Source organism: Panicum hallii, chromosome 4 (genome assembly GCF_002211085.1).
Source record: "Panicum hallii strain FIL2 chromosome 4, PHallii_v3.1, whole genome shotgun sequence".
Taxonomy (NCBI): Eukaryota; Viridiplantae; Streptophyta; class Magnoliopsida; order Poales; family Poaceae; genus Panicum; species Panicum hallii.
The window spans coordinates 43,114,489-43,185,655 of NC_038045.1; the positions used below are offsets into that span (position 1 = coordinate 43,114,489).

The window sequence follows — 71,167 nt, forward strand, 5'->3', positions numbered from 1 at the left end:
ATATTGCAGCCTTTGTATCTAAGGATTGGGTGGGAGTTGTTGAGCTAGGAGTGCTGCTTCTGCAATGGCGCCAATCAGCATACGGTACTCGTGATCTGCGACTGCTGCAAAAGCGTTGTTGAGATCCCTTGGTTCGTGGGCGCGATTTTTCGTGTTGTGCCTGCATTGAGCGTGCTTGGCGTTCTTTACCCGCCGGATCTTTCGGTGCTCCTCATCTTCATCTTGGGGAGCATCAGCTGTGGGATCGTGGGCTGAGATGTCCGCGAGTTGTTCGTTGTTGTACTAGGGGTCCAACTCGTCGTCCTCCGTGTTGCAGAGGGAAGCCATGCAGACTTGATGATCCGGCGAGTGGTTAGCCATAAGGCTGTACTCGAGTAGCTATGCTAATTTCTCCTTCTTCCGCGATGGGAGAGAGAGGTCTACCCTCCTGGAAGGGCAGTTCCTGCGTGAAGGCCACAAGGCGAGAGTCGTAATCGAGTAGTTTGGAGGGCTCAAAGCCCTTCCAGTACACGAAATGGCATTGCGGCATTGACGTTATGGATAAACCCAGATGGCTGCTCGAAAACACTTCGGTGTGGCCATCGGGTCGCGAGTGCTTTTCCAGGGCGGGGGCCGCCCGACGAGCGGTGGCACCCTCATTTCCGAGTCCTTCTCGGGATCGGCTTGAAGGTGTAATATTGCATGGGGAGTACTCTTCGTTGGAGTCCGAGTGGATGTCGAAAATAGGGGGCCCTCGGCAAGCGGTGGCGCCCACATCTTTGATCTTGAGCAGCAGATCCAAATCCTCGTCCAAGTCAGAGAGGGATTTAGATCGTGTGGTCTTTTCAGATCGGTTTGAATCCGACCTGACTAGATCTGGTGCATGACGAGTGGAAGTTGCATTGAAGACGGACATCTTTTCGATCTGCTGGGCCAGATCGGGAAACAACATATCATCAAGGTTGTCGATGAACTTGTCGAGATCGCTACTTGGAGTTGATGAAGAGGCCTCCGGCTCCTTGGAGTTGGCTAGGTGGCTGTTGAAGCCACCCAAACCGTTGGCAACGCAGATCCAGGAGCCGAAGATGAAGGTTGTGCCCTCGTCGAGCACAACACTGGTGAAGTTGAAAGATGCCATCGAATTCTCCGGTGGATGCTCGATGAACACCCCTACCTAGCGTGCCAGCTGTCGGTATTTTACCGCCGCCCACGGAGGGATACCCCCGAGGTGGTGAGTTTGTAGGTAGGGTGTCGCCGAGATCAGGAACTCGAAGGTTGAAAGGAACGTAAGGTTTTAGACAGGTTCGCGCCGCTGAGAGCGTAATACTCTACGTCCTGTGTGGTTTGTATTGCCTTTGATGATGATTGTCCCTGAGGGGTCCCTGTCCGCCCTTATATAGTCTAGGGGGGACAGATTTACATGGAAGTCCTAGTCGGGTACAAGCCTAGGAGTCCTACCCGAGTACTTCTCGGGTAGTTTTCTACCGTGTCCGACTAGTTTCACCAGTGTACGAGTAATCCTACTATATTACGAGTAGTTATAACAGATGTAGGGCGTGTGCCATGTTCCACCCCGTATCCTAGAAAAAGTGTGCCACGTGAACAGTCCCGTGTGCCGGTCTGACAGTCACTAAATTAGAAACATATCGACAATAATTAGAAACTGATGATTGACATAAGGAACACCAACCAGTCAACATAGGCCCTTGCAAGTATTGGAAAAGCATATGAGACATGTAAAGTCAAGTAAATCTCTGTCTCTCTTGGAACATACTCCCTCCATTCATAGATAATAGTCTTATTTGGGATGGTACAATGATCAAGGCAAAAACATTGCTTATCAATCCTATTTATCCCACCATTATTTACCTCATGGAAACAAGACTATCATCGAGGGAGTATAAAGACAAGTGCAATTATAGACCTTACGGAAGTAATTAATCTGTAGGAATTTAAGGTCACACCGAAGACTCGTGTGATTCTTTTAGAATAATGAATATATGATTTGTATTTCCAAAATTTAGAACCTAGAGGATCCTAATTCCTAAGTAAAGAAGCGCAAGTAAACAAGCGCATATGTCTTGATTGCTCCGGGCCAGTGCGGCTTTGGCTGCATGAGGCTATGGTCCACAAGAATACTAGGAAGGAAGGCGTGCTAACGCCGCGCCAGAAGAATAGAGCGTTTAAGATGGTGCGACACTGTACGCATCTAATTTGTTGATATTTTCAGTGGCCAGTTTCTGCTTCATTCTAATCATGCAGTTTGTTAGATGCCACCAGAAATTATGCCTCAACCTTTTTGGTTGTGAGAATAACAATGTAAGGCAAAGGATCCTACATATTTGTTATAATGATGTTGTACTACTGTAGTGTATTAACACATAGGAAAAGATCCAAAATGATGATGTACTGTACTCATTACATACAGAAAAAGAGAAAACAGATCAAAAAGAGAAGAAAAATAACATAAAAAGTTGTGATGATAGCAGTCCCCGACTAAAAATGCTTGGCAGACTTCGAATGGAATTATGGAAGTAATACAGCAAATTTTGATGGACACCTCTGTTTGTATGACCGCTACTTTTAACTGTAAGGAGCACATAAAAAAACTCGTATATCAAATACATCTAGAATGGCTACTATGAGTAGCTGCTAGTCATGTAATACAACACATCAATTGATTTATAAATACATCTGCAAGAGCTCACCTTTTAACTCTGTCCTTACTCAAGTTCGAATCTATCAACAAGGTTCATATCTGCATGCCTAATTGTCCATATCAATCGATCTAAGCCAAATGCCTTGGAACTTGTAAAAGAAATGAGGTAAAAACCTGTCTGCCATATATCATATTCATAATTTTGAAGTCCAGTCCTATCACATATCCATATTTCATTCCTTTACAGCCTATGTGACGCCATATAACCGCAGACCTATGTTATCAGGAAAATTTATGAATGCCATGTCTCCCTATTACTACTACTCTGAGAATATTTTTATTTGGTAGCTTGTGTACCATAACTATCAGGCAAGCATGTAAATGAAAATACAGTTATATGATTATTAGCACATAAAAATGACTGCAGTGGAAACCAATTTAGAACAAACCCATCAATCACATGGTATGACACGGTTGCCAATCTGATCCACTAATCAAAAGTTATGTAACCATGGATATCATAGAACATGGGTCATGTATTTCAAGTGTGGGTAAAAAAATGCACCAACATGTTGCACTTTGCTCTATGAATAAACTGGTAAGCCTAATCATATATATTTTCAATTTGGAAATAAATTTTCTCTGCTAGTTTACTGATATCTTCAGAAATACAGCTGTGCACTTGGTACTTCTATTTGTTATGCAGAAGTATAGGCACGTATTTGTAATGGCAATTAGAGGTAAGGTCAGAAGGGAAATCAAATGTTCAAGTACTCTGCAGTTTGTCGTTGAAATAATTTGTCGTTGAAATAATTTGCAAATAAAAGAAAAAAGGTACCATTAAAATAGGAGCAGAAGCAATGGATAAAATAAGATAGCAACAAAAGTCGCCATTGATAATTACTGTCAGTGAATTTGATAGAATTTGATAAAAGGTGGCTACTGCAACCACACTCCGCCGGCAGCTATGAATATTAACTGCTGATTATAGCAATAATACCATAAGAACAAAGGCTCAAACATTACTTGGCAAAAGAGGTATAATAAGCAAATTATTTCTCACGAAGACACAGTGGAAAACTCAAGCAGTAGCTCAATGCTTTACCACTTAATTGGCAAGCTACAGATTGTAATCATAATAGACACCAATATCAGCATGTTCTCTGATGCATGTACAGAGAGGTTTATTCATGTTCTCAGATTTGTTGAATACAGAGGCTCATGCAGAATGCATATCAGGTATTAATCAGCACAGACCTTATCAGCTCCCTACTTAACTTCTCAGATGCACTGTAGAGCAAAGTTCATAAAAAAATTGATAGTATATTAAATATTAATCAGTAAGGACCTTAAGCAGCTTGTTTGGTATGATTGCTACATCTAAAGGAAAGAACACATCTCAAGAAGTCAAGATAGTAGATGCTTGCAAAAGGGCAAGATCCGTGCCTTTATAGAAAATCTGCCCAAACTAATTTGTATAATAAAAATTGAGAGAGTATGAGAAAGATACGTTTCAGCCTACTGTGGAGAGAGAGAGAGAGAGAGAGAGAGAGAGAGAGATGTGTGTCCGTAGGCTGGCATCCCAACCGTCGTCCAGCTTCCCTTGAATACGCCGACACTGCAGAAAAAAACTGGATTTGATATCGACATATGTGGCAGGGCATAATAGGGGGAGGACGACAGCGTCGGACTTAAGCTCAACGAAGACGACGGCTAGGGGGATGCTTCGTCGGAGTGGAGAGGTGAAAGGCGAGGGGGAGCATGAGTAGGATGGACTGTATCTAGGGATGGGGTGTGCGGCTCAGCGGGGCGGGGGGGGGGGGGGGGTGGGGGGGCGAGCGCGGGCTCGCATCCAAGCGAGCGTGACTCCAATCATGCTCCAGCATCTTTTAACCTCCGCTCGTTCTTGCCATCATGTTCCCCTTGACGACTCGTCGCCCGCTACTATACAACCGCCGGCTCGACGAAGGCCAGCGACAGCATGGAGAGAGTGAGAGACGATGGCGCAGGAGGCAAGGTGAACCAGGCGATGGCGATTTCTTTGACAGGCAACGACTACGCATTGGCCTTCGTCCTGATTCCTGAGTGCATTTTCCTTGGGCAGCACTTAGGACGGACGCAATCTACCCATGGGCGCCAGCACGACGCGAGAGCCATGTGCTCAGCAAGCATGCGCCGAACGCTGGATGGTCACCCTTTCTTCGAGCGATAAGGAACTACATATGCTCCATATATTCCGCCGCCCGCCACCAGCATTGTTGAGAGAGCTCTCTTTCGTCGCCAGTTTGCTACCGCTATTTGCTTTCTGCCTCTCCCTCACTCGACCCGACTCTGTCGAGAGGGTGATCTGCACAAGAGGGTGGTAGGTGGGACGTGGGGGCAACCTGCATGGCCGGAGATGGGACTTGGGAGCTCAAGTTCTGTGGTGGAGCCCCGGCTGGGGCGAGCTGCGGACCAACAAATTTGGCGCTGCGTTGGCTCCGGCTCAGCCGTAGTGCCTTATCCATTGGCGATTTTGAAACTACTGATAAAATATTATAGAAGAAAAACAATTTACTATTATCGGATTTGTACTTCGGCAAGTCCACTGGGATACACTCAGATAGTAGATTTGAGGTGGGAGAGATCGCAGGGACAAGAACTTGATGGTAACACAAAATGTGAGGCTTTTTTACATAGGTTCGGGTGCCAAGAGCGTAACACCCTACATCCTATGTTCTGTAAAGTATTGAATGGTTAGGGCTTCCGGATGAGTAGGCTCATTGCGTAGTGTCATCGAGACTAGTCTCCCTTCTATGGGTACCCCTACCCCTTCTTATATACACCGGAGAATAGGGTTTACATAGCAAGTCCCCTAGTCGGTTACTGTACAAAAGATCTAGTCAGATTACAACTGTATCTAGATAGAATATGCTTTCCTTGTGTTGTCGGTCCGGCCCATCTGGTTGTCAGCTAGGTCCTTTTCGAGGGTACTCGGGTCTACCTCCATCAAGCCCCCGAGCGCCGAGCAGCTGAGTCGATCTTCTGCCTGAGCAGTCAAGAAGCCGATTGGTGCTCATAACGAGAAGAACGCCCTTTCCATCCTTCCTGACCTGTTCAAAGAACCTTGATATGGAGAGCAACGTAAGTCGCACTCCATATGGAGTAACCCTCGAGCCTCGGATTAATTGGAATAATCAATTCGAGGGTCAAAAGTCTTGAGTCTTCAAACATAAATCATCTGGAGCGTAGCGACAACCAAGTACCAAAAGCACTCGGCTGACAATCCTCACGAAGTGTAGCAGTAGTCGGTGGCAAAGTCATTTCTTGTTTCTAGCCCCGGAGCATGGGAGCCAGACGAGTCGCACGAGGTACGCCGAGTTGTTTCCTGCGTCCAGCCCTGTCAGACCTGGGCACACGGGACTGTCCACGTGGCACACTTCTCTTAGGATACAGGATGAGATATGGCCCACATCCTACATCTATTGTAACTACTCGTAATGCAGTAGGATTTCTTGTACAGCAGTGAAACTAGTCGGACATGGTAGGAAACTACCCGAGAAGTACTCGGGTAGGACTTCTGGGCTTGTACCCAACTAGAACTTCTATGTAAACCTGTCCCCCAAGACTATATAAGGGCGGACAAGGACCCCCTCGGGGACAATCATCATCAAAGGCAATACAAACCACACAGGATATAGGGTATTACGCTCTTAGCGGCTCGAACCTATCTAAAACCTTGTGTTCCTTTGGACTTTCGAGTTCCCGATCTCGGCGACACCCTACCTACAAACTCACCACCTCAGGGTTATCCCTCAGTGGGTATGGCGGTAAAACACTAACAGCTGGCGCGCTAGGTAGGGGTGTTCATCGAGCATCCACCGAAGAATTCGATGGCATCCATCAACTTCACCAGCGCTGTGCTCGACGAGGGCACAACCTTCATCTTCGGCTCCTGGATCTGCGTCGCCAATGGTTCGGGTGGCTTCAACAGCCACCTAGCCAACTCCAAGGATGCGGAAGCTTCTTCATCAACTCCAAGCAGCGATCTCGATGAGTTCATCGACAACCTCGACGATATGCTGGTTCCCGATCTGGCCCAGCGGATTGAAAAGATGTCTGTTTTCAACATGACTTCCATTCGTGATGCACCAGATCTATTCAGGTTGGATTCAAACCAATTTGAAAAGACCTCACTTTCTAAATCCCTCTCCGACTTGGAGGAGGATTTGGATCTGCTGCTCAAAATCAAGGACGTGGGCGCCACCGTTTGCGGGGCGGCCCCCATTTTCGACACCCACTCGGACTCCAACGAAGAGTACTCCCCACGCAGTACTACACCTTCAAGCCGTGCCCGAAAAGGACTCGGAGATGAGGGAGTCACCACTTGTCGGGGGGCCCTTGCCCTTGAAAACCACTCGCAACCCGAGGCCACACCGAAACATTTTCAGACAGCCTTCTGGGTTTAACCATCACATCAACGCCGCAAGGATATTTCGTGTACTGGAAGGGCTTTGAGCCCTCCGAACTACTCAATTACAAATCTCGCCTTGTGGCCTTCACGTAGGAACTACCCTTCCAGGAGGGTAGACCCCTCTCTCCCATTACGGAAGAAGGAGAAAGTAGCATAGAGCTACTCGAGTACAGCCTTAGGGCTAACCACTCGCCGGATCAGTTGCGGATCGTGAGTATCGTACGCCGATTGGGGCCATCGCAGAAGCAGCACTCCTAGCTCAATGACTCCCATCCAATCCTCAGATACAAAGGATGCAGTACTTGACCCAGCGCGCGCTCGTGCAACTCAACGGGAAACATCCAGTATCTTCAACTCGGAATCAGCCCTCGAGGTCTGAGCGCCATGGTGATACCATGCTGGTCAGTCATACCCCTGGAGGAGGCCCCGGAAGCCGGAGGAATGACAACCGCCAGCGCAACAAGGGCCACCCGTCCGCGCGTGGCAACAATGAACAAGAAGTACAACAATCAACTCTCAACCAGCGTGGGGCTAGGCATCACGGCCAAGATCCACTCGAGGCAACCTTCACGGCAACCCCACGATCGACCTCAGACGGAAGATCAATGATGGCCGCGACGCGCGGCTTGTCATTGAAGCGAAGAGAAGGGACCGTACTAGCAGGCGCCACGATGACAACGACAAATCCTATCCAAAGGACTTCAAATCAGTTGGAATCCCCAAGTACGATGGTAAGCAGGACCCACGCCAGTGGATTCGATGCTACTCCGTTGCTATTGAAGTTTCAGGGGATCCAACTCTACAAAAGCTCTCTACTTCCCGGTGGCTCTGGAGTCCGCGCCCCTCACGTGGCTTGAAAGCCTCAAGCCAAACTCCATCGACTCGTGGGAGGACCTCAAGCGGGCCTTCATCGACAACTTCCAGGGATCCATGATCAGGGCAGGCACTCGCCACGACCTGTTCCAGGTGAAGCAAGAGATGAACGAGACCCTGAGGTCCTACACACGGTGTTTCTTCGAGACGCATGCCACCATCGCCAACATCACTAATGAGGACGTCATTCATAGCTTCCAAAACGGCCTCTTCTCGAAGAACACGTACCACGACTTCAGGCGCAACCGCCCGACTACTGCCATGGAGCTGCGTGACATGATGGCATGGTGGGCTGACCAGGAGGATGAGGAAAACGATCGCTTCTCCAAGCGCAACCACGACAAGCAAGGCAATAGCAATGACCACTTCAACAAAAGCTAGCGGAACCACTCAGGGAATACCCGAAAGCGCAAGCCAGACCATGAAATCGCGGCTGTCGAGCACAACCCATGTGGCAAGAAGTTGGGGAACAACGACTCAGAAAATTCCCGCTCGTCCTAGAACCTGTCGTGGCGGGCTCACAGCTCACCCAAGTACTCATCAACGGCGGGAGCAGCCTCAACCTGCTTTTCGCGAGTACTCTGAAGAAGATGGGACTGGACTTCTCCAACTTACTCACTCCCAGCAAAGCCCCTTTCTACGGCATCATCTCGGGTAATACGGCTACACCACTCAGGTCAGTGGTCCTGCCAGTCATCTTTGGGATGAAAGACAACTATCGCACCGAGTACATCAAGTTCGAGGTGGCGGATTTTGACTCGTCATATCATGCCATCCTTGGTAGACCGGCACTAGCCAAATTCATGACTGTGCCCCACCATGTCTACCTGCTACTCAAAATGCCAGGCAAGATAGGCGTACTCACACTCCATGGTCTCCTGAAGAAGTCGTACAACTACAATCAGGAGGCGATCGAGTACGCCACGACATCACGCGTGCTAGAGCCATCTGCAGAAGTACTCACTACCGCGCTAAAACTGACCAACACAGAGATGGAGATCTCCAGCCAGCAGCCCAGCCAGTCGAGGGTTAAACCCAACCCAGCAACATCGGCATCAAGACCATCCAGCTGCAAGAAGGCGACCATCCATGACTACTTTGATCGGAGATGGCTTAGGTGACAAAAGGAAGGCGCGCTCGTCAGCTTCCTTAGGGCAACCGTGACATATTCGCGTGGAAACCAGTGGATATGCTCGGGGTGCCCAAGGAGTTGATGGAGCACTGCCTAAAAGTCGACCCTAAAGCCACTCCGAAGAAGCAACGACTATGACGCTTTGCCCCCGACAAGAGGGAGGCTATCAAGAAAGAGCTAGCAAAACTACTCGCGGCTGGTTTTATTAAAGAAGTGTACCACCCCGAGTGGCTAGCTAACCCTGTACTTGTATTGAAAAAGAATAATAACGAATGGAGGATGTGTGTGGATTATACTTATCTCAATAAACACCGCCCGAAGGACCCCTTCGCGCTCCCACGTATCGACCAATTCATCGACTCCATGGCTGGCTGCGTCTTGCTCTCCTTCCTCGACTGCTACTTTGGCTATCATTAGATAGTTCTCAAGGAGGAAGACCAGATCAAAACCATGTTCATCACCCCCTTTGGAGCATACGCTTACACCACAATGTCATTTGGGTTGAAAAACGTAGGAGCCACCTATCAACGGACCATCCAACTGTGTCTTACGGGCCAGCTACACCGCAACATGGAAGCTTACGTGGATGATGTGGTCATCACAACCAGATCCCATGATGAGTTCATCACTGATCTCGAGGAGACCTTCAATAGCTTGAGACGGTTTTGATGGAAGTTTAACCCGACAAAGTGCGTCTTTGGCGTGCCCCAAGGCAAACTACTCGGGTTCATTGTCAGCCACCGCGGGATCAAAGCAAATCCGGAGAAGATCAACACCATCACAGCCATGGATGCTCCAAAGACGATCAAGGATGTCCAGAAGCTCACAGGCTGCATGACAGCTTTGAATCGATTCATCTCCCAACTTGGAGAAAGGGGACTACCCTTCTTCAAATTGCTCAAGCTCCACGATAAGTTCAAGTGGACCAAGGAGGCAAACCAGGCACTACAAGATCTCAAGCACCATTTACAGTCGCCACCCATCCTAACTGCTACTCTACATCGCCGCAACTACTCACGTTGTCAGTACGGCAATCGTGGTGGAACGACAGGAAGAAGGCCACGCCTTCATGGTGCAATGTCCAGTTTACTTCATCGGTGAAGTCCTTTCTGAATCTAAGGTTCGCTACCCAACGATTTAGAAAATACTTTACAGTATACTCATCACTTCCAGGAAGCTTCGCCACTACTTCGACGCATATAATATCCTGATGGTCTCCGACTTCCCATTCGCGGATATCCTCCACAATCGGGACACTACCGGGTGCATCTTCAAGTGGGCAGTAGAGCTGGGAGCCCTTACACTCGACTTCAAGCCCCGGACAGCCATCAAGTCGTAGGCACTAGTTGATTTCATGGCGGAGTGGCGAGAAAACCAAGTGGAAGCCCCAACTAACCAGCTAGAGCATTGGGTAATGTACTTTGACAGCTCACTCAAGCTCGGTGGCAGTGGTGCGGGAGTACTTTTCATCAGCCCGAGAGGAGAACAGCTCAAGTACGTGTTTCAAATACTATTTGAGGTTTCTAACAACGAAGCCTAGTACGAGGCATTATTGCACGGGCTACGCCTGGCAGTCTCCCTGGGCATCAAGCGACTACTCATCCATGGTGATTTCTTATTGGTGGTTCAACAAGTCAATAAGGAGTGGAACATCAACAAGGATACCATGGACGCCTACGTTACGGAAATATGAAAGCTCGAGAAAAAGTTCTCGGGGCTGAAAATTCTCCATGTGATTCGCGACAACAATGTGGGCGCGGATGTGCTCTCCAAACTGGCTCGTAGAGCGCCCTCGTAGACTCGTTTGAGAAGTAGCTGTCGGCAGCTTGAAGGTCTAATGCTGGAGCTGTTCTCCATTGGGGGGGGGGAGAGGGTGGAATTTCAGAAATAGAGTGGCGTTCTAGGAGTTGCATGTCATGTTTTCTGAACTCGTTTTCAGCTTTGTTCTGTGGTTCAGTGTAGCGTTGGCTAAGCAGCCTGCGTGCTGCATTTCTTGTTTTGGCTATGGACTCTCGCTTGTGAGACGTCGAGGCCGGACTTTCCTTAATCTAAAAAATCATCGAATACCATCCTGCATCTCTCATTCCAAATATTCCAAGCAGTATAGATGATAACTTGCATACTACGTTTGTGGCTGGCCGCCATTTGTTGTTGTCAAGGATGTTTGTCCACCACTCTTTGATGTTGTTCATATTGGTAGGGGAGGTAAGATGCTGTAGTTGTGACTAGGCCTCAACTCTCTCCCAAATATCTTTAGTATAAGAGCAGTTTGAGATTAGATGGGTGTGTGATTCCCGGCGGCATCCACACAGCTGAAAAATAGGATTGGCTTTGACCACCACGCTTAATGATGCGATCAGCCGTGGGGAGCTTCTATTGTCGCAATAGCCATATGAAAAAGCTGCATTTTGGTTCCACCTTGGCCTTCCAAACATGGTTCCATTTCTGGTTCGGATATGAACCTCTGTGTTGGACTTCATAAGCCGAAGTGGTGGAGTAACTGTCCTGAGGCTGTGAAGCGCCAAATGATCATGCCTTTTTGTTATGGTCTTTCCTCAAGTCATTTATAAATTGTGGTTTGGAAAAGTTTGATTCTATTTGGCGATGTGTTCCACCTCTACCTATACCATCCATGTATGCAATTAATCTAGACCATCCGATGTTTATATACTAGTCCTTTTCGAACACTAGTATACATCACTATTGTGCAGAACTCTGTTAATTTTTCATATGAGCACACTAAGGGCATGTTTGGGAGCACTCCACTCCATCAAAACCAGCTCCACTCCACCAGCTCCACCTTTTGGCAGCTCCACTCCATCTTTTCTATGAAAACTTGGAGCTGACGTACGTGTTTAGGAGATTGTGGTGCTCTAGCTCCAGAAATATGAGAACTTGGTAGGAATAGTCTATTTTGCCCATGGTGGTTGGCTGAAGGGTTGGGTTGTTTTTTCCCGCTGCTACAATACACTACAGTACCCGCGCACTGTTCATTCCAAAAATAAACTAGCCCAACAATAATGCTTTAATGTCATTGTTCAACCAAATAATGTTAAAGATCACAATAATTATGGTACAAAATCAACATTTTTATTACAAACTAATTCCAAGCGATAGAGAGTGATATGGCCAACTCATCACGAAAGGCATCCATAGTTGGGGCGTTGACCGCGGAAGTTGAACCATTGGGCGCCGCTTGTGGAACGGCATATTTGTTGTAACTTTCCGGTATTGTAGCAATAAAATTAGGATCATGATCAAATCGAGCAAAGTCTTCATCTTCACCTCCATACTCACGAATGAAATTGTGAAGGATCATGGTAGCCACAACAATCATTTTTTGCTTGTACATGGGATATGGTGGAATCTTCCAAAGAATTGGCCACTTCATTTTCAATAGTCCAAAAGATCGCTCAATCACATTGCAGAAATATGAGTGAACCCGATTGAACCTTTCCATAGGAGTCCTAGGTTCGGTACCTCTATGCCATTCTGGTATATGAGATATTTCACCCTTGTAAGGAGCAAGGTAGCCAGGACGATTCGGATATCCTGCATCCACAACATAGTATTTTCCTAAATTTATATAAAGCAATATGAGTCATGGATTAATGGTAAATGTTAAACACATAAGTATTTTCAAACTACACGTATGTTACCTTGTGGAGGATGTGGGAAAAATCTTCATCAACTCTGAGTGCATTGTACAACACACTTGTATCATGCATAGCTCCAGGGTTTCCCACGGAAACATAAGTGAAACGCATGTCAAAGTCACATACTGCTAGAACACTTTGAGTGGCTATACCCGTTTTTCTAATATATCTCACTTGCTCCTCAGGTGAAAGTGCAACACGGATATGAGTGCCATCAAGTGCGCCAATACAATCTTTGAAGTGTGGATACGCACGTCTGTCATCTCTTATTCTTTTATGGATTGTGGAGAAGTTAGGATTTTTTGGTCTAATAAAGTCTCTTGCCATAGCCATCAAAGCATTTAGAACCTCATCAAATTTCCTACTAATAGTTTCTCCTGAATGCTTGAATCTATTTTGAGTTTTTCTATTAGACTCATTTCCAACACATGTGTATAGGAAAATAGCAAGCATCTCATATGTGCTCATGTGCATAGAAGATTGCAGCCCATACCTTTCCACCAACATAGTATGGAGATCCAAAAATATTTCATTGCTCATACGAAGTTGTCTGTGGTATTCTCCAGGAGTATTCATTGTCTCTAGCAGCCATTCTGTACCACTAACACCAGATGTCCTTGGTGAGTTTTTAGCAAGGTAGAGATCAACATATATTTGAGCATTTTCTGCATCATCCAAAATAAGATTCCAAAAGACCTCACTCTCATCAATATAGTCATCACTATCACTCTCACTTTCCTGCAGATGACAGGCCATATGATAATAAAATAAAATAAGTAACACATATGATAACATAGAAATGTAATGATCACACAATAATAGTTGAAATGACAATAGTTTGGTACAGACCACAATGATCAAATGACAAGACATAAATAAAATGACAATAATTCAAATAAAGAAAATTCAAATAAAGAAAAAGAAAACATGGCAAGAACACAATTCCTCAATTGCTATACTTGGCATTGTACTTCCTGCGAAGCCAATTAAATCTAATCTCATTTGTAGGTAAGGTCATGAACATTTCCCTTTGGTCCTTCTTCACAAACAACTCTGTAGCAATGTAGTGCTCATCTATATCGTAGCCTGCCCCACATTCCAACACTAGGTCCATGACTTGTTGGACAGTGACTTCACCTAGTTTTTTAGATGTAAAAGAAGAGGCCGACTCAGCAATCTTATTTACTTGCTCTTCAATAACTAGTGTTGTTCCTATTCTTGGTTTCTTTGCTGGTTGGTTTCTTTTGTTTGCCAACAGAATGGTAGGAGAAGGGAAACCTCTTGAGGATAATCTGATTCATCCCCGACAGCAGTATCATGTTCACAATCATCAGGGAACTCATGCAAATTACGATGGTCAACATCAGTAGGCACCTCTTGAGATGGCGCAATGATGGGATTAGAGCTCATAGGATTCCAATGATCTGATTGATCATTAATTATATCACCAAATATCATTGACAAATCATCCTCGTTTTGCAATGGTTTTTTTCTAAACTTCCCACAACCTGGAATTTCCTGAAAGAAGACAATTGGTGTTACTAAAAATTATTGAACTAATTTCCTGAAAAAAAACATAAATAAAATAATCTCAAGAACTCACCGCTTTTGCCTTCTTCCACCACTCATCATCCATATCAATAACACCTCTTGCTCTATCCCATCCTGGCCCTGTTTGCTTCCTCATTAATTTCTTCCAAGCTAAAAAATCGGGCTTTAACTTATCCCATTTGTTCTTCATTTGCCGCTTGGACAAATGAATTCCTGTGAGGTTGAAAAAATCCTCTATGACCTCATCATATCCTACTGAGTTTAAATGGGTGTTCGGCCTATTCCCTTTGTTAACTTGTTTGGCAAACAACGAACATATAAGCGCCGTATTTGCATCAGTCCAATCAATTGAATCACCCTGATCAATATGACAGTAACCACTTTATAGCATTTAAGCTAATATGTCTATACTCATGTTGCCTGCTCACTATAGAGTTCAAACAACAATTTCACAAGAGGAAGGAAAATTTTTATCGTATCTTGCACCTTCTTCTTGCCTTTGCGCTGTGCCATCTCTTGGGCGATCGCCTGGCTGCCAAGGCCATCCACATCTTCGCCGGCCTGGCTGCCAAGATCGGGCATGCCCTGGCTGGTGCCCAGGGCACCACGGCCACGGCGCCTAGGGCAGCATGGCCACGACCGGCGCCCAACGCAGCCCGGCCATGGCCGCCGCCCACGCCACCTGATCCAGCCCGGCCACGGATGTCGCTTACCCCGCCCATGGAGCCACGGCCGCCGATGGAGCCTAGCTCCTCTACTTCGTCGCTGAGCTCGCCGCTGCCAAGGCCGGCCGCAGGAGCCGGCGGAACAAATGGAGAGCGAGCACCGGCAGAGCCTTCCATTTTCGCCGAAGGAGCGCCGGGAGGGGCGGGGGGGGGGCAGGGGGCGGCGCTAGGGGAGGGGAGCCACGGGGGCGGGGCGGCGCTTGGGGGGGCAGGGGGCGGCGGCGGCCCTTGGGGAGGGGAGCAGGGGCGGTGGCGGCCCTTAGGGAGGGGAGCAGGGGGCGGCGGCGGCGCTAGGGGAGGGTGGCAGGCGGTGGCGGCAGCCCTTGGGAAGGGGAGCAGGGGCGGCGGTGACGCTAGGGGAGGGGGGTAGGGGGCGGCGGCGGCCCTTGGGGAGGGGAGCAGGGTCGGCGGCGGTGCTAGGGGAGGGGAGCCACGAGGGGGGGCGGCGCTTGGGGAGGGGGGCAGGGCTGGATCGGGCGGTGGCGGCCCTTGGGGAGGGGAGCAGGGGCAGCGGCGGCCCTTGGGGAGGGGGCAGGGGGCGGCGGTGGCGCTAGGGGAGGGGAGGCAGGGGGAGCGGCGGCTCTAGGGGAGGGGAGGCAGGGAGCGGTGGCGGCGCTGGGGGAGGGGGAGCAGGGGGCGGCGGCGGCGCTATGGGAGGAGCAGGAGGTTGGGCCGGCGGCGGTGGCGCTAGGGGAGGGGAGGAGCGCCGGGAGGGGAGGGGGGCAGGAGGCTACGGGATGAGGGAAGGAGCAGGAGATTGAACCGGTACGTTGTAATGAGTGGTATGGTGGGTAATTATCTCGCAACTCCATGAGTTGGTACGAAACTAGTGTTTTGGAGCACCTCTTGAGGTACTCCATAAAAAACGTGGATCTGGCCCTCAACTCCACTTTTTTTCTGGAGCTGGAGTTGGTGGAGCTGTACATGTTTGGATGACAATTTTGTAGAGTTGGTGGAGTGGAGCAATTTTTGTGGAGTGGAGTGTTTCCAAACATGCCCTAAGTGTATGTCTTCCTAGTGACAAACCTAGAACATTATGTCTCAGAATCCATAAAAATTAAGGCACCTATGGGTTAGATTATTGTGTGCTCTAGGGCTATCCACAGTGTGGGTGAAAATCGATGCATCGGTTCATCACTCGAGAAAGTCATGTTACAGATAGCATACATGCACCCATGTTGATTTAATAAAAAGTTTATTTCTTGGCCGGTTGAGTCACATGGCCGTTGGGGATGGAAACGAATGTGGAAGGAGGTGGTTGTGACGAATTGGTCCCACATGCACTTGGCGCGTAACGATGCTGAACCTTGCATGATGTGATCAAGTGTTTTTCTGCATCAGTGTGAAGTGTCACGGAAAAAAAAACTCGACTTGATTACTGGCCATTGTGTAGCAACCCCTTTTTCTCTCCCTCCCAGGAAAGTTAGTTGGAGCACCGTGTAGCTTTTTGAGGAAAAGAAAAGAAATAAGTTGACTCAGCGACGGCACAAAAGATAGAACCACTTGATGAATCGAACATCTAGCCTTTTGACTATGGAGATGAAAAATACTTGTCTTCCGTGTGTATTATATTCTACCGTTTGTATGTTTGTAACACGATTGGAGCTGGCACAGCGATTGAGAAGATATAAAGCTCGTCCGTTCTAGAAACTGGACCACCTCGGCTATTATTTTTTGAGCGGAACGACCTTGGCAAATGGCAAAAGCAGTAGTTGTCTGGAACGCAAGACGCAGCCATCAGCAAAAGTAGTAGTAGTTCAGTACCCGTAGAACCGAGTCTCAGACAAATTTAATCTGAACAGTGCGGTTTCAGATGTTCAGAACGGCCTTTTTGAGGAATGGAATTCAGACGGATACACAGCAACAAGCCAAGCATGCGGCGCCCGTGAAGACATTCACAATTTCAACGAAGCCTACAACTTCAGTGCCCGTTTGGAGGGCTCCCGCTGGCTCAGACTCCTCTCAGCAGCAAAGTTCTTTTCATAGAACCTGTTTTTCTCTCTCCTCCCCCCTCTCTCTCCACCGGCTCCTCCTAGCTCTATGAGAGGAGAGAATTGTGGCTCCACTGGCCCCTTCTGGCTCCATGAGAGGGAGGGGAGAGGAGAGATAAAATTAACTCCAATAAACAGTGCTTTGCCAGAAGAAGCCGGAGCCGGAGTTTTTCTAAGAAGACTCTCAATTGGTACACACGCCCTTTTAACTCCTTCCCGCGTCAGGTACCGCTGTGCAGACCATTTGGATAGAGCTCACGCCACTTCTTCCCTGAGAACGAAGAAAGTTTCAGCCAAATTCTTATTCTTCTGTAGGCAACGTGGTTCAACTTTTGCAAATGAACTTCCATGTCCAAATCATACTAAGCTTCTACTTTGCAAGCCGTACTTGTTTCGCGCGCGTTTACCCAGCGCGTCACACAACGTTCATGTGTTTCGGCATTTCGCTCTTTTTTCTTTTTTCTAAGAAAATGAAATCAAGCACCAATAATGCACATGAGTAGGAGTTAAGTTTATACAAGCAGCCGTCATGATCGCACGGAGCACTAGGGGGTTTGGACTAACGCGTGGCGTCTTGCCCTGCCCTGCTTCGTCGTGCTCGAGTTACCTCCATCGCGTTTGCGTCAAGAACGGAGAGGACTGGAGCTCCGCATCTTGCAAATGGCAGCAGCCCATCCGTTCTGCCTTCATAACTGCACCCCTCCGCCTGAGCGTGACCTGCTCCTGCTGCTCCACAACTTGAGTCTATTTGCAGCTCCAGCTGGTTCCAGTAAAAACTGTTCACTGGTGTAAGAGAGGGGAGAGAGAAAACCGGCTGCGGTAGCCTTAACATATCCCGGTCCCGGCTCCTGGATGCCGCCTGAAACGGCAGTGGAATTCCATTAGTGGCCGTCACGTTCTCCCCACCTGCTTCCTTCTAGGCCATTCTCTTCCTCACCCTCCGTCCCCCGGGCCCTGGCCCCCTCCATTCTTGTGCCACCAGACAGACCTCCTCTTTTTGGATCCTTGCGCCCTTCTCAGCTCTCTCTCTCTCTCTGAGCAGAAGACCTTGCTGTGACTGTGATTCGTTCGCAGCAGCTTATCACAGCAAATTCCACCGCTCCTCTCGGCGCGATGTCGTCGGCCGCCGTGAGCGCAGCCTCTTCTTGCCCCGCCAAGCCCCAGGAGGAGGAGGAGCCGCCGGTCTTACGACGACGCGCGGAGGAGGAGGGCAGCTCCGGCGCCGCCGCCGGGGAGCAGGAGGAGGAGCAGCGCGTGACCGCGGTGTACCGGAAGCTCAGCGAGGCGTCGCTGTGCGCCAGCACCACCGAGGAGGAGACGGAGGAGGATGACGACGACGAGGAGGAGGCGGTGGCGGCGGCGAAGGACGGGATCGAGCTCGGCCCCAGGGTCAGCATCAAGGAGCAGCTCGACAAGGACAAGGTGAGCACCGAAACGAAACGGCTCATCGTTCAGCAGCTCGCTTGTTGATCCTACCTGCAGTTCCTGATGCAATTCGCTCCTGCTTTGCTTTAGTTTCTTACTCCATTTCAGGCCAATGCTTCATTACCTTTGTAGCAACAGTGCAGTTACCACTCCGCTTAATTCTCCTCTCCCTGATTCCTCTGTTTCAGGTCGCTGCTGCTCAATGATGCAGCAGTGGCCTATATTTAATTAATATTCTTATTAATCGCTCGCTAAGCTGCTGCTGCTTGTTTTCGTTGCTGACGTGCAGGATGATGAGAGCCTGAGGCGATGGAAGGAGCAGCTCCTGGGCAGCGTGGACTTGAGCTCCGTCGGAGGTAAAAACAGCAGCTTTTCAACCCCAAACTGTCGATTCAAACCTCCTTTTGTCTGCTCGTTTGTGTTCGTTGCGTGATGCGTCATCATCCGTAGACCGTAGCGCACAGGACGCACGTCACAGTTTGCAACTTGAATCTGCACCGTCCGTGAGTCTTTCCGTGCTCTGGTCTGGTGAACTACTCTGTCGTTGGCTTCTGGCGTTCCCCATCTCTCCGTGATCATTGTATCACGACCGTTGACCCTCCCACCAATATCCACTTTTTTTAAAAAAAAGTTTAGGAATGGAAATAAGACGAGATAAACTTAACAACCGAGGAACACATTCTCAATTTGCTTGACAAATAGAATTCGAAAGGAAGGAACTCCAATTCGATGTCTGCCATTGTCGCAATAGTATATGTATATGTTGAGGACTTGTTCGGAACATAGGAATTTCGCACAAAGTGGCACAAGCACTATGAATTGTCTTTTCCTTTTTTTTAAAAAAAAAAGGCATTACGAATTGCAAACCGTCCCTTAACCAGTCAGCAGGTTCGTATGGCGTGCTTTGACGCCCTGTTGTTGCCAATCATTGTATTGTAGCCAAAGGTTGCACAAATGCCACCGGTCGGCACTTTGCTGCGGCATCTTCTTGCATCATTTCCTGTTGCCTAGGTATCTCATGCTGTGCTTTAGTTTAACTATATGATGCTCCTACTCCGTTGGTGTAGTGGTCAATGACAATGTCCTCAAAAGCTGTGAAGGACAATGATACAGTGTCTCCCCCAACCAGCATGGAGGACGAGAGCACGCAGCAACTGTTCATGATTCCATCCTGTGTGAACTTTGTTCGCTGACTTCTTTCGATCTTATTTTCCGCGTTCAACGAAATGGGTGCTGAATACCCGTGATGCTTACAAACATTTGGGCAAATTCCCGTTCCAAATTGACCTCACGGTTTGTCACCAACCAAACTGCAGAGACGCTGGAGCCGGACGTGAAGATGACGAGCCTGTCCATCCTGTCCACCGGCCGGCCGGACATGGTGCTGCCGCTGCCGCCGGAGCCCAAGAGCAAGGAGCCCTGGTTCACGCTCAAGGAGGGCAGCGCCTACAGGCTCAAGTTCACCTTCGCCGTCGCCGGCAACATCGTCTCCGGCCTCCGCTACACCAACACCGTCTGGAAGACCGGCATCAGGGGTAACTGCACACCCTCCTGCTAGTCTTCTGCGCGCTGCATTTTTGCCTCCTCCCATGGATGCACCATGGATTGTTGGGTTTGTTCTGATGAAATTGCTTTTTGCACAGTGGACAGCACCAGGGAGATGCTGGGAACATTCAGCCCCCAGGCCGAGCTCTACACCTACCTGACGCCCGAGGAGAGCACCCCGTCTGGGATCTTTGCCCGGGGATCATACTCTGCAAGAACAAAGGTAAACAACCCTCCTGAAACATTGTTTCAGACACCACTTCAGCAATGTTCACTTCACCTGCATGATTGGAAGTCAATGACTGAACGAGGATGTTTCGGTTCCCCACTTTACCAGTTTCTCGACGACGATCGCAAGTGCTACCTGGAGATGAACTACACCTTTGACATCCGCCGGGATTGGCCGTCAAACTGATGAGCAGCGTGCCTTTTCAATCCCTGACTGATTGATCTGCTTGACGTGGGGGTATATACTTTGGTTCTCAAGGTCCCAAGCTGTTGCCATTGCTTAATAACTTGATGACACAGCTCTGATGTGTGTTCGATATTACAGCTCTGGTAGCTTTGTTCAGGTTGTTTCAGTCTGGGTAGTGCGACTTGGATGTTTTGTTGCAGAAGTTGTAGCCATTTTCTTCTACAAACAGTTTGACGGTTTTCATACACCTCCAGCTGCAAGATAGGACCTGGTTCATCCAATTAATTCATATCAAACTGAAATAGGAAAACAACTGTGCTCACCATTATTATGGATTTTTCATCTGATCGCCCAGAAGAAACAACTTTGCATTATTCTCCAATAGATGACAAAAAGGAATTTCAAGCAGTAGCCGTGCAACATCGACAAATCAACATAGTAAGATGATTCACGAGCAGGACTTGAGCAACAAAGCAATGAACTTGGACTTTGTAGACTGCATGTAACCAGATGTTAAAATTTCAGTATAATCTATGACCTGTTTCAAACTTTTAGATTATATGGAACAAAACTGAGACAAGGTAACTGTTGATACTATGCTTGGCTCTCTAGATATTAAATTTCGTTCATAATTGGTCTGTTTGATGTTCATACAACAAAAGATAAACTTGTACGGAGTAAGCACAAAACCTAAGCCTCTCCAGTAAAGACTACAAAAACAGAGTGTCTCCATCAACAGCTACACGAGACACTAGTCCTCACTGAACTCAAGCGTCTTCATCAACAGCTTCTTTCTCTGCAACAAGCATAAGTGTCTCCAGTCGCTTATCAAACAGAGCTGCACTCTCATCCCTCTCATCAAGCTCAGCGCCCTCTGCTTCTAACCACTTCTCACGCAAATCATCAAGAATGTTGCCTTGGTCAGTATTTCCTGCACTCCCAGGTGCACTGGGACGAGTTGTCCGCAATGAGTCATCTCCAGATGGCGGTGGGAGAGTCAAGAGCAAGGCCCGGAACTCTCGAGTGGCTGCGAACATCTCGAAGTTGCAGGCGATGATATCCAAGATGTACTCCCTTATTTTCATGACACCATATCTGTGTTCAGGAGCAAAATCTGACATTAAGTAACAGTGTAACACACTAAATAATCTATTTACGACAACTAGCATCAGGAATAGTGAGCACACGTACATGTCTGACAGCATCAACCAGCGGCACAATTCTGCAGGTGAAGCATGTTCAAGATGTGGCAACAGCATATCAGCTACAACCCGCTTAAGGGGAAACAACAAGTATCTTGATGCAACATCAAATAGTTCTTCAGCCTGCAATAGTTGTACTTGAATTTTGTTAACCAAAAAAGGGGCAACTATATTGGCATTTATTACAATGAGAGGTAATAAACTCAAGTTTTGCATATCTTACCTGATCAGGATCCAAATGCTCTAGCTTATCAGTATACCTAAAAGTAACACAAGAAAAAAGTAAGCTATAAAATAGCAATAACAACAAAAATAGTGGTGAAGCATGTAAACTACAATTGGATCTTACATGTATTCCAGCATCTTTTCAAATGCTTCTGCACTCAAGTCATGCTCCTCAAGAAGTGGAAGGTTCTGAGCTGCTTGAAATCCACAGCTACCTTCAAGAAAATCAACAGTTCGAGATAGCCTGGCTCTAAAGTACTCTGACCTTGAGGCCAAAATCACCTGATGACAATGGAAAACCTTATCACCTACTTTTATATAAAGATCAGCAAGATCCTCCTCCAAGTTTTTGGGCATGTCATTTGATTCCTCACTATCATAGCCCTCTTCTCTTGAGTTAGCTAGACAAGTCTGCAGAATACGCTGCAATGCTGATGGAAGGCGATCTTCCTCAGGCAAGGACTGCGCTTGTAAAATGAATCGTTTCTGTGAATTGTCCAAATCTAATTCTCTCGCCGACTTGTACTCTGCATACTTCTGATGCACAACTTCATTATCCAAAATCTTTTGCAACTCCTCACACTTGCAAACTTTGCACGCCCGCGCCAAATTTTCCATGTCGTCCACAGCTACCTCGAGTCTATCAGAATAGAAGAAATGGATGAGGCTGTATAAGGCACCATAATACAACTTTTGGTTAGAAAATCTCACTTCCTTCCTGTCTTTCCAGTCTGTCTTGAACTTCTTTTCAAAGAAAGGAGATCGAGCACAAAGGATGACGCGGTGAGCTTCAACAGGTTTTCCATCCACGTAGAATGTAATATCAGGAGGGAAAAGGCAAGCACTTGATGGATCATCCTTTGGCCCAAATCCTGCATATTCAGTATATATTCACATCTTCTATATGTAATAAAACAAAGTGAGCATTCAAAATTTTGCACATTGTGCCGCATGAAACAACTGAAGCAGGTATTACCTTTTACTGGCATTTTGCATATAGCTAGATGAATAGATTATGCATTATGCACTTCAATAGGCAAGCACACATGATTCAGATTTTTTTCATAGTGTCAGAAATTCAGAAATCAGATAATCGCTACTCATAGTAATCTTAGATTGGCATTGGCACATACATGAAATGAACGGCTAACAATTCAAACTTAAAGTAACTAAGTATCCTTACAATTATTACAAGTGGAGTGGTGCCCAAATTGCAAGCCCTATTTGAAGAACCCCAAAATCCCAAATTCTGAACTGCACCATAAATTCTAATCTCTCTACTTGTGATCAATATAGCCCAAAAACGAGCAAGGGAAGTCAGCTGCAGACTTATCTCCACTACGCTGGATCCGTTATTTCAGAAAAAAAAAACACAGCAATATATCATATTAGCCTTCGCATACAGCAACATGAACTGATTGCACATGCTCCATTTCAGCATGCAAGCATACTAATTAAAACTAAAGATGGTTTTCATTGACAATCATCTTAGTGGCATTGGCATATAAACGAGATCAAGGCTAGCAATAGGAACTTCACAAAAAATTAATCCTTCCTATGATCCACGGAATAATGAGCCAATTACTAATACAATCATTCCACTTGACATCAATATATTGCAAGAACAAGGAATCAATGAAACGTGAACAAACAACACTCACCGGCGGCAGCGGCGAGGGCGGCAGCTTCGGCGCCGGCGCTCCCCTGGAGCATCTCGAGGAAGGCGGCGCGGTTGGCGGGGCAGGCGAGGAACGTCGCCCGGAGCGCGGCGGGCAGCGGCGCGAGCGGCGGAGGCCTGGCCTCGAACGACTTGAGCAGCCAGCGGAGGTGCAGGTTGAGCGCGGCGTAGTGGCACCGGTCGCCGTCGAAGGTACGCTCGGCGCAGACGGCGCCGGCCTCGAGCAGCATCCGCGCGGCCTCGGCGTGGCCCGCGAGGCAGGCGTAATAGAGCGCGACGGAGTCCCAGCGGTCGCGCGCGTTGACATTGGCGCCGGCCTCAAGGAGGAGGGCGAGGCGGTCGCAGTCCCCCGCCCGCGCCGCCTCGAAGAGGTCACCGCCGGGGACCTTCTTGAGGGGCACCGACGGCTGGAGGTCCTCCGGATCGAGTTCGACGTCGATGTCGAGGCCACGGAGCTTGACGTCAGGATCCGAGTCCATGGCTATCGAATTGGCGGCGCGGCGGCCGGCGGCGAGGAAGAGGGCCGGTAGGGGAAGAGCCGACGGAACAGGTGCGCGCAAAATATCTGCGGACGGGACACGGCCACACGGGACGGGAGGGCCGGCGCCGGAGGAGAGATTTCTTTCCTGTTGAGATTGATAAAAAGAAAACGCATTAAGTCAGTCGCTGCTGTTTGGAAATGGGATTTCTGATTTGAAGAGAAAGAGTTTTACTTCTATAGAAAATAAATTTTAAAAATAAGCATATTATACTTGATTATTATTATGAAAATAATAAATCAGTAAAATATACCATCCTAAAAAGATTATAATTAATTTAGAGCTAAAATCTTCTTTTTTCAATCACATTTATTGCAACCATGACCATATTATGTTGTCCACCACTATAAATTATGTTGTTAGTCGAAGAGAGGATAATAGTTAGGGATGGCGGTGCGAGTAGAGCAAGTCCTCGTCCACAAGAGTGCCCGGAATTTTATGATTTACAAGTACCCGCAAAATTTTGCAAGTAAAATTTTATACCCGATTCACCGGGTACTCCGTCAAATCTATTCACGGTAGCATAAAATAACATGTCATTTTGGGTATATAAACTAGTATTGTTCGAATCTATAGTCCATACAAGCTGATGCAAATTATTAGTAAAATAAAAGAGAACTAAACCATCCCCCCTGCACCTTTTATCTTATCTTCAGGGTCTACTTTGTAGTTGTATATAAGCAAATGCATTCACTTTCCAGCTAAGGGCCTGTTCGTTTCTTACCGTCTAAAGTTTAGACCCATCGTATCAAAGAGAATCTTGCTATTTAGAAGTATTAAATAAAATCTGTTTATAAATTTTTTTGCACAGCTGGGTGCTAATTCGCGAGACAAATTTAATGAGCCTAATTAATCCATAATTTGCCACAGTGATGCTACAGTAATCATCCGCTAATCATGGACTAATATACCTCATTAGATTCGTCTCACGAATTAGCACTAGGGTTCTGCAATTAGTTTTGTAATTAGACTTTATTTAATACTTCTAAATGACAAGATTCTTTTTGATGTGACCCCTCTAAACTTTAGGCACCAGGAAACGAACACACCCTAAGTATTCCATATGAGCTAACACAACGAGCAATGATACAAACACATTGCTGCAAATAATTAAGCAAATCTCAATCATATTTATTTGTGCTTATAATATCACTATCATTCTATGTAGTTCACACAATCACAAGAAACAAGAAACAAAAAAAGGGGGTAGGAGGGATATGGCAATTATTGTAACACAAGCGTCCGGTAGTCGGGAGGATAACGAACAAGAGTAAATTACTAAGATATTTCTAAACTAATATAGTAAGCTTAATTAGATTAGAACTTGCTCCTAACTAGATGTCGGAGAACTGAAGCTTACTTCAGGGGCCTCAGCAAGGAGTGCAGGTAAGGATGAGAAGGAGGCCCCGAACAGTCAGTTACTACTACTATGAAACTATCTGAATATGGTGGCCTACAATGGATGAATACGAAGATCACCACCTACCGCCTACCATATATTTTCATGGGTAGAACACACTTTAAGCTAGCATGAATCTAGACACGACGTCTATTCTTAATGCTAGGATTTCTCTTGAGGCATTGAAAAGTAATTCTCCACGACCTAGAAAAGCTAATTTAAACTTTCTAGTTCGGGTGAGAATACCTGTAAGATAAATTCTCGAATAACAAGCTAAACAACAAAATTTAAAGCGAGAGGTGATAACTCCACAACTCAAGCCAAGATGACTTGGAAGAATAAAAGTGCGAAAAGTAATGCTGACTCGATAGATAAAGAAGATAAATAATATTGATAATGTCAAAAGGGAAAGGATACAAGAGCTATAGCAAACTCCTGAAGACGACTACAGAATACCGAGAGAAGATCAACTCGACTCAACTCAACTCTAACTTTCAACTACTACCTAACTCTAGAGAGAATGAGGAGATCCTTTGGTGTGTGTCAAACAAGTGCTACCTTCACCCATATTTATAGTCTTTTATAGTCTAGGAGGAGTGGGAAGCAAGAAGGTGCGACTATTGTGGCGGTTGGCAATGTATAGAAGTAGGGCTCGCCGATCGACTCTTGGATCCACATCTTCATCTTGTGCGGCTTAGTTTGCCTCTTGGAGACGGTTGTCCAGCTACCGTAGGAGATTATACGACTGTGGTGCGAAAGGCTAGGCAGGTAGGGTTAGACGGCTTGCTACTCGCACCCCTGGTCGTCTAATGCACCGCCTCGCCTCTTGTACGTCCTGGATTCTTCGCACACGTGCTGGTTTTGTATGTGCCAATTGTGTACATCATCTCCGAATGCGGAGCATCCATAGGATTTGTAGTTCGGCAAGTCCATCTGAGGTATCATCAGATGGTAGATTTTAGGTGAGGGAGATCGCAGAGACAAGAACCTTGATGGATACAAATTTAGACAAGTTCGGTCTGCTACGAGCGTAATACCCTACATTCTGTTGTTTGTTGTATTAGATTGCTCGAACTCGGCGAAGCTCGAAGCTTCGACGAGTTGTGGGCTAGCTAGGATTACAACTGGGTTGGTTCGTTTTCTATGGATACCCCCACGACCATCTTATATAACCTGAGCCATAGGTCACAAGTCTGGTTAAGGATCTATTAAGGGTTGTTTACAAGGAAACAAGTCGGTTTAGCTTTATATCTTCCAAGATGTAGAGTTCGACTCAGATCCGATCTATAAAGGACACAGTATGTATCTGACATAGTGCCCTGCACACCTAGAGCGCAGCATGGGGGCATCTCCTGAAGATCTAGGCTCCTCTTCGTAGGGACATCCCAGGGTCTACCTCCGTCACTATCCAATCCAAAAGAGAAGCCTTTCGGTCCGTACGATAAAGTCAACCTTCTATCCATGGCTTAGGAGCAAGGTAAATGTGTTTCTTTATCTCTGTATCAATGACGTGGCCTAGCGGAGAGGGGATATGCCGCCAGACCTTCACATGTTCATACAATCAAAAATTCACTAAAACTCATAGAACTTTATTAATATAAGTAAAATATGCATGAAGCATAGTGTGAAGCTATGTGTTATTCGTGATAAGTTGACGGATAAGACAACCTCCATGATGGATTTTAATGAGGAATGGTCCTAAAATAAGGAGAAAGACTCACTATAAACAGTTCATCACAAAATGAATGATTAATCCAAAGGAAAAAAAGGTAAGTGCTAGTTACCAATTTTAAAATAAGTTGGTGTAGTCCATACATAAAACTGGGAAGTTTTCATGGGAATTTTGTCAAAACCTCTTGCAACAATGATGGGGAGAAGGGTGTCCATCTGGGTGAAGAAGAAGGATGGTGGGGTAAAGAATGGGGGTGGATGGTTATACCAATCGGACATCACCGTTGGTTCCAATTCCAGTGGCCAATGGCTACTATGCATGGCAACCTACTCCAAAACCGACTGTGACGGTCTGTCACCATCGGTTTGGTTGAAACCAGCAGTGATGGAGTGTTTACAATGGACAGTTTTTATTTACAATGGATAGTTTTGTAGTAGTGATCACTATTGGTTGAAAACGTTTTTTGCACCTCAGCCACCCCATGGTTGCAATTCAGTCTGGGCATAAAACCCGAGCCCGAAGCCCGAAGCCCGAACTACCCGAGCCCGAACCCGAATAGCCCGATACCCGATACCCGATGGGCCTGCTCGGGTAGCAAACCCCAAAACCCGAACTTATTTCGGGCTTTTTCGGGTATCAGTGGGCGGTACCCGAATAGCCCGATCTATCCGAACTAATTTACTCGGCCCAATTAAGAATTTAAGATGGCCGGCCCAAGGAGGAATGCGGCAAGCCGGCAAGAGAGTGGCCCAACCCGGCAACCCCCAATCCCCTATCGGGCTATCCCGAGCGAGCAGGAACGCGAGGGCGAGGTCGCGACTCGCGACCGAGTGGCGGCGCCCTAGCCGTCGCCCGTCTCTCTCCCCTCCGGCGGTGGCGGCGCTCCTCCCTCCGGCGGTGGCGGCGCTCCTCCCTCCGTGGGCCGCGGCGCTCCTCCCTCCGCGGCGCGGCTCCGAGCCTCCGACGGCGCGGCTCCGAGTCCGGCCCGCCCGCCGTGGCCGTGCCCTGCCCTCCGCCGTGGCGCCGTAGCTTTAATTATCATGTACGTCCTTGTTATTATCATTTGTCTTTGAAACTTGAGATGGAATAATGGTTGATTTGTCATTTGTCTGTTGTAAAATGTTGCTTTGAGACATTGATATTCAGAGTCTGAGAGTCATGTAATGGAGTAATGGCTGATTTTGTTGTTGTTAAATGTTAGTTTGTGACATGTTTACTAAGTTCGGGTAGAACGGGCTACCCGAACCCGAACTCGAAATTTTCGGGTACCCGAAATTTCGGGTAGTGTTCCCAGATACCCGATTTCGGGTAGCGTTTGCAGATACCCGAAATCTTAAAAAGCCCGAAAAGCCCGACCCAAAATTTCGGGTAGCCGGAACGCCTAGACTTAGTTGCAATTGATGTCATGAGAACCTCTTTCCGCACAACCTCTTGCGTTCACATATTACCCTCTTACTTCACTCTTCATTGCTCATGGCAATACGACATCTGTACCTTTAACCCGTGTTAGCCGAACTTTGGATGAATAGTGCAAATTGGTATCTCTCCTACTTGACACATCGCAAATGCTTCTTGGTGCGTGTCGTTCCGCCATGCCTAGTTTCCAAAAAGACCCTCAAATTTTAATGAAACCAACCCGCACTACCCGTTCTTTCGTTTAGCTTCCTTCCGTCCCTCCGCCCCTCCCCTCCCCTCCCCACATTCCGCTGGTGGTGGTGACGGCATCGGATTCGCTCCGGTGGACATTGAGGGCGGCCGGATTTCGTGGCCGAAGCCCGGTGGCGGCGCTGTTTGTGGGCGTCGGCGCTCTGGCGGACGGCGGACGGCGAGGAGCAGTGGAATGGATTCGGCTCGATGCGAGGATGCTCATGATGGTGTCCGTTTGCTCGATTGGTGTCGGGACGCGTCGATTCAGGCGGCCACAGCCAACGACTCTCGATAGCACGCGGTTCCACGCCGCGGGCCCCACCAACGCATTTTCCTGTGCCAAGCGCCGGAGCGGGGAGTCGGAGCATGGGCGAGGCGGAGCTGGCCTCGCGGGATCCGGCACGGGCGAGCTCGCCGCGAGCGGCTCCGGCGTGGTCAGACGGACGGCTCGACCGGTACTCGGCTGCCGCCGCCGGCGCCGCCGAGCGGCAGGGTGGAAGCGGGCAGCCGCGCGTGGGCAACCGTGCGCGAGGGGAGGGGCGGAGGCTAGCCAGGAGCCCAGGAGCGGGCGGAGCAGAGAGCGGTCGCGGCCGCAGCAGCCGTGAGCTAAGGAAGGGAACTCGCGCACGCGCCGGGTGCGGGGGCGGAGTGGCCGGCCAGCGAGCGGGCGCAGGGACTGGCGCGAGCGGTGGTGGGGCGCGGCTGCTAGTGCGGTGCGGAGGCGGCGCGTGGTTGCCGGCCGGACGCGTGCGAACGGGCGGGAGAGAGGGAGGTAGGATGACGATTGATGCTTCTGGGATGAGATGGGAAGGATCAATCTGACACCAGGGACCCACAACATATTGGCAGTGTGCGCTGAAGATAAGATCGTTGGACGGACTTGGACGGGTTGTCGTTTGTGTCTGAGTTGGCGTGTACACGTAGATGCTGTAGAGAGTAAATGTTATAACCGTTGTGGGTGCCCTAAGCAGACACGGGAGGTGCGCAGGGGCTGCACCTGGATGTGCGTGCCCATGCCCGCTCGCGCTTGTGTTTCCAATCCGAGCTCGGCCCGGTCCTTCGAAGGGTGGACCCGACAGGCGGGGTCCGCCTGTCGGTCGGCATGCGGAGAGCAAGCCGCGGGTGGCAGCTCGGGTCGGGCCCGATGTGGGCCTCGCTGCTCGGCCCGATCCACTAAGGGTTGGGATTTTCTTTTAATTCCTGGGAAAAGATATTCCAGAAAAAAGATATCCCCGTTGAATTTTTTTTTGAAATACTCGAAATTTATTTTAAAATTTAGAAAAACATCCCTAAGCATCCGAAAATCCTGAGATGAAGTTGCACACCACGAACCCAATTAAAATATTTGGAGCTCGTGAAAAAGATCCAAAAAACTTCCAAATATTAGATTTTGCTCTAGAAATTTAAAATTAAAATCAGCAGAATCTGAATTTTTTTATAGAAAATCTGGAAAACGGATAAGTTTACTTGAAAAGATATTGACAATCCAAAATTAAAATTTTGAGATGTGACATATGCCTATCTCCCCGATCAGCGTCAGCTCTCCCTCCAATCTGTTCCTCCTCCTACCTCCCCAATCAACGCTCATCCCTTCCCCTTCACCTGCTCCCTCTGCCTCGATCCACAGCAGCATCTGCTAGGTGGTTCTTAAAAATTGTAGAAGTTTAAGTGAAGATATTTAGTGCGTTAAATACTCTTTCTTTCCATCATTTTTAACATATATTTTACTATTAAAATATGTGGCTTAGGCATATTAGTTTATGTTGCTATTATGTTTGTTGTTTTTTATTATAATGTTTTTTAGAATGGTTGATTTGTTCAAATTGTATCTGCTCGTAGCATCCCACGGGCCATCACCTAGTAACTACAAATGAACAAATTTTCAATTGCAAAGTTGTGGGGTCTCATTGAGAGCTACGATTTTTTATATAATTTGCCTCCATCTATCATAATATAAAAAATCTATGGATTTTTTTAAAGATCATTGCAAAACACATGTGTCAAACGTAACGATAATGGTACTATGATCACTGTCTGTTCAGCACACAAACTGGCAGTGACACTACAACTATTATCTTCGCCAGTTTATGACACAAATTGCTTTTCAAATATAAAACAGCAGTGATACCTTATTATTGCTGCTGGTTCATTATGTATGGGGTTTAACTGCTGCTGTACTAATACCTTATCATTGTAAGGTATTCTTGAATCTTGAATATGTAGCGAATGGGGCGTGCGCGTGCGTGTGTTAAGGACATCCTTTCTCTATAAGTGTTGGTATATTTTTTCCCTCCTGTCACTATTACATAATCCTGGTTTGAATCCTGGACTAAAGGCCGGAGGGTCACACAACCGGACCTAAAGAATTGTTGATGCTAATTTTTTTTTACGCTCCGCAGAACTTGAACCCTGAGATCTCTTACCTCGCGCATAGCTTCCTTACCATCCCACCTACACATCACATATAACTTTATTTAGAATCCTTTTCTTTTGAACTAACCCGTGGAAGACTCTTTAGTCCCGGTTGGTACCACCAATCGGGGCAAATTGGTGACTCTTTAGTCCGGGTTGGTGTTACTAACCGGTACTAAAAGTTTTGGACTTTTAGTCTTGATTCGAGCCACCAACCGGGACTAAAGATAGACTTTAATTCCGATTGGTGGCTACAACCGGGACTAAAGAGCTCCCCATCCCCCTAGTTGTTAGACCCGGGACCGAAGATAGACTTTTAATCCCGGTTGGTGGCTGCAACCTAGATAAAGAGCTCCCTGTCCCCATAGCCGTTGGACTTAGGGCTAATACCTACATTAGTCCCGGGCCCAATCCCGGCCGGGACAAATGTCAAAACCCAATGAGGGATTCTGTACTAGTGCGTCTATCCCTAAATAAGTTTAATTTTATCCTAAGCTAAACTATCTTAAGTTTGATCATATTTACAGAGAAGAGTACCAATATGTAGGACACCAAATAATTACAGTATGAAAAATATGTCATGATGGATCGTCTGATGATATTAATTTGGTGTCATAGTTATAGGTTTTTTTAAGCTAGGTTAAACTTAAGGTAGTTTGGCGCAAAATTAGAAATCAACTTATTCTAGGAGGATGAAGTACTCTAGCACACTATGGGCAAGGACTATTCATCCACCCTAAAAATACTAGAAAAAAGTCTATCGGTCCACCCTAAAAGTACAGACCCGCGGTCCAGTTCGTATCGGTATTTTTGAGGTGGACCGAAGCCTATGGAGCCCTTTAGTAAAAGCTCCTTTTTAGTACTAGGTGGGGTTACCACTGACTTACCACCCGGTACTAAAGCATCCATGTGGACCTTTTAGTACCGAGTGGTGTTACCACCCGGTACTAAAGGGTCCTCCACGGGTTACTTCAAAAAAAAGTATCTCCCTCCTAATCGTAACTGTTGTGTAGGTGAGATGGTAAGGGAGGTACGCGCGAGGCAGAATGTCGTGGGTTCAAATCTCGGCAACCGCACACGCGTATTTTGCATGAAAAATTTGACATGTGTGTGTATCGGGTGGAACCTTCACCCAGTACTAAAGAGGGACTTGGGTACCGGGTGTTTTACCCGGTGACGAAGATCGAGACTTTTAGTCTCAGTCACCGATAGTCACCGGTACTGAAGGTTCTTTTCAACCGGTGCTCATGGAGTGTTTTCTAGAGTAGTGAGGTAATGCGATGTCAACATCGACTAGCATTTATCCAGTGGCGGCGACCATGAAGCGGGAGGATGAGGAAACCATCGTCGGTTGCAAAGAAACGTAAGAGTGTAGGATCCATTCTCACCTAGGGAGAGAGAGAGGCCTTCCAGCCTCTGTTCCTTGCCTTGCGCTCAGTAGAGTGGAGCCAAAGTGCTGATGACATGTTGAGAGTGAAAGTAAAAGAGAGATGAAAGTGACTTGTGTTGTATTCCATTGATGGGGGACCACTCCTTTTATACATGCCCAAGGAGCCAAGGGCTGAAGGGACACACCCCTTCGGGTTGGTCCTTCCGTAAATACTAAGCAACTTAATGATGTCATTAATCACTAATTGATTAATCAATTATAGAAATTGATCACTAATTCTAATTTCTTCATAACATGCAGAACCCCTTATTTCAAATCAATTAGCCAGAATGAAGTGATAAACAAATCAAGTATCGATGAGGAACTCCAGCACCACTATTGAACCAAGGCCAGCGGCCTGGTCCGTCGACACCCTCTGCAATGGCCTCAAGCAACACTACAAGTGGCTCCTCCGAGCACACCATAACAGCATCACCACCGTCGGCACCTCATCTTCCAACACCGAGCCATCCGAGGAGCCTCCTCACCGCCCAGGATGCACTGAATTTGGCATTGGGGTCATCTCTGACCTTATCTCCTCGGCAGTAGCGACGGCTGGCACCACCGGCTTTGGCCTTCAGGCCGGCCCCTCCAACTCGTTTGCCGCAGCAGGGGCGCACCCAAGCTTCACCATTGGTACAATGGCGGCTCGTTGGAGTGCGCCCCCATTCTTCAACTCCGGCGGCCCCTGAGCGATGGCCGTATCAGCGGCGACAGAGGCGCCTGGGATGGCGCCTGCATCGCCATCCGAGGAAATTGACGCCACGACGTCCACAACGCCCACGCCTGCCCGTCTTTTTGGTCGCGTGGTGGTTATTGACCGCCGGCCTGGCATCCACCGCGGCACGTGGAGCCCCAAGGCACTGGGGCTCTCCTTCGGCAATTGATGCCGGCAGCCGGTCCACGATCGGCGCATGGGGGCGGGCATAGAAGGGAGTGGAAGAGGTGGCGTTACAACACCATGAGAAGGAGGCAAGGCGGCAGCGCTCGCGAAGGTGGTGGGGGGCGCTCGCCATTTGGCGACGGTGGCGCAAGAGGCTGCAAAGGAGGCGGGCGTCATCGGTGCTGGTTGGCAGGTGGCGATGGCTGAAGAGGGTGCAAACCCTAACCGTTCCCGTGTCCTTTATACGGGCTAGGCTCAGTTGGGCCGGAAGTAGGCCAAACCGGCCGCCGCACGGGCCGCTAGCAAGGAAGCGCCGCTAGTAGGGCGGCGCCTAACCGTGGGCTGCCACAATCCAGCCAAGCGGGCCGGCAGCAGATCGAAGCAAGTCAAGCTACCGCGCTAGGCCGAGCCACTCTCTTTCCCATACATTCTTACAAGATGGCCCCTGGACTTCTATTTATTTTACATGTCTAGAATATGTTCTGCATGTTTTATATTGAAGGTTCTAGATTGTTCTATTTTAGTCCTCCAACTATTTTGAATTTGCATAAATGTTGTAAATAGCTATCTAGACCATCAGGTTTGGAAGTTAGCACCAATGTAATATGGATGTTATGATTACTGCAGTAATTATACATTATGTGATCCGCATATCTCACACTGGTTATGCAAATATTGTTTTAGAACAATATTTTCATGTGCTATTTATTTTATTTGTATATTTACAAATATGGCACTTGATCTATATTCTATATCATGTAGTAATATGCAAAATTACAACTAAGGTATATAAATTTGAATATTTGGGATCTAGACATCGGCTACAATAAATTCTTTAAGAATTTATTTGCCCTGAGATCATGCTTTTAGGCAGGAAGTTACTTGCCCATTACTGAGAGGTCTACATCTTATGATGATTACGTACAATGTGTATATCCAAAATATTCTCAACAATGGAATTTGTATAAAATATGACTATTAAGTCATTAATTCCCGCAGGAATACAAACAAAATAGTTACACTATTCAATCCAATATATCTTACATTATGTTGCAAGAATCATCTTGACTTCATTATTTTGCATAAATTTGCATACCACATATTATTTAATTTACCACAGTAAATTAATCCTATACATGACCTCTTAGTAGGAAAATGGCTCATTTAGTTAACAAAGATTTCGTTGAACTTGCAGCAGATGGTAGCAAACTATCTGAGTTGGGCTATGGATGTAAAAATCATCCTAACAGCAAAAGGCTTCAATAATATAATTGAAGAGCCAAATCCATAAGCCCCTATTTTAGATTAAGCCAAATATTCCATATTATACTTCTTGAGACACCATCTTCACCCAAATCTCAAGAATGACTATGTGATGGAAGAGAATCCTAGAGCATTTTGGGTTACACTCAAAGAACGCTATGATCAACAAAAGGCAATCATTTTACCCGAAGCAAGATGAGAGTGGTCTCTACTTCATCTTATGGGTTTCAAATCTGTCGTAGACTATAACTCTGCCATTCACAAGATTTGTTCCAAGCTTCATTTTTGTGATCAACCGGTTAATGATGCAGAAAAGATTGAAAAGACATTGTCTACATTTCTCTCTACAAATAGGTTATTGCAACAGCAATACCACCACCATAACTATGCCAAATATTCTGACTTGATATACGACTTACTCCAGGTAGAAAAACATGATGAACTCTTAATAAAGAACCATGAAATGTGCCCTGTTGGCGCATCACCTGTGCGTGAAGTTCATTACAATAGTAAGAACACTTAAAATAAGTTTGGTGGTAAGAAATTCAAAAAGAATTTCAAGGGAAAATGGAACAACAAAAATAAGCATCATTATCAAAAAAATAAGGATTCTCACAAAAGGCAAAGGGATTTCCAAGAAATTTTTTCACCATGATAACTTTCAAGTTTGTCAAAGGTGTGGTTGTTGCAACCACATCACTAAGAAGTGCCACACTGCTAAGCATTTGGTTGAACTCTACCAGAAATCTGTTGGCAAACAAGTTCAAGGGGACAAGTATGAAGCACACTTCACTACTCAACCTACTAACACTAGTTGCTCCAAGGATACTCCTATGGAAAATAATGATGAGAAGATCCCTCCACAGATGGATGACTTATTCAACACTGATGATATGCTCGTGGAATTCCAATCCAACAACATATTTGGAGACATCAACTAGTCTTTATCACCCCTAAAAACTTGATTATCTAGCAATATTCATGTAATATTATGTTGTATTGTAAATATTTGTTGTCAAAAGGTATTGTAAAACATACAACAATGTATTGTAAAGACATATGATAATTGATCAATAAAGTATGTATTATATAATCTTTTGAGTTAATATTAATATATTTTGACTCAATCATTATAGATTATCCTACGGGGACAATCCGAATGGAAGAAGAATTTTGTTTAGTGGATAGTGCTACCACTAACACTATAATCAGGGAAATTAAATATTTCCAAACTCTCACTAAGAGTAAAGGAAATGTCACGACTATCGCGGGCCACGATGTCGTGATTGTTGGTTCAGAAAGAGCCATAATAATTCTCCCTATGGGTACTCAACTAGTAATTGAGGATGCACTTTTGTATCCTGATTCAACTCGTACCCTGTTGAGTTATAAAGATATCTGTCGTAATGGTTTCCATATAGAAACCCATAATGACAACAAAGATGAATATCTATTCATCACAAAAATTGACAGATATGCCAAGCAAATGCTTGAGAAATTCCTTCACTATCAACTGGATTGTATTTCACATACATCAAACTGGTACAACATGTTGCATATAAGATAATTTTTCAAAATCTTGATATCTTCAAGACTTGGCATGATCGCCTAGGTCATCCTGGAATTGGGATGATGAGAAAAATTATCAGCAATTCAATTGGTCATCATATGAATACTTCAAAGTTTTCAAACCTTCAGATTTTGTGTGCACTGCATGTGCCATGGGGAAATTAATCTTAAGACTCTCTTATCTTGAGATAAAGGCTGAACCACTAACATTTCTTGAATGCATTCAAGGTGATATTTGTGGTCCTATTCATCCATTAACTAGGCTATTTTGGTACTTCATGGTACTTATTGATGCATCAACAAGATGGTCCCATGTATGTTTACTATCCACCAGAAACCATGCTTTTGCAAGGTTCATTGCTCAAATTATCAAATTAAGAGCATATTATTCGGACAGTCTAATAAAATCCATCAGGATGAATAATGCCGCTGAGTATGTGGGAATCAACCAAGTATTTCCCATCTGCGAAAATTCGGTTGCTCTATATACGTACTGATTTCACCACCGCAGCGTACATCAATGGGTCCCCATAGAAAATTGGGGATATATGTGGGGTATAAATCACCATCAATCATAAAATACCTCGAGCCTCTTACAAGGAACTTATTCACTGCTCGTCACGCTGATTGCATCTTCGATGAGGACAATTTCCCGGCATTAGGGTGAGACAATATGTACCATAACGAATGCTAGGAAATAAATTGGAATGCCTCATGTATTTAGTCCTATGATCCACATACTATAGAATCTGATTGTGAAGTTTAAAAGATCATCAATTTGCAAAACATTGCAAATAACATGCCATAAGCATTTACTGACTATAAATGTGTCACAAAATCACACAATCCAGCTATTAATATACAAAAAGAGTAGAGATTCCTACTCAAAATCTCCCAAATCAAAATAAGAGGGGAGAAGTATGGTAACAAAGGATAAAACTCCAAAACAGCATCCGCAAAACAAAGGAAGGATACTTCTAAAATGGTAAATGCAAATCAATATCACTTTGCCAGACACAAATTGGATATTGAAAATCCAAACAATATGGATGTTCAACGGATACATCATATACCTAACACAAATGTGCACACAAATATAAGTGTTAGGACATCGGGAAATCTTGACTCTAATACTTTGGGAAATGAAATTTCCACTAATTATACTAATTCTAGAGAACCATTCAAAATGGGTTTTCATCCATAAAAGGAATGAAATCAATAAGGTGGTGAGATATAAAGCGAGGCTTGTAGCACAAGGATTTACGCAGAGACCTAGCATCATTTTGATGAAACATATTCTCCAGGTATGAGTGCTATAACATTCCGATACTTAATATCATTGGCAACTCAAAAAGGTCTATCCATGCATCTCATGGATGTAGTGACAGCATATCTTTATGGATCACTAGATTCAGATATTTATATGAAAGTTCTCGAAGGGCTTGATATTCCGAACAAGAATCATTCTCGCAACATGTATTGTGTAAAGCTTCAAAAGTCATTATATAGTTTGAAGCAGTCAGGAGGAATGTGGTACAACCGACTAAAGAAATTCCTTCTACAGAAATATTTTCCAATAACGATGATTGCCCACGTGTATTCATCAAGAAATCCTTAAGTGGATTTTGTATCATATCCGTGTATGGGGATGATCAAAATATCATTGGAAATACACGGAATATAGATGAAGTACGCAACCATCTAAAGACAGAATTTGAAATGAAAGATTTGAATAAAACCAAATTCTATTTAGGCTTTTAGCTTGAACATCTCCCATCAGGGATATTAGTACATCAGTCTTCATATATCCAGAAAAATCTTCACAAAATCAATATGGATATATCATATCCATCAAAGACACCTATGGTCGTTCGATCTCAATATGAATAAGGATCATTTTAGACCTAGGGATGAAGATGAAGAATTATTGGGACCTGAAGTTCCATATCTAAGTGCCATTGGAGCACTAATATATGTCGCAAATTGCATCAGGCCTGATATTACATTTGCTATAAACTTACTAGCTAGACATAGGACAACTGCAACAAAATATCATTGGATGGGAGTTAAGAATATCTTCAGATATCTCTAAGGTACAATAGATCTTGGTTTATTCTATCAGTTTGACCAAGATAAAGCAATACTTGGATATATAGATGTTGGCTATCTATCTGATCCCCATAATACCGGATCTCAGATAGGCACTGTATTCTTACATGGTGGAACGACTATATCTTGAAAATCGTCCTAACAAACTCTAGTAGCCATATCCACTAATCATTCTAAATAATTGCATTATACAAAGCTTCACGTGAATGTGTATGGCTTGGCAGAATGATCAATCACATACAACAGTCATGTGATATTGGTTCAATCACGAAACCAACAATTATCTATGAAGATAATTCTGCTTGCATTGCACAAATGAATGCAGGTTATATAAAGTGCAATATCACAAAACATATTGCTCCGGAATTATTCTATCCTCATGAGCTATGGAAAAAATGGAGAGATAGAAATCTTGCAAATTAAGTCATATGATAATCTTGCAGATTTATTCACAAAGTTCTTACCTACATCATTATTCTAGAAATATATTTTCGGAATTGGTACGAGAAGACTTACAGATTTGCAAGTACTAGGGGGAGTAAACCCTTGATATAACATGTTTATAATCTTTTGATTATTAAATTGCACTCTTTTCCTAATGAGTTCTTCCTATCAAGGTTTTCTCATACATAGATTTTTAATGAGGCAATATGCTATCAAGCAATTATATATGTCATATCAACATTTTTTTCCTATTTTTCCAAAAAGGTTTTAAAGAAGTTTTTCCTATGACATATCCATACTTCTCCTTATTTTTTCCACAGGGTTTTCACGGAGTTATTCCATTATTTCCAAGACCACAAGAACAAATTGATCAAGAGGGAATGTCATGAAGAAATTAGAATTAGTGATCAATTTCTATAGTTAATTAGTCAGTTAGTGATTAATGATATTATTAAGTTGCTTACTATTCATGAAGGGGTGTGTCCCTTCAGCCCTTGGCACCTTGGGCATGTATAAATAAAAGGAGTGGTTCCCCATCAATGAAATACAACAAAATCACTTTCATCTCTCTTTTACTTTCACACTCAACACTACAGATGCTAGATGGCATGCCGATGGCTGGCACAACCTATGGAGTGGTAACACATTTACAACAACACTGAAAGGTACATATTAAGACACTTTAACAGATGACATATGCTGCATGCAGGCAAGTATTCATGATGGTTTATTGATCAGGATACAACGCACACAATGTATATTTCATAAAACACACATAATGGTAACGATGCTTTGAAGTTCAGTGCCAACCGCCACTGGAGCCACCACCACCACCGTATCCTCCATGTCTGCTAACATATTCACCACCATGACCGTGGTAATGGCCATATCCACCACCATGCCCAGGGTGACCGTATCCGCCACCGTATCCACCACCATGTCCAGGGTAATATCCGTATCCTCCACCATACCAACCATGTCCTGGTGTATAGCCGCCATAGCCGCCGCCGTATCCTCCACTGTAACCACCACCACCATACCCATACCCATGTCCATGCCCCATCTTCTCTTCGTTGGCGCCATCCCCACCTGTAGGCTTCCCATCAGATTCTGCACCATGTAAGTTGTAATCCAACTTTCAGAGGCCAATTCGCAATACATTAATGTATATATGCCCACCAAGTCATTCAAATCTTAAAGGAGCTGAGACAGATGTGCAAACCTTTGGCCTTGTCAGTGAGCCGATCGGTAGCGGCAGTTACATCCTGTGTGAGGAGAAGCAGGGAGGCCAGGACAATGCCAAGCAGAAGCGGGGACTTGAAAGCCATGCTTGTATGAATTGCTGACGCTGAAGCTCTTGATGATGAGAATGCACCGGTGTCTCTGGTGCTATTTATATAGCAGCCGCTGGCCACACGCAGGCACATGCTGCACGCGTGTATATGCGCCAGCTGATCGAGCTGGAGGTTTGCACACTAACATATGAGACCGTTGAGGTGATTGATACAGAATGGTTGGATGTCAGGGTTTGAGAAGGTTGATCATCGTGTTTCTTGTTTTCAGTGTAACCAGCCTTATGTTGGGTGCAGTAGTATGGACCTTCATCCCTGTGGATTTATGTGGAGCTGGGAGGTTGAGAGAGCATGATGGCATGAGCTAATTAAGGTCAGCTAATGAAGTGGTGGATATGATATTGTTGTGCATGCTTGTCAGATTAATTCAGTAAGGTATCTCTAGTTAGGTGTACATGCAATTCAATTATAAAAAAGATGGACCGTTGAAGTGTCAGTACTGCATACCTAACTAATTGAGTAAATTGGATGAATCTTACAGCCGCGTCAGACGCAAGATTCAAGTCCTGCAACCGTGCCTCTGGTCCCCTGTGTTCACAGTCTGACAACAGGATTCTTCAATGTAGCAACTCAGGCTCATGGTATAGTCCGTGTGAATGATTTCTTAGCCGTGTACATTCATCACTTGTTGCAGAAATCTTGGTCCTAAACTCCAGAGACTAATAAAATTCAGCAATGAAGTCGAGTGGTTCTATCATTTCTGAAATTTGTTAGTCTCTGGAATGAACAATTCAGGAATTCACCAAGGCTAGTTTTTTCTTTAGCATTCCAGTTCTGTGCTAAGTTGTGCATGCCATGATCGGATCAATTCCTGCACGAATTGAAGGATTCATGTTCAATGCGAAAGCCGCAGACCCATGAGAGGAACACAGAACAATATCTTAATCTCTGCCTGCTAACCACTTTGTTAGTTGAGCCTGAACCCCAGCTGCACGATGAACTACACGGACAAGGAACGCTAGCTACCAGGCTCGATCGATCTGCCCCAACCCCGACGTCCAACCACGTGGCCGCCCATGCATTTACTAGTCCATTGGAAGGCACAGCCGTGTGCGTGCGTACATGCAGTGGCGCCGCTGCTATATGTAGGGCATCGTAGCGGTGCTGCACTCTCATCCAAATCTCACTCATCAAGCGCTCATCTTGAAGGGCAGAGATGGCTTCCAAGTCTCTGCTTCTGTTTGGCGTCCTCCTGGCTTCCCTCCTCCTCGTCACCAAGGATGTGGCTGCTGCTAGAAATCACTTCGTCGAGGCTAATGGTTTGTATCTACTGTGAGATCTATAACACATTCGGGCAAAACTGGTCACAACCTAAATTTCACCCAAAATTGAAAAACTAGAAGGAAGGAGATATGTTTGAAATAGAAAATTAACATTTATCGTTTATGGACAAGGGTGATAAGTTTGTAGAAGATATCCCTATATAAATATATTGACTTTTTAGCATTTTTTGTTGGATCCATCTTTGATGTTCTAGTAATGTATATTATGAATAGTGGTAGCTAAAAAGTAAGTATATTCTATGCAGAATCTGAGGGAAAGAACATGAAGCTTAATAGTGAGGCCAAGCTCAATGATGAGAAGGGGGCTCATGGATATTACGGCGGTGGGTATGGTGGTGGATATGGTGGAGGGTCTGGCGGTGGCTATGGTGGCTACGTACCTGGACGTGGTTGGTACGGCGGCGGGTATGGTTACCCTGGGTTTAGCGGTGGATATGGTGGTGGTGGTGGCGGCGGCGGGTATGGCGGCGGCAGCGGCGGTGGATATGGAAGCGGTGGCGGTTATGGTGGTGGATATGGCGGCGGCGATGGTGGTAGGGGCGGTTATTCTGGAGCTGGATATTATGGTGGTGGAGGTGGTGGATGGCACTAGAAGTTATAAACAAGCATTATACTTCAACAATATTACCCGGTGAATTTGCATAAAAGAATTACGGTAGCTCGCTTGCTTTATGCACGGTTTCATGTTATCCCTTTGGTATTAACTTTGTTTTGGTATGATATTGTTGTACATGTTGTATTATGCCATATATGATATTGTTGTACATGTTGTATTATGCCATATACACATATATATCAAATAAATTATAGCCCAATTACTTTCGAGAACATTGGTGGCATTGCTAACCTTAGCAGTAGTACCGGCGGGAACCCCCGGTCAGTACTAGTTCTCCGTCCGGTACAGACTGGTCGGTACTAAATTGGCATGCATTTAGTACCGTGTGTATTGCCTGGTACTAAATGGTGCATTCCGGCAAATATTACGAGTAGCTACATAAGTTATTTCCTTGTTTCCTTACAAGTACTTCAAATATTACAAGTCATCATCATCGTTCCTATTTTTATAATGTTGACCCACGCTTACCATATGATCGGCATAAAATTCTCCGTTGGGATTTATGATCTCATCCAGTAGGAATCCACATAGCTTCTTAAACTGCCCTGACTTTTTCCGATTCGATGAGGTCTTCTTTCATTTTCTAAATTTGTCACGTGGAAACATCATTATTTTAAATCAATATATGTACGGAATTAAATGCAAAAATTGTTATTAATTTTTACATACATCGAATTATGTTTGCGTCATTTTCTTTTCACTGGTAAAGTCGTGGATGAACTCGCATACGTAGTATCCATATAAGTTGTTTTCTTGCTTCTATCTCAAACACTGTATATAGATGGGTTATGAAATATTCATGATGTTAAAAGAAAAGACACTAGATGTGTGAATTGTATTTATATTGGAAAATCAAGTTTGATATCAAGATCACACCGCTTATCTGTGACTCCTATGTGCCTTTTGATGAAGCGAGCCCATGCCCTTTGGAGGATGTCTGTGAGGTTTTGATATTCTGTTATTGATTTCCTCAGAGTTGAACACCACAACTTTGGCTCGATCAATCTCGATAGAGAGCAGGATCCAGTGTTATTTGTTGATACACATATACAGATGAAAAATTAAATATACTTATTATCAAATTTAAGGAATGAAAAAAGAGTTGAATGTCTCGTTTGAAGTTGTACGGCAACAGAATAAATGTACAAGTACGTTGCTTATCCATGGCACTAAATATATTGTTCTCGTTCCGATTTGGCCATTTCATTACACTATTCTCGTTTATAACATCCGGGTCCATGAAGCTGATGTTATAGTACCCCTTTCTTCGGTATTCTTGCACCTTCATCCTACATGATACAAAACAAAAGAGGGGATGCGAAAGCGCAGAAGTAGTAGAATATAGAAATAAGATGAAATACTTACATAACAAACGCACTGATAAGGGACTTGTCTAGGGCGTCTTGATGGTATAGAAACAAAAGACTCACAAACACGATCCATATGTCAGTTAGCCCCCGATGTAAATGGCTATCTTTAACCTAAGCTGCGAATATTACATCTCCATCTGCAGAGGCCCTCATGTACTATTCATGCAACTCATGCATTCTCGTTGGTAGCATCTTCACGAACTCAGGCCACATAAGAGGTTCTCTCAATACAAGGTTCTCTCAATACAAATTGTTTTCTGTATGCCTCTGGTTGAATTGGGATATGATCCTTCCCTCGGAGTTGAGCTTTTGTAAGTTTCGTTTCTAGTGCAAAGTCAGCCGTAGCTACATCCTCTTTTGAAAGCACTTGGAGCGGAGGTATCGATTGTTGGGATTGTTCTCCAAGCTGGGGAATGGTGGACCGATGAGTACCCTTCTTCTAATAAGATTTTATGATTGAGCGATCGTAGTCCGATAGTCTTTCTTTCTCCCTTAGCTGGCATATGCCTATAAAGAACTTCTGCCCGGCTGGATCCACAGGTCCCTTCGGCTTAGGCTTCCTTGGCGCGAAGTGATCTCGAACCTCCTTGCTCACTTGCTCACCCAATTCCTCACCAGTCTTTTCGTATGCTAACTTCGGAGGTGGAGGCTTCTCTTTCTTTTTAGTTGGGTTCTTCTTCGCCTTAGGAGGGGGCGGGGGCAAAGCCTTCTTAGGTGGGTTCTTCCTTTGCTTAGGCTGTGGACTCATACTGGGGTCCCTTTGAGCGATTGGTGGCGGATCCATGCTAGGATCCCTTTGTGGAGACGGTGGCGGCAGATCCATGCTAGGGCCCCTTTGTGCGGGTGGTGATGATGGACCCATGCTGGTTGGTGGCATTGGTGATCTTGACTCTAAATTTGCCACATGCCAACTATCCAGTAAACCTTCTCTCAAATTCAAATCATCGCTTCTATATATCTCAAATGAATGTATAAATAAAAAAATCATGCTCATTCTCACTCTTTCCAAAAATCACAAATTTCTCTAACTATAAAGCATGAAACGAAGCATAAAGACTATCAAAGAAGATAGGATGAAGTTGCTAACCTTTTGAGCAGTTGGACGAGTGAAATCCCCACAAATATTGAGAAAAACGGGTAGCACCTCCTCTCTAAAATGCCATGGAGAAGAAGCTCGAGCTCGGTCAAATGGTTGGCTCGGGCTCAGGGAGGAAGAATGTGAATGCTGATAAATAGACGGTGGATTAGTATCGGCTGGTGGCTCAAAGCGGTACTAGATCTCTCCACTTAGTACCGGCTGGAGCGCCAGGGGATCCAGCCGTTACACCCGGCTTCTGTGGCGCACTTTAGCGGCTGGTGGATACAGCCGGTACTAAATGGCCCCCGTGGGCACTGTGCTGTAGAGCCGGTACTAAATGTGTGCGTTAGTACTAGCTAAAAGACAGCCGGTACTAACGGCCGCAGACGAAAGCTCCCTGCAGTGTGGGTCAATAAATATGGGGAGTGTTTTTGGAATGTGTGAACCTGAAAACACATTTGCAGGAATTCAGAAATTTCCAGCAATAATGTGTGGTATGCTAATTTTTTAAACACAATATAAACATATACACTCATAAACACACATGTGCAATCATCCCTATAAATATATGCATTCACCCACATCCCTATGAGTACCGTGACTCGGTAGGCGTATATTGAGATTGGTAAATCATCACCACACAGGCACCCCGATAGGTACCACTAATTTTTATTACATTTGCAATGTTCTCTGATGTTGTGTACTCCTAAGTAGCAAGATGTTTACATTCTGCCCTTCAATAGCGATGAGTGCCGTGGTACCATCAACACATATTTCTAAACAAAATACATATAATTCTCTTCATCTATTGGTTTACGGAGTCCCTCGGACGCGATGATGCAGACGGCTATGATTATGGGCAATCACTGATGCTCAACACAGACTGGACCTCGCATGTATGGCCTTCTTATGTTCAAAATAAGATACAAGATTCTTCAAAAAAGGATACAAGATTATATTCGGTATTGAATAATTAACTTAGCCTACCCACGACCTTTTTATTTTCATTGTGGCCCAGCTCAGCCATTAGTTAGGTGTCATGATACCAAAAAATCTGTAGAGTCAAATGGAAAAAAGACAGAACCGGCCGTTACTTGACTACCACTAGTTTGTGTATAGGCACGCGCGGCCATATACGCAGATTTTATTGACGGGCCGTCAAGAAATATACATATGAGAGTAGCTACACGCGCGTAGAATGGATTTTCTCTTTATATATATAATTAAATATTTTTGAAAAAAGAGAGTAGCACGGCAGATTGCTTAGCTGTAACATGGAAACTAGTGATGTTTTCTGTATTAGCATATTCTAGTAATCAATAAGCGACGATTTGATTAGTAATTGTGCGGCAAAATTGCTTGGGCAATTTGGGTCTAGTAAGAAGGGGAGTGAGAGTATACGGTAAGCCGGAGACCCATTTGCCGCCCATTGAATATGTTCAAGCGCAGCATGCTGCGATTGACTCACCGGCCAGCACATACTATATATATCTCGTTGACACATCGGATCAGAACACATACGACATGGAGATGGAGGTAAGCGTCCAGCTACTGCAGTACTGCTCCAACAAGTAGTCGGCGTCATGGCGATCGGCAAAATGGATGCCATCATGCAATCTCATCTCAAATTGTGATTGTGAAGTACCGTTGGGTACTCAGCCCTAATGATGCCGGGTCATGCATGCATGTCACTTCGTAGCAGTTGCATCCTAAAATTGTGGACCTTTGAGCGAGGCTAACTCAATACAAGTAGCGGGAGCCATTTTGGAAATCTTATTTTTTATGTGCTAATTTGACATGTTTAAGTTCATTTAACCACTTCATCACTTTTTTATTTGGCAAGGATTTAATTTAAGCACTTAATTAACTTATTAGGTGACAGAAATCCCGAAATCATGTGTAAATTTGCGTATGTGACGTCAAGTCATCACATACGAGTGAAAATTTGTTTATAGTTGCACTTAAGTCCAGAGGTTTAGTGTTCGACGCTTGTGGGCACAAACTCTTCCCTAGTGGACTTAAGTCATAAATCTGTATCTTTCGACTTTTATTTTTTATGACATTTGCTCCTCTTGTTTCTTATAGCCTCATATGAACTAAATTTCTAAATGTCATGACACCTCTCGCTTCAGGAGAAATAAATTTCTTATAAGGGTGTCATGACAAGAGGACATGACATGACACTCCAAATGACCACTTCATTTTCAAGACTCCAAATGACCTCTCAATAACACTATGAACTCGTGCATGAATACGATTGAATTTTTCCTTAGGAGACCTTGGTTCTACACCTCTATGTCATTCGGGTAAGTGATACCTCTCACCCTTGTATTGTGCTAGGTATCCCGGTCTATTAGAATATCCGGCATCAACAACATAATACTTACCTACAAATAAAAAGTATATGATATGTTTAGATAATAAAGAACTAGAGTTGCAAAATTGAAAATGTAGAAACCAGACATAAATTACCTACCCTTGGGAGGGTGTGGGAAGAACTTTCAATCCAACTTCATTGCATTATACAACACAGTGGTGTCATGCACAGAACCCGACTTCCCCATAGAAACATAAGTGAATCTCATGTCAAAGTCGCAAATTGCTAGGATATTTTGAGTCGGTATCCCTATTTTTCCAATATACCTTACTTGTTCACTAGGGGGGTAGAGATACCCTAATGTGTGTCCCATCTAGAGCACCAATATAATCTTTGAAGTGTGGAAATGCCCTTCTATCATCTGCTATCTTTTTGTGGACGGTACGAAAGTTTGCATCTTTTGAAACAAGAAAATATTTTGCCATTTTCATTAAAGATTCTAGAACCTCAGTAAATTTCCTACTAATAGTTTCACCAGAGTGATTGAAACAATTTTGACATTTCCTATTGGACTCATTTTCAGAACATATAAATAAGAAAATTGCAAGAGCCTCATATGTGTTCATGTGCATAGATGGTTGCAGTCCGTACCTTGACACCAATAAATTATGCAAATCCATGAATATTTCCGTGCTCATGCGCAACTGAGAATGACATTCACCTGGAGTTCTCAAGATATATTGTAACCAGCCCATGGCACTTTGTTCCGCTATCCTTGGTGGACTTTTGTTAAGGTAGAGATTAACATATTTCTCTGCCACTTTAGCACCACACAAAATCAAGTTCCAAAACTCAACACTATCATCATCTGACTCCTCCGAACCATCACTCTCACTTTTATACATCTGAAAATAATAACAAGTAGCAATAGTAACGATGTCATGGATACAAGTAGTAGTAGTAACAATGTCATGATTACAGGTAGTCAACAACAAGGTACTCCCTAGCAGCAATATGAAAACTGAAATAAAATAAAAAAATAGCACTACTGAAAAAAAGCACTCAAAAATTTTTCTCAAAGCCTTCAATTCCCATACTTGTCGTTGTACCTCCTTGTAAGCCAATTCAAACGAATTTCTCTAGTAGGAAGGGTCAAGAACATTTCTCTTTGTTCCTTTTTCACAAATAATTGGGTAGCAATTGTCACACCCTAAAATATTTAATTTTAGGATGTGAATATCTTTTACAATATGTTCATCTATTAATAGGATTTTCCGAGAATTTTAAAGATTTTTCTAGCAATTATTCTATTTATCCTGGAGCTAGATCCATTATTATTATTATTATTATTTATTTGGAAATCTCTAAAATTCTTTTTCATGAAGTCCAAATATTCTGTTTGGATTCCTCATATCCTAAAATTACCTCCTGAGTTTTCCTCGAAAAATTTTGGGATTCTTTCGGATATGTTTTTCGTCTTCAGTGTTTTTCCGACGATGTTTGATCCCCATCAGCTCCAACGACTCGGCCTGATCCTTTCCTTGTCTTTTCGCGCTCCCGAATAAATGGTTCACGTTCAACTAGCTCTGTCAGCTCGTTTTCACGTTCGGCCCTTACCTGAACCTGTTTCGGCCCATAACCGAACTCGTTCGGCCATTCTCGTTTCCTCTCTCCATTACCTCTTCTATCCTCTCTTTGCTCGTTAAATTGTGGGACCCGCTGGTCGGTCCAATCTCATCTCCCGTGGGCAATCCGGACTTAAGAACGAGTCCCAGTCCGATGCGCCGTCGCGTCCTTATCCTCGTTCGAGTTGGAGCCCAGCACGATATCTCCAGGCCTATTTAAACGTGTCTTGCACCACCTGTTCCCCAGTAGCCGGCCCTAATTTTCTCCCCTGCGTCGGCTCCTGCGTGCCCTATAAATTCTCGCGTAACCCTAGCCTCTGCATCGCATCCCTGCTGCCCACGTAGCCGGCCCTAGATTTCCCTCGCGCTCCTGCTCTCCCTCTTCCTTCACATCCACGAACAGATACTGCCGCCGTCGCTGTGCCCTGCCTGTGCCCTTCCTGTGTGCCGCCCTCCTGCCCCGGGACCTCCTGCCACCACCGCATGACCTCCTGCCGCCGCGCCACCAGGAAGTGCAGCACCGTGCGCGCCCCTACCCAGCCCCTGATGTCCAGCGCCGCCCTTCTCCTGTGCGCACCACCAGAACATCGCCATGCCCCTGCATCGCCACCCCCCAGCGCCGCCAGCCCGAGCCCCTGCAGGTCGCCCTGCGCCGCGCCTTCCCCCGTGCGGCGCGCCCCCCCAGCAGGCCGCCCCTGCCTCTGCAGTGCTGCCGCCACAAGTAGGACTTAAACTGCCATGAACAGAGACGCCGTCACAACTTCTTCCACAAAATTCGATCATCTCGATGCGTTCCCGTGGTAAGTTAGGTATAGAATGGAATCCCCTCATCGTCCTTTTTCATTTGCCCCGCTTCCCGCGATCTCCCGTGCCCAAAATCGACGGGAATTTGAGCTACAGTACCCGCCGCCGCCATTGGAGCTGTGCTGTGAAGCTGTTACAAATTAGTCCCTGGAAGATTCTGTAATTATCGCGTAAATTTTTGTGTCTTGCAAAATTTGCAGAAAACCCCCTAGATCTATTACATCTTCTCAATCCAGCCCCACCATAGAATTTTTCAGATCTGACCCTAAACTTTTCTATATTTGCAAGTACTATTTCCTGAGTCTAGTATTTCTTTTCTGCTAACCCCTAAAAGCTATAGTTAATTATGTATAGGTCCCTGCAGCGCTGTTTTATGCATATTTTCCGCGTTTTAGATCCGTTTCGATCCGTTCTTTTTGCGTTAGTCTTCTAAAACTCTAAGCTATCGTTTAGTAGTATTGTTGTACCGTAATTCCTATTTTTAAAATTAGTTATCAATTTAATTTGAATAATATCCTCTCATCTAGGTTTCCGAATTAAAATCCAATTAGGACTTTACTCCGGTTTTCATAATTAATGTTAATTTGATTAATATCAACTTAAATGTGTTTGTAATGTAATTTGTGTAGTTCAACTCGAATCATAAAGTTCGACGTTTAGATGCTCTCACCGGTTTCTTTCTAATTAATTGTTTAATTTGGATAATTCGTACATAGACAATTATATATAAAAATTTGATTGAGTTGTATCTCATCTTTATAAATGCAAGTATAGTATAAGTTAATTATAATTAGGGATATTTTCTCTTTTAACTCTTTTACATTGGTTTTCTGAATTAAAATAAATGAAAGCCTATAGTACTTTTATAATATAAATCTCCCGATAGCTGTATCTTTTCAACCCTAGCTCCGTTTTCCGCGTTTCTTTCGTTCTCGTGACCGTAGCAACGAGCCCTATCATTTTGTACGTTCTTTTAAATGCTTTCATATTGTTTGCTGTATCTGTTCTTAGTCGTTCTTGTTTGTTTGCTTGCTTGTATACTTGGGCTCGATGCTTGTGTAACGTTAGAAGGAGCGTGATCGAAGAGTTTTGAAGATTTAGAGTTTCAAGAACAAGAGTTGAAGACTCCGAGCAGCTATTATCTAAAAGAAAGGTAAGTGTTTCCTTGATCATTCTTTTATCCTAATAATCACAATAAATATAATTTTTCTATATGCATGCATGTGTCCTAATTCTGATGGATCCTAATTAAGGATATGCCTAGTCTTTATGATCATTCCTTATCAACCTGAGTTTTACCTTTATTGTTGGGTAGCTATTGTTTAGGGTCTATAACTGGTTATGGTTTGGGAATAATATATAATCATGATGATAACGATGATGATGCAACACCTGTTTTATCTATGTTCATGCTCTTTGCGGTGTTAATCACAAGATTATATGTTTTAATCGGAACATGGAGAACCACCCAGGAAAACAGTGCAACCACAATACTATATGGCTCTGGTCTTGGCTAATTAATTAGAAACTCTAGCTTGTGATGATCTTACCCAAAGGGCAAGAGGGGAGTGCGTTGATGGGGTATAGCCCGGTCCTCTTGAGGCATATGGATATATGTGGTCCTTGGCTAAGGCATTTCCTCATTAGGGAGGGTTATGACCACTGCGGCCTGAAACCTTAGCGGATTGTCATAAGTTAGGGAATCTTTGTAAAGGCCTCGTAGTGAATCCCTTGCCACTCACCTCGGAAGTGTTTAAGAGGCTAGCTACCTCTGGCAAATCGGGTGACACGAATTGTGGGTAAAGTGTACAACCTCTGCAGAGTAAAAACTGATATATCAGCCGTGCTCACAGTTAAGAGCGGCTTGGACCTTCACATGATAATTGAACTTGAAGATGAATTAAATCGTGGACCATGGTTATGGTTATGGTTATCGTGGACCATTTTTATGGTTATGGTTATCGTGGACCATGTTTATGGTTGTGGTTATGCTTATGCTATATCTCTTCTATTTCTTTTAAAGTGGGTTTTGGTATGAACTTATATCTTAGTAATCATGTGCTAATAAAACTTGACCAACTAAAATTGCTTATCGCAGTAAGCCAGTTCGCCTTTCCTTGATTTTGGCCTCCATGTCATATATTTCCCAACACTTGCTGAGTACCAACCATAAGTGTACTCACGCTTGTTATAATTGCTGCTCAGAGGAGAAAGTGATGTGAAGTCTTTTAAAGATGATGCTGAGTTCTAGACTTGTGCAACCCCCAATCGATTGCCTGTAAAGTTTGGAGTCTCCGTTTCCAGGATAAGCTGTATAACACTGAGAATATTTATGGTGTTTAAATTCTCTTTTCATGATACTGTTGCTGATTATTCACTGATGAAGTCACTATATGTATGGAACTTGATCCTGGCATACATATAGTTATGCATTCAGTTTTGTCCTTTAAAAACCGGGTGTGACAGAGGTGGTATCAGAGCTGTGTCGACCGTAGGATGCCAGCCTAGATAGCAATGGTCGTTTTCTAAGATATATTCTGACGTAAAAGTCATATTTTACCATATCCTTGACCCTCTTGTTGTTTATTCCTCATCCTTCTTCATTTATCTCACCCTTGATGCTGCTTTTGTCTAACTCTGTATTCTTTTCTTTTATTCCCTCATTTCCATTGCTTTTACATCTCACAATTTCCTTGTCTGCTTGTACCTCAATGGCATTGGTTACCTTGTATCCATTTGTTCCAATTTACCTCCTCCTTGATTTCAAGTTTGGCCACTTTGGAAATCCCCTTATATTCTATTCCAAGTGGATTTATTTTTCTCCTCTTCTCTTGTTACAAACGCTAGACTGTCTGACCTTGTACCTCAAAGAATGGAAGTAGTCGTCTACTACAAGAAGTCAAGCTAGAGCAACTGAAGACTACACTGGACTCATAGGCGTTACACTTAAGAAGTCAATGCTCCGCCAGACAAGTCGAGACAGATGCTGAACTCAAGAATGCCGAAACTTTAGGATATGACCCATACTTAGGAGGTTTTCCTTTTCAGTTGTAAAACACTAGTTCCGGTTGTTTGATAGTTTGTTTTGGTGTGCTTGTAATGCTTGTTGTTTTGCTCTTGACTGCTTAGACTCCTTGTTTTTGCTCGTTGATGTGTTGTGGGACTTGTGCCTGCAATGACATCATTTATCCCTTAGTTTTCTCAACCATGATATCTTCATGTTCCAAAGCATAAGCCTGCAGAAAAGACCCAAACTCAAATTCCATCTTTTTGTCTCGATACCCATCTTATCATATTGCTTTACTCCTTGTTAGAAACTTTTTGCCATATCTCTCCTTTCTATCTCTAGACTTTACGAATCTCTCGTCAATGCTGTCTTCTTGCTCCTTAGCAAAAGTTAGCACAGAAGACCCAAATCTGTTTTCTCTCTTTCTTGATACCCATCTTGTTACCTTGTCGCCTCCTTTCCACCACAAGGTTTTGTAAATCTCTCGTCAACCCCATCTACTTGGAAGCATGTGAAGAAGACCCAATCAACTTCCCTCCCCTTCTTGTTACCCATCTTGCCATCTCGCCTTACTCCTTATAAAGAAAAACTCTGTGTTCTATCTCCCCTTCCTATCACCAGACTTTGCGAAATCTCTCGTCAACGCCTTCTGCTCAACCCAGCTAAAAGCAAGTGAATATCCCAATCTAAATTCTCTCATTTTTCTTGATACCGATTATGTGGAGCAATATTTTGAAGCATACATGACAAGACAAATTATCTAATTGACTAGCATACATACACTCGGCAGCAATGGAATTGACCAGCAGCCATAGAAGAAACCGAGCGAAGAAATTATACCGATTTCGGAAGACTAGAGATGCGGGCATGACCCCTGCTGCCTCCCGCGCCGCCCCTGCTGCCTCCTGCGCCGCCCCTCCCAGCACCTCCCTTACTTCCTCCCGCGCCGGCTGTGCCCTGGGCCGCTTGGCCCGCGCCCCCCGCGCCAGCCGCGCCGCCCGCGCCAGCAGCGCCACCCGCGCCGGGGCCCGTGCTGCCCGTGCCGCCCGCACCGCCCGCGCCGGCCGTGGAAATGGCCGGCAGCTAGGGTTTTGAGGGAGCGGACAGAGGAATGGGAGCGGACAGAGGGAGGAAGAGGTGGGGCGGTCGCGGGTACGGGAGAGAACAGAAGAAAAATGTTTCATTCCAGGTGTGTAATCAGTGGCATTGGTGGGTAATTTTCCCCCAACTTCATGAGGGAGTTCAAAACGACTATTCGTGAAGTACCATTTTGGCTGCTTCATGGATTTCGTGAAGTTGGGGCCAACTTCACGTTTTTTTGGTGAAGCTGAGCTGGTGAAGCTGTGGATGTTTAGCTACAGTTTCACGAAGCGAAGTCGAATTTGGTGAAGTGAAGCAGTCCCAAATAGGCCCTAAATTTCTTCCGACTTTATTTCTCCGCTTGCAAACTTCTTGGCTAGCCCTCTAAATTCTTGGTTAATCATAACTAGGTCCTTCTAATCTCGTTTAGCCCATAGATTTGACGTTTTAGCACATTTTAGCTCGTTCTTGTTCCGCTAGACTTCTAAGAGCATAGGCTATGGTTTAGCGATGCAGTTGTACCATAGTTCATGTTTTATAATTAAATTTAGAATTAACTCAATTAATAACTATTTAAACCTAGCTTTTCTAATTCAAAGCAAATTAGAGTTCTACTCCAATTTTCATAATTAACATTAATATGATTAATACTAATATAAATATAGTTTCAATTAATTTTTTAGCTCGAACATGAATTATAAAGTTTTACGCTACATGATCTCACATGTCTTTTATTTGCAACTTAAATGTTAATTGACATAAGTTGTGTAGAAACTTAATAAATAAAATGTGATTAAGTTTTACTTTGACATTATAAATAAAATTTTAATTGAGTTAATTCTAATATTGGGTATTTATTTTGAATACCCTTTAAATATATTTTCCTTAAAATAAAAATAAATCCAGCTTATAGTTTTCTTTTCTTTTAAATTAAAATCTTCCGATAGCTATGTCTTTTCAACTGTAACTTTGTTTTCGGCGTTGCTTGCACTCACGTGATCGTAGCATCGAGCCCTATCCTTTAATACACTCTTTTAAGACTTCTCTTTTGTTTGGTGCATTGTTCTTAGTTGTGCTTGTTTTGCATGTTTTTTGTATGCCTGCGCCCAATGCTTGTCGCGAGTAGAAAATAGCGCAGTTCGAGAGCTGTGAAGGTTAAGAGTTTCAAGAGCAAGAATTGAAGATATGAGCGGTTGTTCTTTGGAAGAAATGCAAGCGTATTCCTTTATCATACTTTCACCCTAATAGCATTTATTTATTTCTCATGCATGCAAGGATTAATATGATGAGACCCATTTGCTTTGTTCTTTGTTATCCATGTCCTTAAAGTAGGGTTTAGCTTTAATGTATGGGTAGTATGCTTAGTTGATGTACTTTAGTTATGGGTGGTTAATTGATGATGAACAATACTGAAACAATTGGTTATTGCTCTATGGATATCTTGGCCTGTTAATGATCATGATTAATTAAACCAGGAGTGGCCACCCAGGATTACAGTGCAACAACAAGAAATAATAGGCTTGATTATGGACAATTAATTAGATTTCTCTAGCTTATTAGTAGCTTACCGAAAGGCGCAAGAGGTCAGGGGAATTAGGTTTAAGAGGGGTACTCAGGCTTGTCAAAGGGGTTGGTACGCATACGAGATACACCCGCTTTGGGGAACGGTACACTCGCTTAGCGGTTGAAACCTCGCTGGCTACTACTTGCTACGGAGTCTTTGTATAGACATCGTAGTGTACGCATGCAGTCACACCTCGATAGTGTGATGAGAATGTCTGATCAGCACCACGTAAATAGTTATGCATTCGGTTTTCTTTTAAAAAACGGGTGTGATAAGACCCATCTGTATCACAGATGTGTAAATACTAAACTTATATGTGGATTAATTATACTCTCTTAAGAAAGGTGTCCTCAAGACGCTTCTGTAATGAGTGACTACCGGAGATGGGTCTTTACCAGGCTAGCTATCAGACTTGTTGCCTATCTTTGTAGCAGTTGTCAAACGTCGAGTGTGCCAATACAAGTGTAGTTAAGATCAGTCAGTCGTTACAGACAGATGTTCTCAAGACGCATCTAGTGACATCTATGACATGTACGTGATGACTGACGCTCTTGGGTAGTCTCAAGACCCATCTGTATCACAGATGTGTGTGTCTACAAAACTTATCTGTGGATAATACTCTCACAAGAGAGGTGTCCTCAAGACGCGTCTGTGATGAGTGACTACCAGATAAGATGGGTCTTGACTAGGTTAGATATCAGATTTGTTGCCTATCTATGTAGCATTTGGCAAACGTCTATGATATGGGTGGCTCTTTTCCAATGAATAGGACATAGGAAAAAAGACCCAAAGAGTATGTATTTTCAACGTTTCTCTATCTACTCCCTCCGTTCCAAAATATAGTTGGTTTTGGCTTTTCTAGATTCATAGATTTTGATATGCACCTAGATATACATTACATCTAGATGCATAGCAAATACTATAAATCTAGAAAAGCCAAAACGAACTATATTTTGGAACGGAGAAAGTAGCATATACTAGATCACTGACACGTGCCACGCTAAAGAATTCTCGTTGGTTTTACAAAAATCATGAAGTGTCAACCACTAAAACTATTTATATGCTTATTTAAGGTCAAATTCTTGACATAGTTTGCCCAAACGAGTTTTACCTAGGGAAGATCAATCTCGTTGAAAAATTTGCACATATATTTATGGAGCAAAGCACCATTCTGTATGGCAAGGTTCAGAACTCCTAATTCCCCTTCCTTCCATACAGCAACTGTTGTTCTGGCAATAATGTCAAACCATTGGACGATGTCTTGGCAACTGTGGGTTTCTAGATAATGCTTATTGGCATCCAAAGGTTTGAAACCCATCTGGCCGCAGGAACACTTTTGTATATGCAGCTAACTGCTCATCGAGCCGGAGGGGGTTGAACGATCACTTTGCTGATAGTGTTTGTTGTTGGATGTCAGGGTTAGAGCAGTTCCATATGGTGTACCTCTGTTTGTGGCGTAACCAACCATGATGCGTACAGCTATATGGATTTATGTTAGCTGGGTAGTTGAGACTTGAGAGTGCCTGCCACATGAGCCAGTAAAGGTCTAACCAATGAAGTGGATATGACGAATATTGCTATGCATGCCTAAATAGGTCCTTTCAGTAAGGTCTCACTAGTTTTTTTTTTGAGGTTAAGGTATCAGGAAAAAGCTTTATGGTTACTGTAATACTGTTAGTACCAAGTACTAACTAACTTCAGGGAAATGGACGAATTTTGCAGACTTCACTTACCAAATTTTTTTTAAGCTAACTTGTTTATGCATAGGGGGAATTTCCTTGATACTGCTAACAATGGGATGGACAGATCCATATGGGTGTACTGAGAGTTTCGTTTATTAGATTCCAGAGGCTTACACGGATAAATTGTACCGTGCTTCGAAAGAGCAAAACAAAGGGCTATGGGTGGCAATTTACCCTGACATCAGAACAATATCTGAACACTATAACCCCTATCTTTTTCACAGGTGGCTCATATGACCACTCATATGAGAAGTCAGACAGGGGCCTTCTCTCCGATCTCGGGCCACTAGACAAACATGTTTCCGGATGGACGATTGTTTATGATAACCATGTCTCTAGCTAGAAAGGGGATGGACGATTTCCAGAGGCAGCGTACATAATTAGCCACCGGGATTATGAGGTGCAAATGTTCAAAGTGAAACTATGCATGCAAGGAAAGAAGTTACTTAATGACGGAATTGAGGAAGGGTATGGTTGATAATGACGGAATTGAGGAAGGGTATGGTTGATAAAAATAGTTGAACGTTGCCGAGATGTTGTAGAACTATAATTTTTTTGAAGATTGTAAACAAGGCTAAAACAGCAAGTATTGTGAACCTGAGGAAGTGCAAATTAAAAAGTTGTTTGAAGAAAAAAACTATACCAAGTGGTCTGATACGAATTTAAAGATTAGTAACCGGAAGGAGTATCTCTTTCCCTGTTATTATTTTATTAATATTCACTTATTGCACTGGCATTGGTTTTCTCTAGTGTTTCAATATAGCTGTGTCCTGAGAAAATCATATGTACCCATAGATGAATTTGCAAAAAATAAAATTCAGCACTGGTAAACACTACAAGACAAGTGTGCCCAGAAACATTTACAGTATTGTTCTCCTATATAGACATGAGCACATGATCAGTTGATAACATATCTTAAATTATTAGTCTTCATTTTCTTGCGTGCTCTATAACTATCAGTGCATATATGACCAAATATCGTTGCAATTATTTCGATCAGAAGCAGCAGAAGCACAAATACATAGCAGAACCATGACATCACATTTTGACACACAACTTTAAAGGATAGTTATTTATTTATATGTATATATTGGTCCATACATGATGAGGTACCAGTTCTAAAAGCCAGCTGGGCACACTACCACACATAGCAACCTGCCTAGCTCTTATTATCACACTTCATGCAAGACAAGATTCCATCTACCATGTACACAACAGTACACCATGTTTTATACCAAATCTAGACATGTTTTGTATCACCAAATTGCCATGCATCATTCAAATCCATCATCACCTCACATTACTTATTTGATATAGAGAAACATATGTAGTTGTGCCCTCTTAATTCAATCCACCATGATGTCCATCCCTAGGGTTGCCGCCACCGCCACCGCCATATCCACCTCCATAGCCCCCACCTCCACCATACCCGCCGCCACCACCATATCCTCCTCCATAGCCACCACCATACCCTCCGCCATATCCTCCACCATACCCAGGTTGACCATATCCAGGGCCACCATACCCACCACCGTGTCCAGATCCGTATCCTCCACCATATCCGGGCCCATAGCCTCCTCCGTGGCCATGGTGGTATCCTCCACCATATCTAGGCCCATACCCACCACCATAACCTCCACCATAACCACCTCCGTTCCCATATCCTCCGTTGTATCCACCTCCCCACTTCTCATCCTTGAGTCCAGGCGCTTCTCCAGGTTTCCCATTTTTTCCTTCAGACTCTGCATGGAAAATGCTATCATTGTCACTAAGCACATTCATTTTATAGCATGTGTGTCAATGCTTACACGGTGCATGGCCTTTCCCAAACTCTGAATCCAAGTTAGTGTTTATTGTGCCTTTATTAAACTCTAATTAGAGTGTGCTATCATATATATGCTTTACAAAAGTTTTATGTAAACAACACACAAGTGTGTGCGCGCTCGCGGAGAGAGAGAGAGAGGGGGAGAGAGAGGGGGGGGGGGGGGGGGGAGGGAGGGAGGTGCAAACCATTGGTTTCAGCGAGCTCTCTAGCATATGCCAAATCCTGTGAGACGAGAAGAAAGGTCAGGACAAAACCAAGAAGAACCACAAACTTGACCGCCATTTCTAAACCTCTCGTTGAGCTGCTAAACTCGCTTGGGATGAGGATATGGGTACCTCTCATGCACGGTATTTATAGAGGAAACAAAGCAACGTATGCATGGACGTTGCATGTATGTTCACCTATCGTTGAGTGCCCAAAGTTTCCACGCTCAATAAATGCACTGGTTAGCTGTTAGCTCTCCGATTGGATTGAGCAGAGCTCCGTATGTCTCGTTGTCATATTTGATTGCTATATATCGTCCCAATGGAGCTGGGCATTGACATTCATGTACTCTCATCAATTTGGCTTTTGTGTGGTTGTGGGTGCAGAACAAGTTGAAAATGTAGGTCAACTAACAAAGTAGAGACCACTGTCCCCTATCCGTGCATTGCTGATCAATAGAGCTACCTGCTGGATGTATCCATTAGAATTAAAATACATGTGTGAACAGCTATAGATCCGAGCATTAGTACCGGATGGGAACCCCCGGTTAGTACCGGTTCCCTACCCCGTACAACCTGGGCGGTACTAAAGTGGTATGCATATACATTTAGTGCTGGGCCTAATGCCTGGTACTAAATGCCACATTTAGTACCGATTGGTAACAAAACTGCTTGCCGCGCAGGGCGGTTGGGGTGGCAGTTTAGTACTAAGTTTGTTTTTTTTTATTGTTTGCTTATTTTTTATTTTAATTTCTTTTTTTAGTTTTAATTCATATTCGTATTCTATCCGTATCCATCTATGTATAGCTAGCATTCATATTCGTATTCATATCTCGCATAGCAAAGACTACATATATACTAATTATATATATATATACAGTTTATATACACTTCAAATATTACACTTGGAATCAAATATTACACATAGCCACATAAGTTGTTTCATTACAAGTACTTTAAATATTACTCCTGTTCATCGTGTTCCTTGTTTTCATCCAATTGAACCACGCTTAAACTATGATCGGCATAAAATTCACCGGCGGGATTTATCATCTCATCCATTAGGAATCCACAGAGTGATTCTTGAATTGCCCTGTCTCTTTCCGGTTCAGGTTCAATGACGTCTTCTTTTATTTTCCAAAGCTTTCACATACAAACACCATTATTTTAAATTCATACATGTACGTAATTAAATACAAAAAATTGTTATTAGTTTGATATGTACATCGAAATCTTTTTGCATCATTTTCTTTGGGCCGGTAAAGTCGTGGATCTACTCACATACGTAATAGCCAAATAAGTTGTTTCCTTCCGCCTGTCTCATACACTATATATAGATGGGTTATGAAATATTCATGGTGTTTAAAGAAATGACACTAGGTGTGCCAATTGTATTCATACCGAAAAGTCTGTCTTGATATAAAGATCACACGGCGTGTCCACGACTCCTATGTGCATTTTGATGAGGCGGGCTCATACCTTCTAGAGGATGTCTATGAAATTTTTATATTGTGTTATTGGCGTCCTCTTTCCGTCGAACACCACAACTCGGGCTCGATCAATCTCGATACTGAGCAAGATCTAGTGATAGCTATTGATACACATATACAGATTAAATGTTGGATATACTTATTATCAAATTGAAGGGATAAAAACAGAGCTGAAGTACTCACTTGAAGTTGTACGGCAACAGAATGAATGTACAAGTATGCTGCCTATCCAAGACCCTGAATACATTGTTCTCGGTTCGATTTGGCCATCTATTTACACTATTCTCATTTATAACATCCGGGATGCCGATGTGATAGTACCCCTTTCTTCGGCATTCTTTCACCTTCATCCTACACGATACAAAAAAAGAGGGGATGAGAGAGCACATAAGTAGTTGAGCTATAATATAGAAATAAGAGAAAACACTTACATAAGAAATACACTGACCAGGGACTTGACCAGGGCATCTTGATGGTATAGAAACCAAAGACTCACAAACTCGATCCATACGTCATCTAGCCCTCGATGTAAATAGCTATCTTTAACCCGAGCTGCGAATATTATGTCTCCATCTGCAGTGGCCCTCATGTACCATTCATGCAACTCACGCATTCTCATTGGTAGCATGTTCAGCAACTCAGGCCACATAAGAGGTTCCCCCATTACAAATGGTTTTCTTCCTGCCCCTAGGTGAATCAGGATTGGAACCTCCCCTCAGAGTTGAGCTTTTGTGAGTTTCGTTTCCGCCACAAACTCGGGCGTAGCTTCATCCTCTTTTGAAAGCACTTGGAGTGGAGGTATCGATTGTTGGAGTTGTTCTCCGAGCTAGGGAATGTTTTTGCCCCGATAATTACTCTTCTTCTGATAAGACTTTATGATTAAGTGGTCGTAGTCCGACAGTGTTTCTTTCTCCCTTGGTTGGCACATGGTTATGATGAACTTCTGCTCGGTTGGATCCATTGGTTGCTTCCGCTCAGGCTTCCTTGGCAAGAATTGTTCTCAAACCTCCTTTCTCACATGCTCATTCAATTCCTCTTGAGTCATTTCATATGTTAACTTCAGAGGTGGAGGCTTCTCTTTCTCCTTAGCTAGGTTCTTCTTCACCTTAGGAGGTGGCGATGGCGGGACCCAAGCCTTTGTGTTCTTCCTCGCCTTAGGAGGTAGCGACGGACTCATGCTGGGGTCTCTTGGAGTGGGTGGTGACTACGGATCCATGCTGGGGTCCCTTTGGGTGGGTGGTGATGGCGGACCCATGTTGGGGTCCCTTTGTGCGTGTGGTGATGGCGGACCCATGCTGGGTATTGGCATTGGCGATCTTGGCCTTGGGCTTTGAGCCAATGCTGCGGGATCTATGGCTCCTTGCAGAAATCTTATGTAGCGTTGTTCCAACAGATCCAAGTGTGGAGTGCATGTTGTAGTTCCTCTTCTCCATCACCTCCAGGGATCTTAAGGTCGAGGTCTTCCCATCCTTTCTCGACCTGGTCAACCATGACTCTAGCATATCTTTTCAGGAATTGGCATGCCATGAATTGTCCCGCCTTGGATAGGTATTTCAGCAATATTGTGAGCCACTAATTTGGCCTTTTTCCTCCACTGATAAAGAAGCTCGCAGGGGTCCTCATGGTGATGTCGTCCAAGGGGTAACATTATCGGTTGTCCGCAATCATTTCAGTTCGATCTCCACTGGCTGGATGCTCCGTGGAAGCGCCGCTGCTACGGCGTTGAGAGCAGGGGCTGCTCTCCATATTAGGAGCTGAAGGAGCTTCTTGTAGTCATTGGCTAGCTGCCATTGAACCTTCAATCAAAGCTACTCGTTCTTCTAGGGCACGCATCTTCTCTTCCTGTTCAGCCTTCCTTCTGCATCGGCTTCGATAAGTGTTGATATCTGCACTGAAGCCATGCTTCCATGGAACTACGCCCATGCCTTGGACGCGTTCTGTGTGTTTTGGTTTCCCAAGAGCGTATGTCAGCTCATCTTTCTCTATGTCAGGTTTCAAAGTGCCTTCAGCAACGGCCTTTAGTGCCGTATCGAGCCTGTCGGCAGCTTCTCTTATTTCATTAGTAGTCACGAAGGATCCATCTTCCATGTTTAGTGTGCCTCCATGAGCATAGAAGAAATACTTTGCTCGCAATGGACAATTGAAAGTCACCGGTATGATTTCTCTTGTCATTAGGTCTTCTTCCATCTTCTGCCATTTCGGAATCGCCAAAAAATAACCTCCTTGGCCAAGATGATGGAAGTGCTTCTTCTTGCTTGGATTGTCTTTGTTCCGTCTTGTTCGCTCCTCATTGTCCTCTTACAACTTATACTGCACGAATTCATCCAAAAAGGATGTTGCTTCTTGTAGTTATTCTCAAAGTCTGGCGTGAGGCCCTTTTTGACGTAGTCTTTGTTCAAATTTTTCTTGAATATCTGGAAAGCAATAGCCATCTTCTTCATGACCCAATCCTTCAAGACTTCCTCTTTGTTCTCTGGAAAATTGAAGCGTAGTTTCACCTCTCTCCATAATATTTCCTTCTCCGTGTCAGGGATGATGTCTGCATCATTATCGGTGACTTTATTTTTCTTCCATAGTTTGTAGCTAACGGGGATGTTTTCCTGGACAAAATATCCATATTGATTGACCAGTGTCCTATCAACACCCTTGGGAGCCATTGGTTCACCGTCCTCTTTCAATAAGGTGATGTTGGTACGCCCCTCCATCTTTTTCTTCGAACCCCGTTTCCGTTTTGGCTTCCTCGATCCAGATGCCTGGAAAAATATCTATTAATTCATGCATTTCATACATAGAGAATTCATATATATATATATTTATACTATATACATATCATGTTAGTTTATATATGCATGAATTTCCTATACCTCGGCCTGAACCTCTTCCTGAGCAATTTCCATCCGCTCATCGTCGCCATCACCAGTATCATTGAGATATTGGCCCTTAGGTGCATCATCTTCGAGGGACGGTGGTTGGTTGGTACCTTCACGAATTATATTGTGAAGGAACTCATCGTCGTCATCACTAGGACTCATTTCGATTCCTGTGCGAACAAAATATGCAATGTCTATAATATTCTACAATATTCAATAATTTTCTACAATAAATACATGAAGGCAAGAAATTTACATCACATATAATTTTCTATAACTTTCTACTATTCCATACAATTTTTCACCTTCTTCTACAATATTCTACACAATTCTACAATTTTCTACAGTTTTCTACCATTTTCTACAATATTCTAAAAATTTCTATATTTTCTACAATTTTCTACTATTCCCTACAAATTTTCACCTTCTTCTACAATATTCTACACTATTCTACAATAAATACACTATTCTACAATATTCTACACTATTCTACAATTTTCTACCACACTTACAATAATTAAAAAAATAAAAAAGGCTGACATCAGCACATTGTAATGCTGATGTCAGCGTGGGCTTATGTCGGGGGCATGGGGACGCGACGGCGCGTGCGGGGGTGGCGGGCGGCTGAGGGTGTGGCGAGGGCGTGGCGGCGGCTAGCGCATGTGGAGGCCAGCGGCGCGGCTCGACGTGCGCGGAGGCCGGCGGTGAGGGTCGGGGTGCAGCGGTGCGGTGAGGGGCCGGGGCACGGCATCACGGAGGCAGGGCTCGGGACATGGTGGCATGCGGTGGGGAGGTCACGCCGTGGCAGCGAGAGGCATGGAGGAGGACAAGACAGGATGGGACGGCGGCACGCGCGGATCAATGGCCGGCCAGGACGATGAAGACAGGACGAGGTGCGGCATGCGTGGCGCTGGGCCGGTAGACGACGCAGGGACGGCGGCACGCGACGTGGAGGCCCTGCGGCGGTGGAGTGATGGCGTGGAGGCGCGGTGGGCCGGGAGGTTGACGGAGGCGGAGCGGCGGCCGGCGACGGAGACGAGAGGGGACTTAGCATCGATTGAGATCGACACCAAGTTCTGTGTGCTATATAGGGTAGCCTGTTTAGTACCAGGCCGTGGCTGTGCCCGGTTCTAAACTGGCGCACTCGCCATTTTGTACTGGGCAATATTTCGGCCCGGTACTAAACTGCCTCCACTGTCGGGAAATTGTGGTGGAGGCAGTTTAGTACCGGACGATGCCACGGCCGGTACTAAAGAGCCAAATTTTGATTTCTTTTATATCTTGCATTATAGGTGTTTAATTATTTTTTATGTGTAATAAGTTAACTAAAGGCACAAAAAATACAAATATATAATATTTTGAGCATGCAAAATTATAGTATTGTATAGTTTACATCACTTGGTCACATGACATATAGTTCTATGCACTTAATTAAACATATTGATTCCAAATTGCCTTTTATAAGTGTTTTAAATATTTTTGTGTGCAATAAATTAAATATAGGTGAAAAAATGCAAATATATAATACTTTGACCACATTGTCCGAATAGTATCATTATTCGAAAGATACGACAACATACATTACATAAATCACCAAATAGAACATAATGCTTACACAAAACTACTTATCATTATTTAATGGAACATTGATAATCTTCCATTTGACGAAGGTCCCTTGGTTGTGATCGCGGCATAAGTACAGAGCATCCTCTTTGGATAACAGGATGATGAGATCAACATTGACTGAGAATGAAGGAAGGTTATCAAACTGATCAAAATCTTCTGACTTGTCCAAAATGTCTTCAACTCCAATTATTTTACTTTTTTCTAGAAGAACTATGTGGCGTTTTGGCTCTCATTCTTGGATTTGCTTGACTTGTCCTTCTTTGGTTTGCTTGACATGTCCTTCACATAGAACACATGTGTCACATTCTTGGCTAGGACGAATGGTTCGTGTTTATATCCAATCTTTTTGAAGTCCACTTTTGTCATCCCATACCGGTGTGTCATCACGCCTCCTCCAGCTTGATTCACCCATTGGCAGCGAAACAAAGGAATCTTCAAAGGTCCATAGTCTAGTTTTCATATCTCCTCTATGACACCATAGTAGCTGTCCTTTTTTCCATCATTGCCTGTTGCATCTATACGCACACCACTATTTTGGTTCGTGCTCTTTTCAACTTGGGATCTGGTGTAAAATGTATAGCCATTTATCTCGTACCTTGGTATTGCATGATTGTGATTGATGGTCCCCTAGCCAACCATTGAAGTTGTTCATCCATCATGCCGTCACACATGAATTTTCGTTTGAGCGAAATAGCAAAGGTATCTATGTGATGACGTGTGATCCAGGTCTTAGACTTGTCCGGGTTTTCAGACCGTACAATATTCATGTGCTCCTCCATATATGGAGCCATTAGGGATGAATTCTATAGAACCGTGAAGCTTGCTTTGCAGATTTCATTGTCAGGGACATGCATACTAGATTTCTTCCCTAGTACCCTTTCCCTTCAGTCTGTCTCCATGGCATGACATGGGGACCCCGATCGGACTGAGATCATCAATAAAGTCAACACAAAACTCAATGACCTCCTCTGTTCCGTAGCCCTTGGCGATACATCCTTCTGGACGAGAATGATTGCAAACGTACTTCTTTAGGACTGCCATGTACCTCTCAAAAGGGAACATATTGTGTAGGAATACAAGGCCCAGAATATTTATCTCTTTCACAATGTGAACGAGGAGATGTGTCATAATATTAAAGAACGAAGGTGGAAGCACCATATCAAAACTAACAAGATATTGGACTACATCATTCTATAGCTTTATGACCTTATTTGGATCGATTGCCTTTTGCAAAATTTTATTGAGGAAGGCACAAAGCTTCACGATCGCCATTCTTGCATTCTCTAGTAGAATATCCCTAAGTGCAACTGGAAGCAATTGTGTCATCAGGACGTGACAGCCATGAGACTTTAAGTTTGTGAACTTCTTCTTCTTCATATTTATTCTTTGTATATTCGAGGAGTATCCGGACGGTACCTTCATACTATTCAAGCAATCAAACATGCTTTTCTTCTCCTCTTTGCTGAGAGTGTAGCTAGCAGGATGCAAGTAGTGTTTTCCATTGTCTCTCTTTTCAGTATGTAGGTCTTCTCGTTGTTTCATTTCCTTCAGGTCACGCCTTGCTTCGATTGTATCTTTTGCCTTCCCATACGTACCCAGGAAACCGAGCAGGTCCTCGCAAAGATTCTTCGTCAGGTGCATCATGTCAATTGTGTTGTAGACCTCTAATACTTTCCAATAAGGTAGCTCCCACAATATAGACTTCTTCTTCCACATTGGTGCATGTCTGTTTTCATCATTCAGAACTTGTTGGCTGCTACGGCCCTTTCCAAAAACTACATGCACATCCTTTATCATCGAGAAAACATGCTTTCCATCATGGAACATAGGCTTAGCACGAGTTTCTGGTTCCTCTTTAAAATGTTTCCCTTTCCCTCTTAAGGGGTGATCGAGGGGAAGAAATCGATGATGGCCATATACACGACCTTCCGACAATTTTTCAAATAAAAGTTGTCGGTTTCTTGTAGACAGTGGGTGCAGGCTTGGTATCCCTTGTTCGACTATCCTGACAATTTTTCAAATAAAAGCTGTCGGTTTCTTCTAGACAGTGGGTGCAGGCTTGGTATCCCTTGTTCGACTATCCTGACAAGTTACCAAGTGCAGGCCTGCCATTGATGGTTACGGAAAGCAATGCTCGGAGGTTGAAAGTCTCCTGTTTGTACTCATCCCACACATGTAACCTTCTTCCTTCCAAAACAGTAAAAGTCATCAACGAACGGTCTGAGGTACACGTCAATATCGTTGCCAGGTTGTTTTGGGCCTTGGATAAGCACCGGCATCATGATGTACTTTCGCTTCATGCATAGCTAGGAAGGAAGGTTGAACATACATAGAGTCACAGGTCATATATTGTGACTACTGCCCCACTCGCCGAATGGATTCATTCCGTGCGTACTTAAACCAAACCTTATGTTCCTTGCGTCGTTATTAAAAATCTAGGAATTCTTTGTCCATGTTTCTCCACTATGACCCATCCGTGGGGTGTCTCAACATCTGATCCTGCTTACGCTCTTCTTTGTGCCACCGCATCAACTTAGCATGCGCCCTGTTTCTGAACAAGCGCTTCAAGAGTGGTATTACAGGAAATACCACATAACCTTAGCGGGTATTTTTTTCTTGGCAGGCTCCCCATCAACATCACCAGTATCATTTTGCCTGATCTTATATCGCTTTGCGCCACGAACAGGACAAACATCCAGTTTCTCATATTCGTCGCCGCGATAGAGGATACAGTCATTAGGACAAGAGTGAATCTTCTGTACGTCCAATCCAAAAGGGCAAACAACCTTTTTTTGCTTCGTGTGTTGCTGATGGCAGGTTGTTATCCTCGGGAAGCATGTTCGTTACGATTCCCAGTAGCTCCTCAAATCGCTTATCGGTAATACCATTTGTTGCCTTCTACTGCAGCAATTACAGTGTGATACCCAACTTTATGTGACTCTGTTTGCAATCTGGATACAACAACTTTTTGTGATCCTCCAACATCTTCTCAAACTTCTTTGACTCCTTCACAGTTTCACTGTCTCGCTGTGCATCTAGCAACACCTGACCTAGTTCGTCATGTGGTTGCTTTTCTACGGTATTTTCTTCAGCCTCATCCATTGGTGTATCATCAAAGGCACCCGCTTCATACAAGTGAGCCAAGTCTGGAATGTTGTTATTATCATCAGCATCTTCATCGTCTTCCATCAGAACTTCAGGTTCACTGTGCTTGGTCCAAAAAGTATAGTTATCCATGAAACCCCTTTCAATAAGGTGGACATGTAGAGTGCTTCTTCTAGAGAATTCCTTATTATTTATGCAAATGCGGCATGGACAGCACATGAAACCTTTCCATGACTTGTGGGCCTCTGCCGCATCGAGAAAAGACGTTAGGCCATTAATCCATGCCATGGTGCACTAGTCACGGTACATCCATTATCGGTTGATATGCAATCATATTATCCACTCCATGATGCACCGGTCACATTAATTTTAATAAGGAACTATAATCAAAGATGCATATTTTTAACTATTACAATAACATGAATAATTAAAATATCTAAAATCTCCATCACACAACATGAATAATAAATTAAGAGGTCCAGTATTAAAAGGTCCAAATAACCATCACACACCATGACTAATTAAAAGGTCTACGTTATTATTACACATTATCAATTATACAACATGATTAATTAAAAGATCTAAAATTCCGAATAAGCTACATGCTAATACAAACTACTCATGAAACCTATTACCGATGCCTTGTGAACCGCCTCATAAACTCCCTATACCGAACGGTCAATTTGTGCTATCCCCGACGCTTCGCGCCTTGCATTAAGTCAATCCATCAACTCGCAATCATTATTCGTACTATGCAAGTCAACAACTAATTCACGCTCAACTTTACGCCTTGTATTACATAGGGTGAGGCAATCAAATGCTTTCTTAATCCCACGACGAATACGACCGCTAACAATTCCAAGACGCTCTTTAGGGCAGAACTCAAGGGAATGGCCGGTGCGCCTTTAATGATTGCGTACTGAGTATGTACCAAGTATACACATTTTTTTCATTTTGAAAAATTAGCTATTTCACATTCACTAATTATACATTTCACTAGCTTCAATGCATAACAATAATGATGGCCTTGGAAATACACGTGTCACTTGAAATTAATTGAAAAAATATTAGCATAATAATATATACACACATGTCACTTGAAATTAGTTGAAAAAAATCACTCTACATTTCCCACATGCGAACTAACCATATTCAAATTCTAGTCATCGCTTCTAGCTATATATCTCAAATGAATGTGTAAATATCAAAAGAATCATGCTCATCCTCACTCTTTCTAATAATCACAAATTTCTCTAAGTATAAAGCATGAAACGAAGCATAAAGACCATCAAAGAAGAGAGGATGAATTTGCTAACCTTTTGAGCACTTGGATGCGTGAAATCCCCACCAATCCTGAGAAAAATGGGCAGCACCTCCTCTCTAAAACGCCATGGGGAAGAAGAAGCCCGAGCTCCAAATGAATGGCTCGGGCTCAGGGAGGAAGAAAGGTCCTGATATCTAGATGAAGCCACGTTAGTACCTGCTGGTGGCTCAAGCCTATACTAGATCTCTCCATTTAGTACCTGCTCAAGCCTCCAGCCGGTACTAAATATCCTTGGCACCATTTAGTACTGGCTGGAGCTCCAGCCGTTACTAAAGTGGCACTAGCCGTTGCCCCCAGGCATCGGTGGCGCACTTTAGTACCGGCTGGAGGCTTCAGCCGGTACTAAATGGCTCCCCGGGGCACTATTCTTTTAGTCCAGTACTAAATGCAGGCATTAGTACTGGCTCAAAATGCTGCCGGTACTAACACCAAGGACGAGTGCTCACTTCTCTGGCTGTGGTCCAGCTAACTAGATGGTCTATTTCTTCTATGATCCTTACACATCCATGTAGCAATGAGTGATGACAAGATGGACAAAACAAAAGACTGAAAAGTTCACCAAGTAGAATTGAGCACAAATGAGGGACAAGTCACATGATGTCTTAATCACAAGATTTTATTTGATGTTTGTGCTTAGAGTTCAGTACAATACTAGTCAATTAGAGTATATATTTGTACTTTGTAATCGAGGCTACTCCTATTGCAGCATATTTTTTCTAACATAATTAGGAAAAGTAAAATAGAAGATAAATAAATTGTGAACTGATGGTAGCTTATCAGCTGTTAAGATACATGCTTATCTGGGTTCAAGTCCTCAATTGGATATTGATGTTTGCAACAAGAAAGAGGATCCAGTATTTTATTCCATGAAGGAAGTATCCTGCAAATCATTGATTTAGTTTAGAGTAATAAACTAATAAAACCTTAATAAAAACTACTCAACTAGCCTAAAAATAAAAACCACCCTTCAATGGGAGGGTATACACTTTTTTTTACGAAATTTCTGTAAGTTCGAAGTTGAACTTAAATGAAAAGATCAAACAATTCTATTTGCTCACAAGAAATTTGTCCTGCGCCATATTTCTTTCCCTTTGTTTGTCCACTACCGCACCCGAATCTAAGCAAAGGAAGTCCAAAAGATAGACCTGAATAAAGAAGAAATAGTAATATTTGACAAAACAAGTAAGAAGAAAAATGATTCTTACTTCGATACAAGAAAAGAAGAATCGACACATAGCCTTTTTCTTGTGCCCAACAGAGGATTAAGAAGGTGCTATTGTTTAGTGGTAGGCGACCTGCCCCGTGACATCGAGGCACCCGAGTCCAAGGGTTAGAACTAACTCTCACAGTTAATAATTTGGGAAGAAAACATGAATATAGTTTTTGTTTATTCAAGATAAATGGACTACATATCCTTATTTAATTAGTGGCTCCAGATTACTTCATCCTGATTTATCATGCAAAACATTATTAGTAGTCTAGACAGATGGTTGCTCATGCAATTGGCGTCTGATAAGGAGATCCAACTGTCGACTGATCTCCATAATATTTAATTTGGGCAATCTCTTATCAAGAACGTCAAATCAAGGTTCCATACAGCGGAAGCAAACCATAGCTTATGGTAATGATGATGGATGACCGTTTGCCGCCCAATGAATAAGTTCATGCAGCACGCTGCGTTTGACTCGCTCGCTACTTATTCTCTTTCTCGTGGACATCTTGGAGAACTGATGGAGTTAAGCGCCCGGCGACTTTCAACATGGTAAATGGCAGCTGGATGCTAGCATTTACTCAGAAAATTTTGTAGACCAATTTAATCTGACAAAAAAAATGCAATATACCGTTGGAATCCTGATCACTCCATTCTTTTGTGGACGTAATGCATGGTGCTTCATCATGCATTTCACTTCATTGCAGTTAGAATATCGATTCATAAACATTTAAAGCTAAGTCCATGTAGCGAAGGCGACTTTGAAACAACTTAATTTGATGGTATAGTCTATTCTAGAAG

The 71,167-nt window shown here is 44.1% G+C and overlaps 6 protein-coding genes and 1 pseudogene across 6 annotated transcripts; 2 read left to right on the forward strand and 5 right to left on the reverse strand.

Annotated features, from left to right (window-relative positions):
• Positions 1 to 13,698: 13,698 nt before the first annotated feature.
• LOC112890508 lies at positions 13,699 to 15,145 on the reverse strand (annotated as a pseudogene).
• Positions 15,146 to 17,884: 2,739 nt separating this feature from the next.
• LOC112889194 (rho GDP-dissociation inhibitor 1-like) lies at positions 17,885 to 20,649 on the forward strand. Its single transcript, XM_025955697.1, has 5 exons — positions 17,885 to 18,441; positions 18,734 to 18,800; positions 19,761 to 19,979; positions 20,088 to 20,212; positions 20,327 to 20,649. The coding sequence occupies exons 1-5, from the start codon at positions 18,133 to 18,135 to the stop codon at positions 20,402 to 20,404; spliced, it is 798 nt and encodes a 265-aa protein (XP_025811482.1). The 5' UTR covers positions 17,885 to 18,132; the 3' UTR covers positions 20,405 to 20,649.
• Positions 20,650 to 20,990: 341 nt separating this feature from the next.
• On the reverse strand, positions 20,991 to 24,136 carry LOC112889193 (BTB/POZ domain-containing protein At2g04740). Its single transcript, XM_025955696.1, has 5 exons — positions 23,493 to 24,136; positions 21,956 to 22,703; positions 21,830 to 21,866; positions 21,596 to 21,729; positions 20,991 to 21,499 (listed from the first exon to the last, which is right to left on the reverse strand). Exons 1-5 carry the CDS (start codon positions 23,986 to 23,988, stop codon positions 21,172 to 21,174), a joined length of 1,743 nt encoding a protein of 580 aa, XP_025811481.1. The 5' UTR covers positions 23,989 to 24,136; the 3' UTR covers positions 20,991 to 21,171.
• A 15,248-nt stretch (positions 24,137 to 39,384) lies between these two features.
• Positions 39,385 to 40,500, reverse strand: LOC112889731 (glycine-rich cell wall structural protein-like). The gene is made up of 2 exons (XM_025956494.1): positions 40,098 to 40,500; positions 39,385 to 39,985 (listed from the first exon to the last, which is right to left on the reverse strand). The coding sequence occupies exons 1-2, from the start codon at positions 40,300 to 40,302 to the stop codon at positions 39,675 to 39,677; spliced, it is 516 nt and encodes a 171-aa protein (XP_025812279.1). The 5' UTR covers positions 40,303 to 40,500; the 3' UTR covers positions 39,385 to 39,674.
• Positions 40,501 to 41,325: 825 nt separating this feature from the next.
• Positions 41,326 to 42,338, forward strand: LOC112889880 (glycine-rich cell wall structural protein-like). The gene is made up of 2 exons (XM_025956664.1): positions 41,326 to 41,486; positions 41,756 to 42,338. Exons 1-2 carry the CDS (start codon positions 41,384 to 41,386, stop codon positions 42,100 to 42,102), a joined length of 450 nt encoding a protein of 149 aa, XP_025812449.1. The 5' UTR covers positions 41,326 to 41,383; the 3' UTR covers positions 42,103 to 42,338.
• Positions 42,339 to 43,935: 1,597 nt separating this feature from the next.
• Positions 43,936 to 44,319, reverse strand: LOC112890509 (anther-specific proline-rich protein APG-like). Its single transcript, XM_025957391.1, has one exon. The coding sequence runs from the start codon at positions 44,317 to 44,319 to the stop codon at positions 43,936 to 43,938; it is 384 nt and encodes a 127-aa protein (XP_025813176.1).
• Positions 44,320 to 57,770: 13,451 nt separating this feature from the next.
• LOC112889571 (glycine-rich cell wall structural protein 1.0-like) lies at positions 57,771 to 58,860 on the reverse strand. The gene is made up of 2 exons (XM_025956284.1): positions 58,724 to 58,860; positions 57,771 to 58,455 (listed from the first exon to the last, which is right to left on the reverse strand). The coding sequence occupies exons 1-2, from the start codon at positions 58,818 to 58,820 to the stop codon at positions 58,055 to 58,057; spliced, it is 498 nt and encodes a 165-aa protein (XP_025812069.1). The 5' UTR covers positions 58,821 to 58,860; the 3' UTR covers positions 57,771 to 58,054.
• Positions 58,861 to 71,167: the final 12,307 nt, after the last annotated feature.

Bases quoted from the DNA above. Each gene is read 5' to 3' on its own strand.
- LOC112889194 (XM_025955697.1), top strand. From the start codon at position 18,133: ATGTCGTCGGCCGCCGTGAGCGCAGCCTCTTCTTGCCCCGCCAAGCCC. The intron at 18,801-19,760 runs GTAAAAACAGCA...ACCAAACTGCAG, and splicing joins GGACTTGAGCTCCGTCGGAG to AGACGCTGGAGCCGGACGTG. The intron at 20,213-20,326 runs GTAAACAACCCT...CCACTTTACCAG, and splicing joins CATACTCTGCAAGAACAAAG to TTTCTCGACGACGATCGCAA.
- LOC112889193 (XM_025955696.1), bottom strand. From the start codon at position 23,988: ATGGACTCGGATCCTGACGTCAAGCTCCGTGGCCTCGACATCGACGTC. The intron at 22,704-23,492 runs GTGAGTGTTGTT...CTGAATATGCAG, and splicing joins CGCCCTCGCCGCTGCCGCCG to GATTTGGGCCAAAGGATGAT. The intron at 21,730-21,829 runs GTAAGATATGCA...CAACTATTGCAG, and splicing joins AGCATTTGGATCCTGATCAG to GCTGAAGAACTATTTGATGT.
- LOC112889731 (XM_025956494.1), bottom strand. From the start codon at position 40,302: ATGTGCCTGCGTGTGGCCAGCGGCTGCTATATAAATAGCACCAGAGAC. The intron at 39,986-40,097 runs GTTTGCACATCT...TACATGGTGCAG, and splicing joins GCTCACTGACAAGGCCAAAG to AATCTGATGGGAAGCCTACA.
- LOC112889880 (XM_025956664.1), top strand. From the start codon at position 41,384: ATGGCTTCCAAGTCTCTGCTTCTGTTTGGCGTCCTCCTGGCTTCCCTC. The intron at 41,487-41,755 runs GTTTGTATCTAC...TATTCTATGCAG, and splicing joins TCACTTCGTCGAGGCTAATG to AATCTGAGGGAAAGAACATG.
- LOC112890509 (XM_025957391.1), bottom strand. From the start codon at position 44,319: ATGGATCTGCCGCCACCGTCTCCACAAAGGGATCCTAGCATGGATCCG.
- LOC112889571 (XM_025956284.1), bottom strand. From the start codon at position 58,820: ATGGCGGTCAAGTTTGTGGTTCTTCTTGGTTTTGTCCTGACCTTTCTT. The intron at 58,456-58,723 runs GTTTGCACCTCC...TTTTCCATGCAG, and splicing joins AGAGCTCGCTGAAACCAATG to AGTCTGAAGGAAAAAATGGG.